General features: G+C 38.2%; 1 protein-coding gene across 1 annotated transcript; it reads left to right on the top strand.

The window, feature by feature from the left end:
* Positions 1-23,586: 23,586 nt before the first annotated feature.
* Positions 23,587-62,412, top strand: SNX16 (sorting nexin 16). Its single transcript, XM_028518908.2, has 8 exons — positions 23,587-23,981; positions 25,532-25,988; positions 29,360-29,446; positions 32,557-32,705; positions 43,683-43,752; positions 59,626-59,762; positions 60,295-60,414; positions 61,111-62,412. The coding sequence occupies exons 2-8, from the start codon at positions 25,632-25,634 to the stop codon at positions 61,205-61,207; spliced, it is 1,017 nt and encodes a 338-aa protein (XP_028374709.1). The 5' UTR covers positions 23,587-23,981; positions 25,532-25,631; the 3' UTR covers positions 61,208-62,412.
* Positions 62,413-70,701: the final 8,289 nt, after the last annotated feature.

The following is a 70,701-nucleotide window of genomic DNA, read 5'->3' as shown; positions in this document are numbered from 1 at the left end:
CTGGAGTCTTGCCTCTCTATTTATTCTGGACACCAGAGGCAGAGTAATCTGTCTGAAGTGAAAATATGATCCCGGGTTCTCTTCCTTGTCTTCTCATTGCCCATTCCCAATAGTAAATTTTTAAGATCCTCAACCCTACTTTTAAGACTGTTTGAGTTCTGGTCTTCCTTCCCCTCCTCTGCTTCACCCCAGACACTATACTTTGTGGTATTTGCTCTGTGAAATTTTTCTCTTTTCTTACACTTCCTTCGGAAATGCAAAGAGTTCCCAGGGCCCCACATATGGTATTCCAGCCACAGAAATGTGAGCCTTGTGCCTGAAAGCTTGAAGGGTAGGACAGACTTTACCTATGAGGGTCTTAAAGAAGTGACACGGAATCACACTGAATTTCACAGAAAGCTACCTAAGCAATCCCTTTATAAATCTCTCCTTTCCCTGAAGGATTTCCATTCTTAGTAGCTAGCAAGCATCTACTCTTTTTCCATCCACTTCTCTTACAGTCAGGTAACTCCACCCTCCACTCTACCCAGTCCCTACCATGCACCACTGCTGGTTCCCAGTCTTCCGCTCCAGCCCAACAGCCAAGGTAATCCATTCTAGAATGGTGTAAGACAGCCAGAGAACCCAGCAGTTTCAGAGTCCTAGACACCTCCCATCTCCTCAGGGAACATATATGAAACTTGCTGAGGAAGTAGTCTCTGCTCCCTCTCAGTTGCTTTCTTTATTTAAAAAAAAAAAAATTATCAGCTCATTACTAGATTATAAAAAAGACCTAACAAGCAAGATTTATCTTTTCTCCTTAAACTCAAGGGTGTATGGAAAATTGCACATATTCATATATTCATGTTTTCCCCATAATACAACTGACTCTATTATGCTGTTTTTACCTCCAGACCTCAGAAAATACTATGGTGCCCAGAACACCTCCCCTCCCCCTACTTTCAATCCCTATTCCCTTCACCTGCCTAAATAAGTTTTAATATATTTTATTGATTATGCTATTACAGTTGTCCCATCCCACCCCCTTTATTCCCCTCTGCCCTGCACACCCCCTCCCACCCACATTCCCCAACTTTAGTTCATGTCCATGGATCATACATGTAAATTCTTTGGCTTCTACATTCCTATACTATTCTTAACCTCCCCCTGGCTATTTCAACCTACCATTTATGCTGCTTATTCTCTGTACCTTTTCCTCCCCTCCCACTCTCCTGCTAATAACCCTCCAGGTGATCTCCATTTCTCTGGTTCTGTTCCTGTACTAGTTGTTTGCTTAGTTTGTTTTTTGCTTTCATTTTTTTTAGGTTCAGTTGTTGATAGTTGTGAGTTTGTTATTTTACTGTTCATAGTTTTGATCTTCTTCTTTCTCTTAGATAAGTCCCTTTAACATTTCATATAATAAAGGCTTGGTCATGGTGCACTCCTTTAACTTGACCTTATCTGGGAAGCACTTTATCTGCCCTTCCATTCTAAATGAAAGCTTTGCTGTATAGAGCAATCTTGGATGCAGGTCCTTGTCTTTCATGACTTGGAATACTTCTTTCCAGCCCCTTCTTGCCTGCAAGGTTTCTTTTGAGAAATCAGCTGACAGTCTCATGGGAACTCCTTTGTAGGTAACTGTCTCCTTTTCTCTTGCTGCTTTGAAGATTCTCTCCTTATCTTTCATCTTGGGTAATGTAATTATGATGTGCCTTGGTATGTGCTTCCTTGAGTCCAACTTCTTTGGGACTCTCTGAGCTTCCTGGACTTCCTGGAATTCTGTTTCTTTTGCCAGATTGGGTAGGTTCTCCCTCATTATTTATTCAAGTAAGTTTTCAATTTCTTGCTCTCCCTCTTCTCTTTCTGGTACCTGTATGATTCAGATGTTGGAACATTTAAAGTTGTCCCAGAGATTCCTAAGCCTCTCTTCATTCTTCTGTATTCTTGTTTTTTCATTCTTTTCTGGTTGCATGTTTCTTTCTTTGTTCTCTTCCACACTGTTGATTTGAGTCCCAGTTTCCTTCCCATCACTATTGGCTCCCTATACATTTTCCTTTATTTCACCTAGCATAGCCTTTATTTTTTCATCTAATTTGTGGCCATATTCAACCATTTCTGTGCACATCCTGATTACCAGTGTTTTGAACTGTGCATCTGATAGGTTGGCTATCTCTTCATTATTTAGTTGTATTTTTCCTGGAGCTATGATCTGTTCTTTCATTTGGGCCATATTTTTTTTGTCTCAGCACACTGTTATGTAGTCAGGGGTGGAGCCTGAGGTATTGGCCAGGATGGGGCAACCCATGTTGCTGTGTTGTGGTGTTATATGTGGGTGAGGGGTCCAAGAAGGAACAATTCCACTTTCTGGGCTCTCACCCTGCTTTCAGTCACTTCCCCCATTTCTTTGATCAAATTCATCCTTTCTGGTGCTGAATCATGGGTATGTGGGTTTGTGTATGTTCTAGGACCCTGTGTGTCTCTCCAACGAACTCTCCTGTGAGGCTGGGAGTTTCTCCTGCCACCTCAACCCTCACAAGTGTTTTCAGAGGTTTGAGGGTTTATTTCCCTGCGCTGGAACCCTGGGTTGTTCGGTCTGTCTCACTCCCCAGTTGTTCCTCCCAGTTTATCTGCATGAGAATGTGGGACCACCTGCTCCACCAGCCACTGCCTCACAGGGTCCACCAGCTGCAGCCTCAACCACCCTGGTCCTCCGGCCACTGCCTTGTTGTGAGTCCTCTCCACCCAGCTGCCCATCTCTGCCCTTCCTATTGGTTGGGATGAATGTTTCTGCTTTAACTCCTTGGTTGTTGGACTTCCATACAGTTTGATTTTCTGTCAGTTCTGACTGTTTTTTGTTTTTAAATTGTTGTCCTTCTTTTGGTTGTGTGAGGAGGCACAGTGTGTCTACCTATCCCTCCATCTTGGCTGGAAGTGCACCTGCCTAACTTTTAATCATCCTTCATGTATGAACTTAGATATCATTTTCTCCAGGAAGTAATTACTGACAATCCACCCCACAGCCTGGATTGACACATCTCTGTGTGAACGAACATCCACTAATTCAACCAATTACAGTGTTCCTCTGTAATTTTCTCCTTGCTCCATCTCCTTTCAGCTCTGTTGTGGAGCTTTGTCCTGCAGAGCCCCCCAGGGCATGGTGGATGAGAAAGTCTACCAAGACATGATCTGCTTGGGGAGGAAAGGTGGCCAGTCTCTCAGAGGAGAAGGGCCTTAAGCCTATTCCTCAATGGGCTTTTTATTGGGTTCAATTTGCAAAGGAATACAGGTAAAGCTCATCAATCATTGTCACGCAGTAATCATCAAACAATAGACAACATTCAAAGAACTATGAGGGTTTATTCTGAGTCAGGGTCAGACACCTAAAGGCCATAAAACTTTGGGAAACAAATTCATTTTATGCTTGGACCCTTTATCAGAAAATTGAGAGCACTCTTAGAAAAGCAGGTTTCACAGGATTTCATGCATTCTTTCTTAGTCATGATCTCCCAGGGGAACCACCCATTCCTGCCCAGGGCTGCACCACCCTCCAGCATGGTTTCAGGCTTAAGTCAGGCAGGGGAAGTAAGGCAGCCAAGAGATTAGGAGACTTCTTGCAGACAGAAGGAAGACTTAGGCTATGTCAAAGCCAAGGGATGACAGTCCATTATCCCCTTTTTTCTATAGTCCCCAAAGTCCTTCCCTGACAGCCCCTTCGCAACCATGCCTATCTTAGGTCATCCCTCCCTTGAGCAACCTTACCCCTTGAGGAATCTTACCCCTTGTTGGCTAATCAGACATCTGCCTGGGGCCAAGCAGGATGAAGTAAAGGGGGCAGAGGCAGCACACCTGTTGGGAAGATAAGCTTTGTCTCCTTAGTGCCTTATGGTCCCAAGGTCTTCTACTCAGTCTTAGCCATGGGGGTTACAGCTTCTGAAACCAGGCAGGGCAGTTCCCAACACAGCTCTAAGTGCCATCAGAGCAATAACTAATTCTATTTTGATTACCACTCTGTCTCTTGGCTCATTCTGTGGCAAGCAAAAGTGCTCAATAAAGATCTGTTGTTGGTGAAAAGAATAAGTGAGGTAACACATAAAGTTACTAGCATAGAACCTGACACATAACCCACAACTCCAAAGAAAATACCTCTCTCTTCTTTATGCTATTCAGGTACACTGTTGAGAGATCCACCCTAGCATCTAGAACACATTCATACTCATTGATTTAAATGCCAATCTCTACTTAACTGGTGACTAGAATCAGTTAGCATGAATGGCCAGCACTTGGAATTATGCTTCACATACACAAGGTACTCAAGAAATGTGGGTTGATTGAATAAATGGGGAGACAAACATGCAAACAATTTTAATACAATGTGATAAAGACCAAAATCTATACAATGGACAACAGAAGCACAGAGGAAGAAATGCCAACTAAGCATGGAAAAGTTGTGAAAAATCACATGAAGGATTTAAAGTGTCAGCTTCATGAATAGAATCTTTCAAAGGGTAGGGAAGAAACAGCGTGGACCAAGGAAGGAGGCATTTCACATTATGACAAGTGATTCATTCAGTATGTGGGCTAAAGAGAGAAAAAAAGAAAATTAGGAATTACGAGGTTAGGGTGAAAGGCAAGGGCCAGATCACAAGAGTCTTTGGGTGCTGGCTGCCAAGGTAAAGGGTTTTTCTCATTTTCTCTCATAAGTGACTGAGCAAGAATAAAGGATTTGGGGCAGGTGATTATAATACATGTATATTTGTGTTCCAGAAAGCCAACTCTAGTAGCCAAAGTGGAAAATGAATGTTTGGTGGCAAAGAGACTGATCTGGTGCTAACTCTATTTGTCCAAGGCAATACGGGTGGATGTTCAAAGGAAGGTGTCTGTAGTTATGGGAAAGAAAAGTTTTTGAAACATATTATGAAATGATTGACAGAGACTTCTTCTGACAAGACATAATGCAGAAGAGAAACTCGGGGACAATTCAAAGTTTTTTGCTCTGGGTGGTCTGGTTGGTAGGAATATCATCACCAATCAAAGTAGAGAAGGTAAATGATGTCTTTAAAGTGCTGATGGGACATTCAATTAGGAATATTCAACCAGCTATTGGGTATAAGCCTAAGAGGTCTACTACTTTCTTTTCTGTTCCACAGAGTACATCTCTTCACCTCTAGAGAAGGGAAAACAGGGCGGGGGGGGGGGGGGGGGGGGGGGGGAGCGGTCAGCTTGACCATTTCTCCAGCTGGACTATTGTCCACAGGCAGATGCTTGTCATCACTAAGCAACCCAGTGAAGCTGGTGCCTCTTCCTGTGGGTTGCTGGAGAGCGAGCTACACTTTCCCACTCTGTACCAGACACCACCTAACCTGACTTACCTCAGATGAAGATAGATCCCAGTAGAAGTACAAGCTGATCCTCTTGATAAAGAGTTCTTCAAAGCCTTCCCAACCTTTCTCTAAGAGCTGTCCATCTTTACCTGTTAATTGGGACACCATCCAAGTTCCTCTGCATCTAGGATTTATAGATATCCCCATCATTGATCACTTTTCACCATGTCATTAACTCCTTACAGAGAAAATTATTGATTGTTTTTCAGTATGCATGTTCCATTCTCCCTTCCTAACAACATCCAGATTCATACTGATATACATCCCATCCCCCATGCAACCCAAGCACTTTGGGTCAAGCTGATTGAAAATCTTCTACCTCAGAGGCAGACCTTGACTGACTTAAGCCAGCGAACATGTATGTATTCCCCTGGCCGCAGTCACTGGAAGATTGTTGGGCATGTGATTTACACAGCCCAATTACAATGAATCTCAGGACTCTTGTTTATAATACTGAGATGGAAATTCTTTTTCCCACAAAAGTAAACAAGGAAATATATATAATTGATTAGTCCTGGAGACCACCCTATAGTGTCCAGCTAATTAGCTTAGTACCATAGAAAAGGAAGAGAACCATTAACATATCAGATCACTCAAACCTAAAACCTGTCCTTCTGTTACTGAACCCAACCACTAAGGGGGCAAAGGTAACCTACTGCTAGCTGCCTACTAGGCAAACTCCAAAGACAGAGTTCATTGGAAAGGAAAGGAATCTTTTATTTAACAGTTTGCAAAGCATGTTTCCTCTAAGAAACATAAAGAAAAATCACCCTGTCACCCACTGCCAGCTCAGTCCAAGGTTGCACCAGGAACCTCTTCTCTTACCCAAAATTATTGTAAATGTAGGGTAGCTTAGCTGGTCTCTGGTCACTGTCTAGTTTCAGGCATCTTTCCGAGTTAATGTACCCAGGACTTCTTCTCATGGTGTGCTGTCCTCTACCTATATCTGTGCTGGTGGCCACTGGCAAAGTCCATTCTGGAGAGGTGTACTGCCTGCTGCCATTGACAAGCCCATGTCAGGCAAGGGTACAGCACAGAACCTGACACTGACAGGCCTGACCTCCTCCCCATCCCACTTACAGATCCTAATGTTCTGGGGCCAGGATCTCAAGCCCCCAGCAGCTGAAAAGGAGGGGAGATTTAAAAGAGGAAGCAGTGTTTGCATGCACTCCTTTCAAGTCACAGGTCACAAACACAAGGCCCGAGGGCCCAATCTGGCCCTCCACCTTGTTTTATCTGGACCAGCACCTTGTTTCTACCCAGCAGCAACACTGAGCTCTCGCTTAACTGTTAAGGAATAGTTACATTTATACAGCCCTAAAATTACATTCAGCTCTTTGAAGGCAACCACAAGGCTGATGTGGCCCTCAGTGAAAATGAGTTTGACACCCTTGTTTTAAATAATCTCCCCTAGAATCCCTTGCACAGTCCCCAGCATGCCTAGCCCTGGTTGCCGAGGTGATGCATACATGTGCAGCTCAACCCCTCCCCCATTTCTGGGGGCAGGGTCCCCCATTACACTCCTGGATTTTCAGATAACTGTACCAACACATATTCTTATTAATGTTTCAGCAAGTCTGAGCCATATTTTCTATTATTTTTACTTCCAAGTAAGACTAATTAACTCAGAATCTGGTATTAAAATGTGGAATGAGCTGAATGAGAGAAGCATGGTGCAGGGAACCTCCCAGATAGAGGAGTTGGCCATCATGATAATGAGATTGAGAAATTGGTTAAACCGTTAGCTGCTATGATAGGAAAGAAACAGTCTCTCTTCACAAACACCACATTCACCAAAAGGACATGCCACCCTCTCTCTCTTTGGGCCTCCTCGCTGTTATCTGGGTGATGTTGGTGACTGTCTAGTTTCTGAATTGGCACCCCTCAATAAGAATTTTGGAGAAGAATGCTGGCTCCAACTACATGTGCACCATACCCTTAGAACACAGAGAACTCAGCAACTTCTATCTTCTGCTTTGGGACTTAGCTGTCATAGGTGATAAATCTCCTTTATCACCTAGTTGGTCATCTTTATCTCTATGTAAATCTATACCTTCATGCAGAGCCTTGTACATAGCCATACTTATATCCATATCTATATACATGGTTTGTCTATATCTCTACACATATGTACATATCTCTATATATCTATGTGTATAAGTCTATACATCCAGTTGTATACATAACATTATGTTGTTGTGACATTAGGGTTGTTACAGCAATTAAATGAGTTAATATATGTAGATGCTCAATGAAAATATGTTCTATGAATGAATGAAAAATACCTGTGAGATTTTAAGTTCTCAATAAGGCTAGACATTATTATTTGTATTTATTGTAGTAAAGGTAGTAACAACAGACAACTCCAACTTAAGTTTGTTTATCGATAAGGAAATGTATTATCTCAGATAATTTCAAGTCCAGATGTTGAACAGACTCTAGGCTCAGTAATATCATCAAGATGCTTCACCCCTCTCCCCTCTGCCATCTTCATATGGGCTTCATCTCAAAGTGATTCCCTTACAGTTGCAAGGTGACTCCCAAAGGCAATCAAGACTCTGGGCCTCCTTGTCTTGCCCAATTGAAGAGAACAGAATTTTTCCCTCAAGTCAGGAATCAAGTCCTTCCTTTTTCTTGGTCTATCTATTGACCTTCACTTCACTCACCTATGTGGCAAGCAACCTAAAGGGACTCTGTCCAATTTATGAATAAAAAAAAAATTTAAGATCTTAACTAGCTCACAGAACCTCTGGGAAGCTTGAAGACACTGCAACCAGGAGCAAAGCCTAAAACCAAACCATAAAACCAGTCTTATGAGATACTACTACACTGAGCATTAGAGCCTGTACCTGGGACCACCAACATGGCAGACACGGGGAAGGATTCACATGGGCAACAATGCCTCAGGCATGTATCTGGACCTGGAGGCAGGGAGGCACACAAAGGAAATACATGGCAATTTGGATTCTTATAGTGGGAAGTCTGCTCTGATCTCTCACTGAGACTCATAGGGCAGGAATTCCTGAGACACAGAAAAAGGTTCAAAAAGTTGACAACTAATAAGGTCCACTGCAGAGCCATCTGGGGAGCTTCTACAAACTCAGCCGCCCACACAGTGTGGTGCTCCAGGGGAAAAAGAGGACTGGTGAACTCTGCAACACTTCAGAATTCAAGCAAAAGTGAAAGCAAGCTCTCTATTTATATGGGCTCCAGACTGCAGCATTATGGGTCTTCATTTCAATAGAGGGAGGTAGCATCCCTGGAGATCTCCAGCTTCCACCTGCGGTATAAGAATTTAACTCAAGAGACACTAAACATCTAATCTCTGTGAGTAGAAAGGCTAACGTGGAGCTGTCAAGGCAGCATGATTAGCCAGCGGCAAAAGCAGTGACCACAATTCAACAGCAACAGTGACAGGGAGCAATAACCAGAACAGAATCCCTGGAGCACAGATGAGCCTTGGCGACTCTAAGAATATACAGGAAAAGAAAAATCTACAAGAGACTAAAATTCCTTAATATGAAATGGGAGCTTAAAATGAGCAAGATTTAGGTATAAATGTTAAAGTCCAATGTCCCAGAGACATATAGATCACATGTGTGATGAGAGAAACATCTGGCATCTGATTTCCTGGAATTTAAGCTCTTAGAAGGAAAAGGGAGTGCTTTGCTAGTTCCTTTTTCCTCCTACAGAACATGTGAAGCTGCTGTCCTGGAATGCTTCGCCCCCTGGTTTTTGCAAAGCTGTTCTCTTCTAGATATTTGAATCTCAGCACTCAGGACAGTCTCAGAGAGGACTGCTGGGGTCCAGCCTCAGCGGGTCTCAGGGGTCCCGAAGGATGAATGGCACAGGCAAAAATGCAGCAAGACACCAGGTGGGGTGCCGGAGGACAGCCAAGCTTTTTGGGTCTGACTCCCCAAGAAGAATCAATCTTTACTTTTATAGGGGAGGTTATACAATACACAATGGCGTAGGTGCATAGTGTGATTATTAAAACAGAAAAGGTTACCACAGAAATAACTTCAAAAAGTATAGGAGGTTTTATAGATCAATCATGTTAAACAAAGGTTATTTTGACCAAGAGAGTCATCAATAAGCTAGCCAACAAAGCTATTCGGGCACAAACTTTCAGGTGTCAATTAATAACTAGATGTCTATTAAGGTTCTATAGATTAGTTTAAATTTAAAGGGTGCAAGGGGTGATTTAAAAGTCAGCTAATTGTTCTTTGAAGTTAGATTGTCTAAGTTAGATAAATGGTCTTTTGCTTAGGTCTATTGACTTATACATCTGGAGGGGGGGCATTTTTTGTATTCGCTCCCACGTACTCAGATTATTATATTTAAAACTCCTTCCTACTTTACCCACCTGGTCCCATTAATAAACACTCCTGTCCAGGGTATGGGAGGGGTAGCAGCTCTAATAAATCTTGAGCTTATAAGTGGTGACTCCATAAGGGGCATTCCTAGCAACAGCTTCCTCCAGCGTTCTAGAAGCTAGTCTGCCCCTAGTTTAATTTTCTCCTTAACTTTCAAGGTGGGGGAAGTAGGCAGTGTTAGGGCTGTTAGGGACTTCTGGTCTGTGGTCAATAAGTCATTTTGTGCAGAATCAGAGGCATCATGCAGATTTTTAGTTATAAAGCACAGGTGTCCAAAAATACCACCACCTACTACTAGCAGGGACAGGCATACAAGAATAGATAGACAGGAGATCTGTCCACAGTCACTTCTGCTGTACAGATGCATCTCATCCGTCCTGACTGTGTCAAGGGTTGGCTGTTGGTCGGCTCCCGACAGAGGTCTGATCTGGTGCCCTGACAATGTATGCCTGTACACTCCCCCAGCCATTCTAATCTCATTACTCATTTGTCTTCGAAGAACATGAATCCAGCTCAATCCTTAAAACTTATGTTCATTATCTGTCCCTGCATAAACTTTCACCAGAATGTGAATGTCACGAGAAGGGTGTGTTTGCATATGTTGTTTGTGATTAAGTACTGTAGGCTTAGAACAGTAATTGGCATATCTGGTAGGCACTCAACAAATATTTGTTGAATGAGTATGAAGGTCTGGCTCCTCACGAATGGAGGCTATTTGATAGCACATAAAAGTTAACCTTATCTCAGGAACAACAACAAAGGCAGCCCAGAGCAAGCAGAAGGAAGGAAATAACCAAGATCAGAGCAGAATTAAATGACATAGAGACTAAAAGCACAATTTTAAGGATCAATGAATCCAAGAGCTGGTTCTTTGAAAGATAAACAAAATCGACAAGCCTTTAAGCAGACTCATCAAGAAAAAAAGAGAGAAGACCCAAATAAACACAATCAGAAATGAAAGAGGAGAGATTATAACAGATACCACAGAAATACAAAGGATTGTAAGAAATTACTACAAAGAACAGTATGCCAAGAAATTTGAAAACCTACATGAAATGGACAAATTTCTAGAAAAATATAATCTTCCAAAACTCAGTGAAAAAGAAGCAGAAAGCCTGAACGGATCAATAACAACAAAAGAAGTTGAAGCAGTAATCAAAAAACTCCCAAAACACAAAAGCCCGGGACCAGATGGTTTCACAGGAGAATTCTACAAAGCATTTAAGGAAGAACTAACACCTATCCTTCACAGACTATTACAAAAAATCCAAAAAGATGGGAGTCTCCCAAACTCTTTTTATGAGGCCAATATCATCCTAATTCCAAAACCAAATAAAGACACAACAAAGAAAGAAAACTTCAGGCCAATATCACTGATGAACATTGACGCTAAAATCGTCAACAAAATACTGGCAAACCACATCCAACAATACATTAAAAAGATCATACACCATGACCAAGTAGGATTCATTCCAGGGATGCAAGGATGGTTCAATATTCACAAGTCAGTAAATGTAATACATCACATAAACAAAAGCAAAGACAAAAACCACATGATCATATCAATAGATGCAGAAAAAGCATTTGATAAGGTACAGCACCCATTCATGATAAAAACACTCAGCAAAGTGGGAATAGAGGGAGCATTCCTCAACATAATAAAGGCCATATATGAGAGACCTTCAGCCAACATCATACTCAATGGGCAAAAATTAAAATCTTTTCCACTAAAATCAGGAACAAGACAAGGCTGTCCACTTTCACCACTTCTATTCAATATAGTACTGGAAGTTTTGGCCACAGCAATCAGACAAGAAAAAGTAATAAAAGAATCCAAATCAGAAAGGAGGAAACAAAACTGTCACTGTTTGCAGATGACATGATAGTATACATAGAAAATCCTATAGACTCTACCAAAAAACTGCTTGACCTAATAAATGAATTTGGTAAAACAGCGGGATACAGAGTCAATATCCAGAAATCAAAGGCATTTCTGTACACCAACAATGAAACAGCAGAAGCAGAGATCAAGGAAAATAGCCCATTTGAAATAGCAAAAAGAAAAATAAAATACCTAGGAATACACCTAACCAAAGAGATAAATGACCTGTATTCAGAAAACTACATAACATTGAGGAGAGAAATCAAGGAAGACACAAACAAATGGAAACATACTCCATGTTCATGGATTGGAAGAATTAATACCATCAAAATGTCCCTACTACCCAAAGCAATTTACACATTCAATGTAATTCCTATTAAAGTACCAATGGCATATTTCACAGACATAGAACAAACACTTCAAAAATTTATATGGAACCATAAATGACCCCGAATAGCTGCTGCAATTTTGAGAAAGAAGAGTAAAGTAGGAGGGATCACAATACCCGACACTAAACTATACTACAAGGGCACTATAATGAAAACAGCCTGGTACTGGCATAAAAACAGGCACATGGACCAATGGAACAGAACAGAGAGCCCAGAAATAAGCTCAAGTCTCTATGGTCAATTAATATTTGACAAAGGAGGCAGCAACATAAAATGGAATAAAAATAGCCTCTTCAACAAATGCTGTTGTGAAAACTGGACAGCCGAGTGCAAAAAAATGAAACTTGAGCACCAACTTACACCATATACAAAAATAGATTCAAGGTGGATAAAAGACTTAAATATAAACGGTGACACCATTAAAGTCCTAGAGGAGAATGTAGGTAGGAAAATCTCAAGATATTTCATGCAGAAACTTTTTTACTGACTTGTCCCCTAGAGCAAGGGACATAAAGGAAAGAATAAACAAATGGGACCTCATCAAAATTAAAAGCTTCTGCACAGCTAAAGAAAACAGTATCAAAATTAAAAGAGAACCAACTGTATGGGAAAACATATTTGCCAATGATTCCTCAGACAAGGGTTTAATCTCCAAAATATATAAAGAACTTACAAGACTGCACTCTAAGAAGACAAGGAATCCAATTAAAAAGTGGGCAAAGGACTTGAACAGACACTTCTCCAAGGAGGACATACAGAAAATCCAAAGACACATGAAACAATGTGTCTAGCTATCGCTGGACAATATCGCTAGCTATCAGAGAGATGCAAATTAAAACCACAATGACATACCACTTCACACCAGTCAGAATGGCCATCATAAACAAAGCAACAAACAACAAATGTTGGAGAGGTTGTGGAGAAAAGGGATCCCTAGTGCACTGCTGGTGGGAATGCAGACTGGTACAACCACTATGGAAAGCAGTATGGAACTTCCTCAGAAAACTAAAAATGGATCTGTCTTTTGACCCGGCAATTCCACTGCTGGGACTCTATCCTAAGAATACTAAAACACCAATTCAAAAGAACCTATGCATCCCAATGTTCATAGCAGCACAATTTACAATAGCTAGATGCTGGAAGCAATCAAGATGCCCATCAGTAAATGAATGGATCAAAAAACTACGGTACATTTACACAATGGAATTCTATGCAGCAGAAAGAAAGAAGGAGCTCCTACCCTTTGCAACAGTGTGGATGGAGCTGGAAAACATTATGCTAAGCGAAACAAGCCAGGCAGTGAAAGACAAATACCATATGATCTCACCTTTAACAGGAACCTAAATAACAAAACAATGAAACAAGCAAAATATAACCAAAGACACTGAAATAGAGGCCAGGCTGACAGTGCCCACAGAAGAGAGTAGAGGGAATTTAAGGGGACAGTGGGAAGGGTTCAAGGGAACAAACTTAAAGGACACATGGTCATAAACTAAGGGGAGGGTGGTAATGGGAGGGAAGTGGGGAGGGGTGGGAGAGGGGGCTGGATTGGGAGTAAAAAGGAGAAAACTGTTTTTGAACAATGATTAAAATAAAATTTAAAAAGTTAACCTTATCTCTCATTATTAAGCAGTCTCTACATAAAACCTTCTATACCTTTTCTGCCTGAATACCCCTCTTCTCAACTGTACCCCTCACTTCCCCTCCAGACACATAGTTCACCTGATTAACTCCTTCCCAGTCCTTCTGGTCATGTAATTTTTCAACAAGGAAGGTAGAAGAAGGAAGACATCAAAACCAATACCAGGGAGCAAATCAGAATAACAATAGAGAGGGTGAGGATGAAACACACACAGAATAACATCAGTTTATCAAGACAGTTTACTTTAGGAGACAAACTAGGATACATAAATTATACTAGAGCTAGGTAATACTCAGAGAGAAAGAAAAAGAAGTCATTTGGGCTAGCTACATAGTGTTAACAGAGGGTAAGAAACACAGGATTTCCTAAAGACTTCATTTTCAACCTATGTCCTGCAACAAGGCTCTTTGAGGGCCAGCCTCTACCACCACAATGACAGAGAATGCACAGTGGAGTAGAAATCTGAGCATGGACTACACAGACAGAACTGGGCTTGACCCCCGACCTTGCCGACCCAGATAACCTCTCAAAAAATAATTTTCCATATAGAAAGGCCAACCTAACCAGTCTCTCGGACTCTCAGAGACTCCACTGTAAAGTGTCAATTATAATAACATCACCTGCCTCTTCAGATTACTGAGAGGATTAAATAAATTAATGTACATAGTATCAGTAGTGCAGTTCTCTGCTCGTATTTAACTACTAATCATTCATTCAACAAGTATCTATATATATTATGAAGTATTGTCTATCTTTTTAAAGTAGTTGAACTACTTAGTTGACTCACCAGATAATAGCAGCTATTGTTCACTTTCTGCGCACGCTACTAAGCACTTAACAAACAGGATCATTTTTATTTTCCACAATAACCCTATGAGAAAGGACTATTATTGTTGCATATTATAGATGAAAAGAAGTCAGGAGTAATCCAAACAAAAGACCAGAAGTAACACAGATGGTTTCAGCCTCCCCTAAGATCTATCAAGCTCACCTACATGAGTAGGAATCCTAGTGTTGATGGAATGAAGACTTGTTACATCTTTCAAGACTGTATTTTTTCCACTGAAAACTTTTTTTGGAAGGATCTCTGACACAATGGGAATACTGAAACTTGGCACTTGAACCTCAGAAAACAGAATTTCTTCTCCATGTTTGCATCTAGTGTCAGAGCACATTAGAAGCTTAAGACAAGACTTAAATGTACAATAGTACCAGATCCATTGGTCTGTTTAATTTCAGGAATTTAGCTTTTTTTGCTTATTTGTTTTTATTTTATTTCTGCTCTGCCTAATGCCTTGTATAGATCTTACCATTACTAACCAGGCTGTGATATTTGTTCAATTACCTACTTCAGGTTTTCAAACGATATGCATAAACACAAAACATTGGGTCTGGAGTGGACCTTAGAAATCATCTATCTAGTCCACTGGTCTACAAATGACTCTGAGTAAATGAAAGAATCTTTTCTCTTTAACCAGAGATCCTTCACTTTATTTGTTTCATAGAATGAGCTTCCACTTAATGTTTCTTTGAAACCAAATTCTACAGAGAATGTGTGTTCATATTAAACCACCAAGCTGACCCAATAAAGAAAAAAATTTTAATCACTCATTTTCATTCATTTATTCACTCATTTTAGCCCCACCATATGTCAGAGGTTCTGCCAGCCAGTGGAAAAGGAAAAAAAGACAGTCTCTGCCTTAAGAAGCACATGGTCTAATGAGGAAGGCAGACACACAGGGGTAAGTGCATAGAATGGGAGCAAGACCACAGCAAAAGCTTGCAGAAGGGACTGGGAGGATGTGGTGGAGGGGATTCAGACAAGCTTTTGGAGAGAAGGTCACTAAGAGCTGAGATTCAGAAATGGGATGCGAAAAGTAGGAGAATTTTAGGCAAAAGCAACAACAAATGCTAACAAGAGAAAAAATGAAGGGCTCAGAAGAAGAAAGAATTGACATGGTTGGACATTGAGATTCATTGCATGTGACAGGTACTCAATAAATAGCTGGTTAACTGATTAACTAACCAATTAATCTGGAGGAAATAGGTTATAAAAGTAGATAAAAGTCAGTTTATGAAGGGACACATACACCTCCTTAAAGAATTTGGATTTTATTCTATAAACTAGGAATTGAAAATGTGAATGTCTATGCAAATCTTATTGGAAATTTAAATGAGTGGGCCATGTGTAAAACAAACAGTGATTATGGGGACTATACATGAAGCACCTGCCTCATCCATGTTCCATAAAAGTACTGTCAGTACATGATGTCTAATAAGTGTCTCTGGCCTTCAGACTACATGTATGTATAGTACTCACAATATACTTTGATGCTTGCCTCCACTCATGAACCAAATACAATGTGATGACAGAGGAGGGCCCACTTAACTTCTGAGGCAGACACGGGCCCACAGTGTCCATGTCATTATAGATGAAATAAGACATTCACAAGGAACTACTGAGTCCAGTGGAGGAAAAGGGACATCATGGCTTTTCTCTCAAGGGAAGCAAAAGCCCTGGCCTCTGCCATGACAGGCCTTTATTTCTATCTCTGGGTACATTACCTGCCAGTCCTCATTTACTATGCACAGGTTCACTTTAGGTGGTTACCTTTTACAGAAAACAAAGGAGCCAATGCCACTAATCACATCACAGAAGAGGGATATTTGCAAATGAAAAGGCAAAAGTGGTTGAACCAGTTACACTCATCCTTAGAAGGTTTAGCATGGATTTTAGGAAGCTACTTTGCAGTGTTTGCTAAAAATCAGGGTGAGGGGGTTTTTAGCAAAAAGCAAGACTCAAAGCAGCCTAGGCACATTGCAGACCTGATTCCCCACGGGAGAACCTATCCATGGGTGTGGGTACTGTGCATCTCCGAGTGGGAGCTGGGCCCACGCCATGCAGAACAGTCTCCTACAATTTCCATCTGAGGAAATCAGGAAGGTATTATTGATGAGATTATATTTGAAAGGGACTTGAAAAAAAAGTAGGAGCTAATGTCTATGTTTCCAGTTTTCTTGAACACCTTTCATTCCAATCAGACTGGTCTCCTAATGACCCCACAACACCCCACTCTTTGCTATGTTCTCCCTGAAGTCTTTGACTTTGTCCGGTCTACACTGCCTCCCTCCTTTATTTATCCAATTCCTACCAATCCCTAAAGGCCAAATGCAGGCACTCCTCATGCATCAAATCCATGAGCACTTCCCAGGTATCAAGTGTTGAGAATGAACCAGAGGCAAGACACTACTGAAAGGCTGAAAGACATTTAGGATACCACATGCTCAGGAAAGGCTGTCTTATTGGGTGTGTTGAGAAGCTTACTAGTTTGGAAGTCAAGAATGCATTGGCCTTGTGATTATAGACAGATCTTTTAGCCTGTTTTCCTTAGCAGTCTTAGCTCTAAAAGGGAGCTTAGCCTCAGGATCATTATAGTCCACTTGAGTTCTAAGATTATAAGTGTGATTTTGTCGAGAAAGTTGATCTTTGTTATATTTCCAGTAGGATTTCTACACATGCTTTAAAAATGTTCCTTAGATGATGATGATTGAAAAATCACTAATGAAAGCAGCCATATTGAAGAGTATCTTCTCTCTATCATTATAAAAGCCATATAACTCCTATCTTAGTTTACATAATTGCAAAGGTTACAGGTTCATTGCAATGAAGGTGGCTGTCCTGTTGCTCTACCTACTTTGGTTACCTCCTGTTACTCTAAGAGTAGACTGCTGTGGTTTTTTCTCTAAACTCTTACAATTTCATGGCAGTGACAAAAATAGAGGGCAGGTAAAGTTGAGATCCCAAATGGGATTTTATAATCCCAAATCATAAAAACACTGTCTATGGAAATCAATATACATGAACTATGGAATCTATGAAATGATACCAAAATAATAAAAAAGTTGATTTTTATATGATTTTCATTATAAGTCATTGAGAAGGAATTGTTTGCATTGTACCAGCTTTCACAACTCATATGCAGTTTGCCTCGTTCCAACATAACTATATTAGTTTTGTAGTACTTTTGGTTATAAGCAAAAGAACCAACTCTGGCTAGATTTAAGCAAAAAGCAAATCAATTGACGGAACACTAGAGTGTCAGGATGGGCAGGGTAGGACAAGTGGGAATCTAGTTACAATTAGCATTTTGGACTACAAATATGGCCACCGTTTGGACTACAAGTAATATGGCAACTGAACTCTGACCCAGAAGAGGTGACATGACATCAGACCAGGAGCCACCAATGCTAAGTTGCTTCTTTGTTCACCAAGAACCAATCCTTGGCTCCCTGCGCAAAGTCAAGCCACAAGAAACTCCCAGCCTTTCCCTTCTCCCTCGAAAGTGGTCTTTTCTTAGCCCCTTCTCTGGGCAGGGAAAACGTTGCCTGGGAGCACAAACTTACAAAATAAAGCTCATCTGCCTGTTTCCATGGCTAATTGGCTGTTTATTTCCTCGGCGGGGTCTAAGAAAACCTTACATAGAGTATCTCATGAATTCCAAAAAAAGTCAAGAACAAGGAAGAACCAAATCAACTCCAGGGACCTCAGCAGTGGGACTTCATGGAACTTCTCACCACAGAATTTCTTCAGTCTAACTCTAGCTCCTGGGACTTCCAGCTTGTTTCTCCCCCAACCTAATTCCAAGGAGAGAGTATCCTTCAGACACAACACGGGTCAAATGTCCTCCTTGGACACAATCGTCTGTGACAAAAAAAAGTGTGTTACAGGAGTAATATATTACAAACATGGCCACCAAGGGTCCAGCCTTGTAAAAAACGGACCAGTTCCAGGGAAGGGGACATGTTGGGATCTAGGAAGCCATCAGAGGAGATGCCTGCCTATTGCATGTACTTTTTTTCTGCTATGGCTTTTTTTACCCTTGTTTCTGCTCCTAAAATCATCTCCCCATACTTACCAATATCTATATATCATTGTATAAAATTACACTATGAGTGGGCTTAAAGTATCCTGCTAGGTGTATATGTTTTATGTAAAATTAAGATAATAAAAGGGCAGAAAAATATCCTATGTTACTTCACAAATTAAAATGTATATAATTCAATTTCCATGCACTGCATAGAGACATCAAAACTTAACTAAAATATTCCATACATAGCCCTGGCCAGGTGGGTCAGCTGGTTGAAGCACTGTCCCATACACCAAAAGGTTGCATGTTCGATCCCTGGTCGGGGTGTGTATAGGAGGCAACCTATTGATGTTTGTCTTTCACATCAATGTTTCTCTCTCTCTCTCTCTCTCTCTCATCAATAAACATACTCAGGAGAGAATTTTTTTAATTGCCCAAATTTTATATACATACACACACACACATGTTTGTGTGTATACATATATAAAAAACTATATATATACATATTGTATATATAGAGACTAGCCATATGACATTGGCTGTGATAATGTTACTTTTACTCTGACAACCACAGGATATTCCTTTGTGATTATTAAGGTGTTCAGGAGCCCAGAAATAAACCCACACCTATTTGGTCAATAAATTTATCACACAAAAAAATAAAAACAAGAATATACACTGGGGAAAGGACAGTCTATTCAATAAATAGTGTTGTGAAAATTGGACAGCCACATGCAGAAAACTGACACTACATTACTATCTTACACCATACTAAAAATTTACTCAAAATGGATGTAAGATCTGAAACCATAAAACTCCTAGAAGAAAACATTGGGGTTAGGCTCCTTGACATAGGTCTTGGCAATGGATTTTGGATCTGACTTCAAAAGCAAAGGCAACAAAGAAAAATAAACACATGGGACTACATCGAACTAAAAAGCTACCACACAGCAAAGGAAATCATCAACAAATGAAAAGGCAACCTACTAAAAAGGAAAACATATTTGCAAATCATGTCATAAGGAGTTAATATCCAAACTACGTAAAACTCAGTAGAAAAAAAAACTAAATTAAAAAAACAGATGGAAGATCTAAATAGATACTTCTCCAGAGGAGACATCCAGATGGCCAATAATTACATGAAAATATGTTCAACATCATTAATCATCATGGAAATACAAATCAAAACCACAATAAGTTATCTCCTCATATCTGTTAGAACAGCTATTATCAAAAAGACAAGAAATAACAAGTGTTGGTGAGGACACAGAGAAAAAGAAAACCCTTGTTTGTGCACTCCTGGTAAGATTTTAAATGGGTGGAGCCACTATGGAGGTTCCTCAAAAAATTAAATATATAACTACATATAATCCAATAGCTCTCCTTCTGTGTATGTATCCAAAGAAAAGAAAAATATGAATTTTAAAAGATATATGTACCCCATGTTCACTGCAGCATTATTTATAATAGTCAATAAATGGAAAAAGATATGGAAACAATATAAATGTCCAAGGACAGATAAATGGATAAAGGAATTGTGATATACACACTCACAATGAAATATTATGCAGCCATAAACAGACTGAAAGCTAGGGAGGCATAGGTAAATACACTGTGCCTCCTTGCACAACAAAAAAGAAGGACAACAACAAGTTTAAAAACAAAAAACAATGAGAACTGCCAGAAAAATCAAACTATGGAAGTCCAAGAGCCAAGTACTTAAAGAAACATTCATCCAGACTGGTAGGAGGGGAGGAGATGGGCAGCTGAGGCACAGAAGATGTGCAGCAAGAAGGTAGTTGAAGCACCTGGGCAGGTGAGACAGTGGCCTGCAGAGCATGTAGTCCCACACCATCCCACATTTGCATGTGTATACACCAGGAGGAACAACTGGGGCATGAGATAGACTGTGAAACCCAGGGTTCCAGCACAGGGAAATAAAGCCTCAAAACCTCTGACTGAAAAACCCTGTGGGGGTTGTGGTGGCAGGAGAAACTCCCAGCCTCACCGGAGAGTTCATTGGGGAGAAGCACAGGGTCCTAGAACATACCCAAAACCACTCACCCAGGAATCAGCACCAGGAGCACCCAACTTGCTTATGGGTAGTGAAGAAGTGACTGAAAGCCAGCCGAGAGCCAGGCAAACAGCATTGTTCCCTCTTGTACCCTACACCCACACACAGCACAGCAATGTGGGTTGTCCAGTTCTGTTGAATTCCTAAGGCTCCACCCTTACAGCATGACAGGTGCGCTGAGACAAAGGAATATGGCCCAAATGAAAGAACACATCAAAACTCAAAAAAAAAAGAACTAAGCTTCAAGGAGATAGCCAACCTATCAGATGCACAGTTCAAAATACTGGTAATTAGGATGCTCACAGAAATGGTTAGGTATGGTCACGAAGTAGAGGAAAAAATGAAGGCTATGAAAAGTGAAATAAAAGAAAATGTACAAGGAACCAACAGTGAAGGGAAGGAAACCAGGACTCAAATCAATGGTTTGGACCAGAAGGAAGAAATAAACATTCAACCAGAACAGAATGAAGAAGCAAGAGTTCAAACAAAATGAGAAGTTTAGGAACCTCAGAGACAACTTTAAATGTTCCAACATCTGAATCATAAAGGTACTGGAAGGAGAAGAGGAACAGCAAGAAATTGAAAACTTATTTGAAAAAATAACAGAGAACTTCCCCAAACTGGCAAAAGAACTATACTTCCAGGAAGTCCAGGAAGCTCAGAGAGTCCCAAAGAAGTTGCACCTGAAAAGGAACACACAAAGACACATCATAATTACATTACTCAAGATGAAAGATAAGGAGAGAATCTTCAAAGAAACAAGAGATAAGAAGACTGTTACCTACAAAGGAATTCCCATCAGACTGTCAGCTGATTTCTCAAAAGAAACCTTGCGGGCAAGAAGGGGCTGGCAAGAAGGGGCTGGCAAGAAGTATTCCAAGTCATGAAAGGTAAGGACCTACATCCAAGATTGCTCTATCCAGCAAAGCTTTCCTTTAGAATGGAAGGGTAGATAAAGTGCTTCCCAGATAAGGTCAAGTTAAAGGAGTTCACCATCACCAAGCCTTTATTATATGAAATGTTAAAGGGACTTATCTAAGAGAAAGAAGATCAAAACTATGAACAGTAAAATAACAACAAACTCACAACTATCAACAACCGAACCTAAAAAAATGAAAGCAAAAAACAAACTAAGCAAACAACTAGAACAGGAACAGAACCAGAGAAATGGAGATCACCTGGAGGGTTATCAGTGAAGAGGGGGAGGGAGAAGAATGGGGGAAAAGGTATAGGGAATAAGCAGCATAAATATACAAAATATATAAGAGGAGGTTAAGAATAGTATGGGAAATGTAAAAGCCAAAGAACTTATATGTACAACCCATGGACATGAATTAGGGGGGTGGGGAATGCAGGTGGGAAGGAGGGTGCAGGGCAGAGGGGAATAAAAGGGATAAAAAAGATGGGACAACCGTAATAGCATAACCAATAAAATATATTTTTTAAAAAAGAATGAAAGCTAGCCATTTGCAACAACATGGATGAACTTTGAGGGCATTATGCTAAGTGAAATAAGTCAGGCCGAGAAAGACAAATGCCGCATGATCTCATTTATATGTGGAATTTAAAAAACAAAACAAAACACTACACTCATAGAAACAGAGAACAGATTGCCGGTTGCCAGAGGCAAGGTGTAGAAAGTGAATAAAATGAGTGAAGGGGGTCAAAGGTACAACTTCCAGGTAGAAGATAAATAAGTTCTGGTGGTGTAATATGCAAGCAGCATGGTGACTATAGGTAATAATACTGCATTGCACACTTGAAAGTTGCTAAGAGTAAATTTTAAGTCTTTATCACAAGAAAAAAAATTGTCTATAACTACGTGTGATGACAAATGTTAACTAGACCTATTGTGATCATTTCCCAATACACACATAGAATCATTATGTTGTACACCTGAAACTAATATAATGTTATATGTCAATTATACCACAACTTTTAAAACAATTTTAATTTTTAAAAAACAATGTTCAGTTCATTATCTGAAAGTAAAATCTAGACATTTGTTAAAAGCAGATATTCTGGAAGATAAAGAATACATATAGTATGTTCCTCTCAATAATCTATGAAGTTCTTGGACAATTTCAATTTCTTCTTGGATAACAATCTTTTCTAGATTGTTATTTTCCTCCTATGGTACCTGTACACCTTTACTTCTTGGAAGTTTAGTCTTCCTTGACTTCCCTGATATTGGACTATCAAGTTTTCCTCATCACAGGCATTTTTGCTACCACATACTGCCCAGTCCACAACTGATGGATATGTTCCAAGTCTCGTTTTCTTCTTTTTCTCTCCTTATTCACTTACAGAACTCAGGGACATAAATGCCATTTCAGGAGCAAGGCTGCCAAGTCTATCCTGAAAACTACCTCATGTTTTAGTCAACTGTTTTTATAGAATTCTCTTTTTAGTTCCCATTCACACTGGAAGAATAGTATTATCAAACAAAACCATTACTATTCGACAAGCCAGATTAGCTTCCTATGTTGGTTATAAAATAACTATCCATTTTTTCCAGGCTTGGGAATATTACAAAGTCTTGAAGATCATGAGATGAAATTTATTTCAAACTGCACTCTTCTATTGATAAACAGACCTGTTAAAAAGTGGTATGAATTATGATATCTGACTATCAAAGAACGATTTTCCCCAAAACCTTACAGTTTGTCAGATGTGTCTGTCGAACAAGCCTAACGCTGTATTATTTGGGATGAAATTGCTCCCGACTGTAAAAAAAACAAGCAAACACCAAAGAATTTCAATTCTCTAACCATGAAAACGTGTGAATTATGTAGGACAAATAGGTTGCAGTGCAGTTATCGTTTCCTACTCCTAGAATCGACTGTCACCCCTTAAACCGCTAATTCTGGAAAACCATCTATAAGCTATTAGAATCAGCCCAAGCTGATGAGCACTACAAGTCCCATGATGCAAAGCAGGTGCCCTGACCTCTATTGGCCTTAGTTCCTCCTGGGATTTGTCACCTTCTCATAGCCAGTTAGGAAAACTAGGTACCGTAGCCTGAGCTGCTCAACATTTATACAAATAAAGCTGAGGCCGAGAAAGAAGAATTCTTACCACGAAACTAGGTTAAAGCCAGCCGCCAGAGAGCCCTGGCCCAATTCCTGCTAATGCCTCCGGGGGCGGCGCCCTCGTGTGCCGTCACTTCCCTTAGCGCTGCTCACCCCGCCCAACCTCTCCCCTCCCAGAGTAGGGTCTAGTGTTTGCGCGGGGTTGAGGCCACCCGAGGCTCCGAGCGGCTGCTGTCAGTGTGTTGGGACTTGTGAGACTGCTGGACAGTACGGGTGGGGACTGAGAGCTGCGGAGAAAGTGGGTCGGATTTAACCTGCACTGGAAGCGTGCTGGAGTTGGACGGCGGAGTGCACTCAGGTAGGGGCAGGGCAGCGGACGCTGTCCCTAGCGCTCTAGCGGTGACACCTGTACCCCGCGGGTGGCTGACCGCAAGCGGGCTGAGGGACGCCGCAAATTCCCCGAGCCACCGTTGACTCTCCGCGGAGTACCAGGCGGCGGGGATGCGACTGTCGTGGAAATGCAGGGACCCCGGGAGCTGGGCACTAACGCTCGCCAAACCCAAGCCGCACGGCCTGCTCAGCCAGCGACGGGACACTGGTGTAGGCAGGCTGCACCAAGCATCCCCGCTTTTTTCTAGTCGCCCACTTCTGCTGCCCAACGTGTTGTAGCGGCTGGGCCCTGCACCTGCCGGAGGGTTTCCGGGGTTGGTCTGGGCGCCAGGGCGAAAGCGCTGACGCTGCTGCTGAGCCTCTGTTTCCGCCTAAGTTGGGTAGTGCCCATTTGAGGTCTCACCGCGGAGGTGCACCTTCGTTCGGCCTCGCGGTCTCAGTAACCGCGTGTCGGAGCGCGGGACGGTCCCGCTGGCCGGGGTGGGGGGGAGGCTGAGACCTCAGATGTCCATTTACTGTTTGTTTGTTGGAGGGGAGAGGGGCAGGCAGGCCTTCGAAGTACACGGAGGAGCGCAGGTGAATCCTGTGTCTTGAGGCTTTGAGGATGGGGAAGGCTACCCAGAGCCACGTGCTGTGGTAAAACTCTTATTTCAGCATCTTTGCAAGTGCGAGCTGCTCATTTCCTACTTTTCTCACCGGTGCAATTACGTAGATGTAGTTGGAGAAGCAGACCCGTTGTCATGTCACTGGTCTGCAGTTAATACGATTTCTTAGTCTACTACTTAACAACTTAGTGGTAAACCTTTTCTTCTTCGCATTATGACGAAATTATTTTGAGATAAGATAAACTAGCCCTGTTGACAACAGAAGTTATGAGTATAAGTTGTAAAGTTGTTAAGTACCCTCAGTTTATGGTATAGCAGAATCAGTGATTATCTGGAAACTGTGAAGAACATTTAAACTTTTACTCATTGCATCTTGTTGCAGGTAAGTTTAATGCCCATTTGGGTTTTATTTGATTAATTTAATTTGGACAAGTTTTGGTTTTGGTTTTGTTTTTTCTTTCCAAATGCAGTTGCTATTTGTAGCGTCTAAGCTTCTGGTTCACTGTTTTTCCTTTGGCTGATTCTGTAGTTTCACTAATTGAATCAAAAGGTGATGTGAATAATTCTCCTGCCCTTCCCTCCTTCCCTCCCTGTGTTGTACATAGTACTGTCAGGACTATAAACGGAAAATAAAACCTGAGGAAGGTTGAAATGAATGTTACAGAAATCTATCATAAAGAAATAGAGGGAGAAGGGAAGAGTGTCAAGAAAGAGTAGGTAGGTCTGCTCTCTTTACCTTGCAAATGAGAGTCCTTAGAGATGATATTTTGCAATTAAAGATTTGAGGCATGTTTTCATCTCATAAAAGAATAGTGTCATAAAATTAAAAGAAATGGATATGAACATTATATTTTCTTTTGGATAATGCTTCAGATTAAAGACCAGTCTTTCAATATGTTCTTCTTGTTTTTAGATAGCAAATTCCTAAGAAGAAAATAATGGATAGCACATCAGTTGCTCTCTAAGTGTTTGGACACAGAAGTGTGCAGGATTGTAGCAAAGCCCAGAAGAAGATGGCAACCCCTTATGTGCCAGTTCCTATGCCCATAGGGAACTCTTCTTCCAGCTTTACAACCAACAGAAATCAAAGAAGTTCTTCTTTTGGGAGTATTTCAACAAACTCAAACTCTTCCAAAGGCCAGTTAGAAGAATCAAATATGGGAAACTTAAAACAGACAAGTGTACCTGATCTAATGGATGGCAGCCCCCTCGTTAGGACTAAATTTACAAATGCAAATTCTTCCATTGAGTATTCTACTAGACCAAGAGAAAGTGAAGAACAAAATTCTGAAACAGTGAATTTGGAAGATAGGCCTTCTACACCTACTATTTTAGGTTATGAGGTGATGGAAGAAAGAGCTAAATTTACTGTGAGTATTGACTTTTGCTGCATACCACTAGAAAGTGAAAGACTGACTCAGCTGTATTCTATACCTGTGTTAAATGGATTAATGTTAGCATATACTTGTAATTTCTTGCAGATGTAATTCAAATGGTTTTTACACTGTAAATTCTGCCATTGTATAAACTTTTGTTTTACGTGAGTGCATTGTCACATCCAGACATACTTATGAAACTAGCACGCAGATCAAGAAACTACGTAAGTAAGTGGCACATCCATAACCACCACTATACTCTCCTTCAGTCAATGCCCACTTTCCTGATAGCCTATGTTAATTTTGCGTATATTGTATTTTACATAAATGGAGTCATGGAGTATGGTCTCTTTTCTTCAGCATTTTGTTGGTAAGCCTCCTTGACCTTAAAGCCTCCTTGACCTAGCATGTAATTGTAGGTAGCTCATTTTTATTACTGATACTGTTCCTTTACGTGAATATTTACCATTTGTATGTTCATGAACACTTGGATAATTTCCAGTTTGGGGCTCTTACAAACACTGCCACTATGAACCTTTTAGTACTTGTCACTCAGTAAACACGTGGACACATTTCTGTTGATACCTGCCTAGGAATAAAATTGCTGGATCATATACCCAGCTTATAAGATATGAACAATGTACCACAGTGGTTGTACTAATTTATAGTCTTGTAAGCAGTGTATGAGAGTTCCAGTTACTCCACAGCTTCCCAATATGTGGTATTTTTTTATCTTTTTCATTTTGGCTATTCTGGTGGGTAGAGTGATCACATTGTGGTCTTAATTTGCGTTTCTTAATGACTAAATAAATTGAAGACATTTTTGGCCATTTGGATAATCTCTTTTGTGAAGAGTCTGTTCAAGAACTTAGTTAATTTTCCTATGAGCAAGCCTTTTCGATTTTAATTTGTAGTTTTTATGCATTTGGAAATAAGTCTTCTTTTAGGACATGTATGGTGACTATTCTCTCAAAAGGAAAAGGTTTTCCTTTTCACTCCCTTAATGATGCATTTGATTAAAAAAAAGTTCTTAATTTTAATATAGTCCAATTTATTAAATTTTCTTTTTTTCCTTTTTTTGTTACTGTTCAAGTACAGTTGTCTCCGTTTTCCTCCCATCACTCCCCTCCACCCCCACCTCCCACCCTCAATCCTACACCCCGTTGACTTTGTCCATGTGTCCTTTGTACATGCTAACTTTTTCTAACATGGTCGGCACTTTTTAAAATCTGCCTACTCCCACTAAAAAAATGTTCTGTTTTCTTCTAAAAACTTTATTGCTGTACCTTTCATTTTCAGATCTGTAAACCATTTGGAATTTTTTTTCTCCATGGTGTGGGGTAGCAGTCAAGGCACATTTTCATACAAGTGATCAGATTTTTATTGAGAAGACCACTCTTTCTCCTCTACATTTGCTCTGTTGCTTATGACATAAATCAAATAACCTTAAGTATATGGGTCTATTTCTGAGTTCCATTTTTCCCTCCTTGATCAAAGCTTCTTGATAGGTGTGGATATCTGGCAGCCTATGTACTCTAATTTTATTTTTCAGGATTGCCTTGGCTGCTCTTGACCCTTTGCATTGGGATTATATTGAACACAGACTAATCTTTACAAAACTGACATATTTACAAAACTGAGTTTGAATCTGTGAACTTAGTTTGTATACTTAAATCATTTGCATTTTATAATGATGCAAAGTAATTTTCAGGGCATAGATCTTACATCTTTTGGTTAGATTTATGTCTAAGTATGGATGTTATTTGATGTTCTTGATATCTTTTTTCTGTTTTTTGCTAGTTTATGTATATCAGGCTTATATGTTTATGTATCTAGCAACTTTGCTAAATTCACTTATCAGTTGAAATAGTTCTTTCTCTAGTGTTTTCTTGAGGTTGAGTTTATATGTCTATGCCACTTCATGCTACACACTTAGGACAGTATGGAAGGATGCTCAAGTCAAAAATTATTGAGAAAATTTATGAAGAGACAGTCTTTACCATTAAATTATCATAAGAGTGATGATGTGTTAAGAAATCTGAATGAACATGACATTTTTTAAGAATGATTTTCAAAATAACACACTAGTGGCACATTTCCTTGCATTGACCTACCTTCCTTATGAAGAAATGAGTGTTCATCATGGTGGTATATGTGAAAATGCAAGTTCATAGGTAAATTTAAGGCAGTAGTATATGAAGTCTTTCAAGACATCATAGAAGAGGAGGTAAACAACAGATATGAGGTTAGTTGTGTTTATTTTATCATTAATTTAATATTTGAGTACCTGTTATGTGTCAGACACTAGTATCTTTAATCCCCCTTATGATTATCTTGGATCAGGACTTTCTGGATATTTTAGAGGGTATCCAAATGATCTTCTTCACTTTTATATGTTACACAGATTCATGCTTAACTCTTTATAATTCTTCCCCTTAAAAGCTAAAAGAGAAGTCTATAAGGGAGAAAATTCAAATCTAATGATAAGGACAGCTTGCAATCCCTTTATAGTCACAGCACACCTCCATTTGGACTAGTCACATTTCAGATGTTTAGTAGCCACATGTGGCTGGCCTGCAACTCTAGAGCTACAGTTGAAAGTTACTGCACAGCTGACTTCAAGAAAAGAAGTTGCTCTTCAAGAGTTTCACTCATTCAGTAGATTTTGTTAGATACTTTATAAATGCCATGTATTTAGCTTTGCCCAAAATACTATACTAGAAACTATCAGTTTAGCTTTGCAATTCTGTTATAAATAGTACTTTCTCTTAATAAATTCTAAAATTATACTTTTAAAAATAAAATCTAGTTTTTTTCTTATAAACTTTTAAAAATATTGACATGATTCAAACAAGTTTTTTTTTATTTAATAGCCTAGATAATTGTGCATAATCATAGAAGTATAAACTTTTATCTAATGTGGGTATGTTTTAGCTTGTATTTCAGCCTAGAAGATTAAATCATCAAATTTACTTCAATAGTGCTTTGTAGTATTGAGTTTAAAAATTAAATCAATTGTATAGGACACAAGTGGCTATTTTTCATAGCTTTTTCAAGCATGAGTGATTCTTTTATCAATTCTAAAGTATGTGGCATAAAAGATATTTTGGAAGCTGATGAGTTCATTTATTGTTCCTGTACACCAAAAAAAGTATTTTGGCTCAAATCTGTCATAGTCTTGTGTTTTAAAAAAATCTTGCTTTTGGTGCCTACATCGATTATTTGTACATTTCATGGTCTAAATGATCTCTGGTATTTTTCACAATGATTGTTATGCTCCAGATTGTCAAGTAGAAATTTTTTAAATATTTGATTTGAATTTTTAAATATCTTTACATATATTTTTTAACCTTCCCCCCTCACAGGTATATAAAATTCTAGTAAAGAAAACCCCAGAAGAAAGTTGGGTAATTTTCAGAAGATACACTGACTTCTCTAGGCTTAATGATAAAGTAAGTACTTTAATAAATCTAAAACTGACTTTTCAGTTTTGAATTGTTATCTGTTCCTGACAGTTTTGCTCTTATATTTGTGTTTTTTTCTCCCTTGTTAATTATTTGTATGAAGTCAAATATTTGCTAGTTCCCAAGAAAATTCACTATTTCATTTCACTTTAGTAGTCTGAAATTCCATCTGTACACATAATTTTCTTTTTTTGAAAACAAAAGATACATGAAAACCTTAAAATTATTGACAAAATATAATTAAAAGTACACTCCATTTATTATATGGTGTGATTTGGGTAGGCTCAGCTGGATTTGCTGCTTAGGATGAGACACAGTCAGTATTAAGCTGTTGGCTCCACTGTGATCTTATCTGGAGGCTCTGGGAAAGAATCAGCATCCAGGCTCATTCAGGATGTTGGGAAAGTTTACTTTCTCTTGGTTGTAATACCGAGGTCCTTGTGTCCTTGCTGGTTGTCAACGAGAGGTTCTTAGCTCCAGGAGCCTGCTCTACAGTCCTTGCACAGGGCTCCTCCATCTTCAAAGCCACCAACAGCAAGTGGAGTCCTTGAGCTTGGAATCTCTGACTTTCTCTTCTGCCATCAGCCACAAGGAAGCTCTACTTTAAAATGCTCCTGTGATAAGATAAGATAGGCTGACACACATAATCTCCCTATATTCAGGTCAGCCAGTAGTAACCCTAGTTATATCTGCAGAATGCCTTTTGCTGTGAAAGGTAAGGAAATCACACAAACAATACCAGGAGCAGAGGTCACAAGGTCATCTATGAAGGCTTATTTATAGAAACATCAAATGCCTATTATTGTCATTTTTTGCAGAAAATATAATATTTTAATGTAATGAAATATGAAAACTAGCATTTATTAAGGTTATTTTAAGCAATGTATAGTTTCATAATTGTACTTGGCTCAAAATAAAGTTATTGATTACCCATAATCCATAATATGAAGTATCCATAACATGAACACTTAAAGAGTTCATTGTGAGGGAGTGGAGGGGAGAATGTCTAACTATGCATGCAGATATATGGGATATTTAAATTTTAATGCTCAAAATTAATAAAAAAAAAACTTCCTTTTCATGCCTTTTATTATTCTGACAAAACATTATGTTTTATATTTTTACTTAACATTTTATCCTGTGAATTTTTCCCTTTTGTCGTCTTTTATTACCTTGTGATATTTAGTTTTACATTTAAGAACAGAAATGTGAATGTACATGGTTTTATTTCATTCACCCACTTACAGAACATAGACTATTGACTGCTTATAACATAGTAGGCACTGTAGTAGACAGGGACGCAGCTATGAATAAGGCAGAATCATTGCTGTGTAGGGAAATGTTTTTCAACCTCATCTATACTTTGGACTTACCTGGAAACATCTTAAGAATTGTAGCCCTGGCTGGCATAGCTCAGTGGAATTGAGCACAGGCTGAGAACCAAAGTGTTGCAGGTTCGGTTCCCAGTCAGGGCACATGCCTGGGTTGCAGGCCACAGCCCCCCCAACCGCACATTGATGTTTCTCTCTCTCTCTTTCTCCCTCCCTTTCCTCTCTAGACACAAATAAATAAAATCTTTAAAAAAAAAAAAGAATTGCAATGACCAGTCTACACCCCAACTAATTAAATCAAAATCTGTCAGAGGTAGGATATAGTCATTAATATCTTTTAAAGTTCCTTGAGTGATTCCAGTGTACAGCCAAGGTTTAGAATCACTGGTCCAGTAAGAGAATCCAAAATTAAATAAACATTATTTACATTGTGATAAATGTCACTTAGAAATAAATTAATGATTTGAGAATTTGTGGTAGATTGTCTTTTCTAAAAATGTTCACAGCAATATTTTCAGTCCCATATGCTCTTCCAGAATCTTACCACTGACCAGGAAGAGGTTGAATCTATTTCCCCTCCCCCTTGAACCTTGCTGAGCTGGGAGTAGTCAACCAGAAAAAGACAGAGGAAATAATGCTGCCTGACTAGACTAGGTCATACAAAATATACAGCTTCATCCTGACTGTCTCTCTTGGAGACTCCCCCTTGAAACAGCCTCTGTGCTATAAGAAAGACCAAGACACTCCATGTTAAGATTATAGCTGACACTCAGCTAAGGTCTCAACCAGCGACCAGCATCATTCTCTACAAGTATGTAGGAGTGAACTTCAGATGATTCCAGCTTCCACCTTCAAATCTTCCACCTGAGTTCCTAACTCATTGTGGATCAGAGATAAACCATCGTCACTATGCCCACAGTGTCCATAGACTAATAAATGGTTGTTCGAGTCACTGAGTTTTGGGGTAACTTGTTATATAAGTCACTTCAATAGAGTGTATAAAGGCAAATCTGACTCAGAAGTTTGGAAAAGTCTCTCCCTAAGAATGTAAAATTTAAGCCAAATATACAAAGCAGATTGTAAACCAAAATGTAAAAGCTAAAACTGTAAAGTCCAAGAAGAAAAAAATAGAAGAATATCTTTACAACCTTCGAGAACACAACAATTTCTTAGATAGGATCTAAAGAAGCACACCCCATAAAAGACAAAAATGGATGAAAATTAGATAGTATTAAAATTTAAAATATATGTTCTGCTAAGACTATTAAAAGTCAGGCCACAGTCTTGGAGAAGGTATTTTTCATATGTATATCTGACAAAAGATATCTGGAATATATAGAGAACCCTTACAACTCAGTAAAACAATTCTGTTTTCTTTTAAAATATGAGAGGTCAGAAGATTTGAATAGATAATTCACCAAAGAAGATACACAGATTCAAATAAGCACATGAGAAGATACTTACTATCATTGGGTCAACAGAGACATGCAAATTAAAGCCACTAAAACACTACTACACACCCACTAGAATGGCTAACATTAAAAAGACTGACAATGCAAGTGTTGGGAAGGAGGAGGAACCTCTGTTAACTCCTATGTATACACAGCTGGGAGAAGTCAAGAAGTAAATCAAGGCATAAAACGCTTAGCTGGATTTGATTTGATTTTAGGCTTATTTCATGAAGATTGTACCTAGTCAACAGGATAGATTTTGTAGAATTGATATAATGGAGTTTATCAATGTATATTTTTTTTTCTTCTTTTTCAGTTAAAAGAGATGTTTCCAGGCTTTCGATTAGCACTTCCACCAAAACGCTGGTTTAAAGATAATTACAATGCCGACTTTTTAGAAGATAGACAATTAGGATTACAAGCATTTCTTCAAAATTTAGTAGCTCACAAGGACATTGCTCAATGGTATGTAACAAATTGAAATAAGACATTATAAATGCATTTCAAGAACTAGTTAAAACCAAAGAATAAATCTAGGACCATAGTTATTCAAGATGAACAAAAACTATAAAACAAGTATAATTCTCCTTTAACAAACACTGCATGGAATTTTCTTTCCTTTTTTCAGTAAGAACTTTATTTAGTGTCTGGTTTGTATTAACACTTAAAAAAGTCAGCAACGTTAAAAATTTAGTGTACCATATTCAAACAACTCAAATGTTAACTTGATTTCAGGTTTTAATTTTTTTGCAATCATTTAAACAAGTAGCCCTCATATTAGATTTTTGGTTAATACAATACTACATCGCTGTGAGGGTAATATTTTTTATATTTTTCCCAGTAATGTAAAAATATGAAAATTATGAAGTTGAGTTAATTTATATAGAAGGTAAAGTGAAAATACCAAACATCATTTAAAAGGGAAAGGATCTATGTGGCTTTTTTGCTTCTGAATATCTTTATAACAAAATTGCTTTATGATTTAATATCAGCTGAATACCTAATTTAGGAACTTTATCAAATCTATATTTTGAAAAATTATAGAGCCATTTGCAAGACAGCAATAGCATATCCTGACACCTATGTCTGTAACTATCTTTAGCAGTTTTTCACATAAGAATGGAAAACAAGAAAACCAGCCTGTCTCACTTTATCTACCCTTTATTCTCAGTGTTTTTCTCTATATTGTCTATGTTATACATAACACATGCTTTGCATATACATCTTGGTTCTTAACATGTGCTGCCTAAGCTTGATAGCTGCTTGAGACTTTGCCCACCATCCTCATTTTCCTCTATGAAATGAACAATGATCCATACCTTTTCTCTTAGCTTCACATTAATATATGCAGTTACCTCCTTAACATCTCTTTCTGGTATGTCAATGTGACCTTAAATCTAAAACAGACTTAAAAGCTTACTCTCTAGACTTGCCCAAAAAATTCAACAGCATTATCTACCTGGAACCCCTTATTCCTTCCTTTACATTTTAAATTGTAAATCTATCAGCTTTTCTTCATGCCTGCCATCAACTTAGCAGTTATCTCACCTTGATTATTGCAGAAGCTTTCCTGCTGGTCTTCCTCTGATGTGAATCCCCCACTTGAGAGGTCCGAGGCATTGTGGATGAGATATGAGACAAATTCACACAGACTACCAAGTCCTATGGAGGAAAAGGGACAACACGGCCACTTTCTTAAAGGGAGAGCACCCCAACACTTGCCTTGACAGGCTTCTTTTGCTTTGCTGGGCACATTACATTGAGGATGGTCCTCATTTACTATGCACAGGTTCACTTTAGGTGGTTACCTTGTATAGAAAACAAAGGAGAGGATGCTGCTAATCACATCACAGAAGAAGGATATTTGCAAATGCAAAGGGAAAAGCAGTTGAACTGGTTACACTCATCTTTGGAAGGCTTAGCATAGATTTTAGGAAGTCACTTTAAAGACATGCAGTAAATGTTTGCTGCCTCAATTCATGGTGAGGGAGTTTTAGCAAAAAACAAGTCTTAAAGTGGCCTAGGTACAATGCAGGCCTGATTCCCCACGGGAGAACCTATCCGTGTGGTGGGTCCTATTTGGGTCCATGCCATGCAGAACAGTCTCCTATATTTTCCCCCTAATTTTTAGTTAGGACTACTATAGATCCCACAAAGCTTGCTACTTGATGGTCTCTCACACACCCCTCGGAACATAATTCATAAATACGTCAAAATACACAGAGCACTATTATAATCATTAAGCAACCAGCAGTTCCAAAGACCCACATTCTCAGATTAAGCCCATCCTTCATTGTCAGGGCAGAAATGATCAAATAGATAACATTTAAAAAACTCAGAGGGACTATTTTGAGTCAGAGTCAAATAGCTAAAGGGCCACAAAACTTTGGGGAAACAAACTCATTTCAGGCTTGGACCCTTATCATTTAAATTGAGGGTATTAGCAAAGTAGGCTTCATAGGACTTTATACATTCTTCCTTACGCCTGATTGCCCCAGGGAACTCGCTCTTTCCAGCACAGGGCCACGCCCACCTCCAGCATTGTTTCAGGCTTAGGTCGGGCAGAAGTAAGGCAGCCAAGAGATTAGGAAACTTCTTGCAGACAGAATGAGGACTCCAGCTCTGTCAAAGCCGAGAGGCGAGGGTCCGTCACCCCCTTTTTTTATAGCTCCCCAAGTCCTTCCCTGAGGGCCCCCTCGTGATCATGCTTGTCTTAGGTTGTCCCTCCCTTGAGGAATCTTACCCTTCATTGGCTAACTGATCATGCATTGGGGACCAGGCAGGGTGAAGTAAAGTGGACAGAGGCAGTGCTCCTCCAGGGAGGGAGATAAGCCTCATCTCCTCAGTGGTGTAGGGTCCCAAGGTCTCTCATTCAGCCTTAGCCATATGGGGTTACAGCTTCTGAAACCAAACAGGCAGGTTCCCAACATCTAATCTCCCACTTTTTTGTTTGTGAATACAATTGTAGTTGTTAAGCCTGTGAAACCTACGATGTGCTGTTCCTGAGTGCAATCTCAAGAAAACAACCTCCATATACATCATAAAGCACAAATAAGGATTAAGACAAGGAGGCATCCAAGCACTGCCATGACCAAAACTAGTAAATTCAGTCTATTGAACCTAAATCTACAATTCAGCTATTGTAGATTATAATGGAGGGTCTGGAACAGTTTTTGTTCAATAAGGCCTTTGCTTGAGCATTAAGAGCCTTGATGTCCCCCCATGTGGTGGGGACATGCTTAAAGGGAACATTATAGGGCACTGGGGCGGGGGGGTTGTGTCCCTCTGCAAGAGGCGCTCGAGCCTCGGCCCCTGTCACTGGGGCAGGCCCCATCACCTGCCCCAGACCCAGGCAGACCCAGGCCTGTGATTGATGGTGTGGGTATCCATTTTCCTTCTGGTTGTTCAGGGTGAGCTGGGCCATCTGGTCTGTCTGTTGATTGGTTCTCAGCTCCAGGTAGTGGAGCTTGGTGTCTGTCCTGCTCGTGATAAGGCTTTACTCTTTTGGCTGGTAGCCAGACAGGACCTGTAGGGATGGAAACACACACATACCCTCTTCCTCAAGTTAAGAGGTCTACAGGGCCCTGCCAAGAGCCATCTCCCAGCAAATCTCTCTATAAAGCCTGAGGATAAGATGACTTTGGCTCTTTCTTGTGAAAATATTTCTTAATTGAAGTACAGAGTGATTCATCACAACTTAGAACATTATAGGTAAACATGACTAATAAAATCAAATGTGGGGGGAAAGGACTCATGACTCCCCCTTTTTCTGTTTTTTTTTTTTTTTTAAAGATTTTTAAAAGTATGATGAGTGCATTCTACAATTGCCTGACCAGTTGGATTGCAAGGTATTCCTGTTGTATGTTGAATATTACAACGCTGAAGAAATACCTGAGTAGAATAGGCAACGTATCCAGGGCCATTATCAGTTTTAATTTGCTGAGGCCATGCTAAATGACTAAAGGCCTCAAGCCAATGGGCTTGTATATTTTTAGTAGATTCTCCTGTTAAGGCAGATGCATGTAGGGCACCAGAGTAAATGCCAATAGAAATATGAACATATTTGTAGTTTCCAAAGGGAGCATAATGAGTGACATCTGTTTGCCAAATTATTTGAGAACCTTGTCCTTGAGGATTAACTCCTGTAGATGGGGGTGCCTTGCTAAGGGCTTGGCAGTCAGGGCATTCTTTAATAATTTGCTTAGCTTGGAAAGACAGGCCACCTACTGTTTCTGCAAGTTGCAATGAGTTTAAGCAGTAAGTTCATTGCCCTGTTGTTCTGATGGCCTGGTTGTTCCTAGGTTCAGAGTTTTCAAGGAAAGTGGGAAAGATGTGTGTAGGGGGTGCTTTGCTTAAATATGTTTTAGACAAAAATGGTTATGCACCAAGGGCCTTTTGTGACTCAATTCATTAACCATTCCCTCTTGGAGAATAGCCAGTTCTTCCCCAAGGAAACGATCAGTGTTTACAGGTACTGAGTTAAAAAGTGGTACTTAGTCTTCTGTGGAGAAGGGCTAGTTCTCCCTGGGAGACAGTATACCTATATTTCATTTTTACAATAAAGGGTCACATCTCCAGCATAAATAAGGAGGATCCTTGATATTTCTTTAACACGTGACATCCCCATCCCACTTATAGCATACTTAATATTGACAAATTTATGAACATATTCATAACTTTCAGAAACAGTTTTTTCTCCACTGGCAAATACATTTACTTTTTTGTTGTTGTTAATTCTTATTGATTACTGCATTCCTTGAGTGTGCTCAAAAGTGAGCTGTCTCATTATCTAGTGCCCTTGACGACTTTAGGGAGGCTGGAAAAGAGGGAGGGAGGATACTAATCTTGGCACAGCTTGTTCTGAGGACCAAAGCAGTCCCTGGGCCTTCAGAAGGAAGATGCAGCATGGTTAAGACACATTTTCTCATTGCTTTTCTTCCTGCAGTTTTTACTGTCTGAGGGAAGTGCGATCTTTTTCCTCCTTTAAACAATCAATTTAAATTATTTCTGAGTAGAATCCTTATGATGTAACTACATTAGAGATCTTATTCTATGTACCAGAGGTTTACCAAAATATTTTGAGACTGAGCTTTTTCTTTCAAAACAAAAGCAAAATTCAAGCAAACCAGTATTTTCAAATTAAATCCTCTAAAGGAGAGTGAGACACTAACCTTAGAAACTTATCCAACACCACCTGGTGTTATTTCAACTTCTGCCCAACTTTTTCCTAAATAACTAAGTCTAAAGATCCCTTATCAGGGAGACATTCAGCAGCCCTAAAAAGCTACTGAACTAGCTTAAAACATTGCTCTTGTTCCTTAGAGAGCCCATTCCCCATGGTTGAGGATTTGCAGAAACCTTTAAAGAAAATCTTTAACAAATTAAAGAACGTTTTTCTGAAATTCCTCCCGCCTCAAGTATAGCAATTACAAAACCAGTCTCAATTTTGCTCTTTCTCCACCTGCACTTTTAAATCCTTATGCAGGCGAATGGAGAGATAAGGCAAAACTGAAGGGACCACAAGAGGCAGCTTAAAAGAAAGAATTTCCTGAGATGCTTATAAATTGTCCTATAACTAGTTGATGTTTTTAAAGCTGGTTAAAGAGAAAATCTTTGCTCTTTTTCCCAAGCCCAGACCTATTTTGGAGGTTGTGCCTCAGGGATGGGCTTGTCAGTGTTTTTACAGTGTTGTAGAGAGCACGCTTGTGGCTCTGAAGTGCTCGACCCGTGCCCGCGAGATTGCAGCAAGTACTTGGGAGAGAGTTCAAGGCTCCTGCTTACTAAAGAGGGTGCAGATGTAAAGCTGTCGCAAGAGAGGGCAACCTAGTAAAAAAAAAACCTTTTCCTCTGAAATCCAACACACCCTATGAACTAACCAAAAAGTACTCGGTGTCATCAGCCCTTATATGGGCTGATGCATGTATTCCAACCAAGTTGATGTGTTGTCCACAAGGACAGTTTGTAGCCCTGGGTCCCTCTTCCTGGGTGCCAGTTGACGTGGACCCCAGCTCATGGGGTCCATGAGGTTATGGATGAGATACAAGACAAATTCACATGGGCTACTGAGTCCTGTGGGGGAAAATGAACAACTCGGCCACTCTCTCAAGGAGAGAGTGCCTCAGAGCACCTTGGCAACTCTGAAGAGGAGAGTGCCCCAACCCTTGCCTTGACAAGCTTTTGTTGCTTTTCTGGGCACATTACATTGAGGATGGTCCTCACTATGCACAGGTTCACTTTAGATGGTTACCTTGTATAGAAAACAAAGGAGAGGATGCTGCTAATCACATCACAGAAGAAGGATATTTGCAAATGCAAAGGGAAAAGCAGTTGAACTGGTTACACTCATCCTTGGCAGGCTTAGCATAGATTTTAGGAAGTCACTTTAAAGATATGCAGTAAGTGTTTGCTGCCTCAATTCATGGTGAAGTTTTAGCAAAAAGGAGGTCTCAAAGTGGCCTAGGTTCAATACAAGCCTGATTCCCCACAGGAGAACCTATCTGTGGGTATGGGTCCTGTGTACCAGACATCGCTTTCCACTAGTCTTTCTAAGTGGGAGCTAGGCCCATGCCACGCAGAATGATCTCCTATATTTTATGCCAACACCAAGAACTTGGCTTTGATCCCTCTTGCTAGAGGAGGATAGATGGGTTTTAAGCTGGGTTGAAAATAAAACATTGGTTTTTGAAGTACTGTTCTAGGTTAGAAGGAATAAGCCTGAACATCTGGACACAAGTGAGCTTAGAGCAAGTAGGACAGAGACAATCAAGATCTAAACTAGGACCCCATAGCAAGCCAAACGTGACCTCTGCACCCACAAGCCAGCTCATGTACCATGACCTTCACTGTCACCAGCCTTGATCCACAATGCCCTATCCTCAGGGTGGTGTTTAATGCCATTTTTTAGTATTTTCTTTTAACTAGTGAAGAATAATAAAGAGAAATATTAACTGATACATTTCTATCTGCAATCCCTCAATAATATTTTCATGCAGTGATCATTACACCTAATTTTGTTCTGACAGAATTGGTATCTAGTATTTTTGGTATAATTTTTTACTTAATTCTTAATTGACCTCTTAATGAATTGTCAGCATTGGTTTTGGAGGTGGTCTTTTAAGTATAACATTTAAGATAAAGAGCACATTTAGCTGTTAAACTATTGGTCTTTAAAAAAAAATGTGAAATGTGGACTGATACATACCCATGAAAGAAAAACAGGAAAATAAAGCAGTATTAGAAGGTGAAGTTTCACTGGGTGAAGCAGTTTTGTAAGAACTTTGATAGTACAGTAAACTCTTAAAACTTTTTCAAGAGGATTAAAGGAAGAGTTTAAGTTACAGGGCACATTTGCTGTAATAATAAAAGCAGTACTAAGGGATGCCACCTGTGTCTCCTTTTCTTCAGGCCAGGTAAGTCAACCACTGATCTTAATTTTATAGAAGAGTTTTCCCAAACACTAAATCAGTACTGTAGGTAACATATAAAGACAATAGACAGAGCCTTACCTTACCTTTAATTCCAAACTGTTGGATGTACCTTTAGTCAGGTACTTCTTTCCTATCCAGGTGTTATACTTACCTTTATCATCCTGGTCAAATGGAAGCAAAGTATAAAGGATTGAATACAGATGAGAGATTAGGGGCTGTATTGAACCTATCAGTAAAACAAGTTTTAAGGAAAAGAATAAGACTTTTTTAAATGACTTCTTTTGAAATTATAGACTATTTAATAATATAGACTCAAGAACATTTTATTTGAATTCACTTGATTTCTTTACGTCATACATTGATAGTATATAGGAAACTACAGAGCAGAACCATAGCACACATAGACAGTCAAATATTTATCAAATCTAAAAAAGGTTCTCTAGTCAATTATTTTAGAGCAAGGATATGTGCTTCCTTTTCTAGGGGAAAAAGGGTATCAGAATTTTTGAGAAATTGTTTTCTTGAACACTGTCTCCCAAAGATTCTTTTGTTACTCTCTCCTTGGATGAGAATAGAGCTGGAGAGTACTGACTTTCCTTTTCCAGTTGAGTCCTTTTGAAACAGAAGAAATATATAGTAAACCACTGAAAAGATGTTTTGTAAATCAAAGTTGTAAAACCAGTTTTAAATTTCATTCTTAATGCTACAGATTAATGAAAGCAGGAAATAGAATATAACCTCAGAACTATATTGAAAAGAACTTAGAGAATCCATTGGAATTCATCTGAGTAGAACCCTAGTGAGCCATAGATCATGAGGATTTTTAGAGAAGGAGAATGAAATAGAAAAATCTCTCCAAAAAAGATTCCTACAGCTAGGTACATTGACATCATCACTGTTGATCTTGGGCTGAATTTCCACTGTAAAACAAAGGCATAAGAAGAGATGTATAAATTCCCCTCCTACATTTTCTTTCTGAGCAGCAGCATCATGCCAATAATTGGAGTAATTTGTGAACATAAAAATATTACTAAAGAACAAAGGCATCTGGGTATAAACCATAAGAAAATGTCTCACAGCAGGTTGTCATACACTGAAAGTATTTTAAAAAAAGATCATTATCTTCTTAGGACTTTCCTTTTTAGTCTTACAGGCCATTCATCCAAACTTTTGTCTTCTCAATATCAAGATAATTTATTTCCTGTAGTACCTTTCTGCCTAATGAATGGTTTTCCAATGTAAATAATGGGTGGATGGGAAGTATAATATCTAAACCAAATATGTATATATGTGTGTGTGTGTGTGTGTGTGTGTGTGTGTGTATGGTAGTCCTGTTCTTTGTGCTCTTAGACCAACTGCAGTGTTCTAGAAGCCTTTATTAAAGAGGGAAACAGACCAGGTTGAATGGGGTGAGAGTGAAGTGACTGGCAAGGGGAGAGAATCCAAATAAACCAAAATATAAGAGAAAAGAATTTAAGGGTAGAAAAGGGCACATGTTTACACTCAGAAGAAATTTAAGAGCTGCCTCTACCATGTGCACTGTGTGACTTTGAGTGGGTCATTTTATCTCTCTGAACTTTAGTATCATTTGTAAAGTGGTAAAATAATGCCTGTTCTTGCCTTACATGATAGTTGTGAAAATTAAATAAAATAGGATGTGTTGCCCTATGTGTACAACATACTTTGAAAATCTCAGAAAACATGAGGTGATGGATATGTCAATTAGCTTGATTGCAATTCATGTTTCACAGTGTATGCATATATCAAATCAGGTTGTACATTTTCAATATGTACGATTTGTAATTGTCAATTACACCTCCATAAAGCTGGGAAAAAAATGTTGGCTTTATGAATGTAGAGACTGTAAGGCTTTAAGTACTAAATTAATTTTGTGACATGAAAAGAAAAACAAGGAAAGAAAATGTTAATGTATTATTATTGCTTCTTGGAGAGATGAGGTTAGAGGAAATATAACATTGTTGACATATTTTGGGATTATCATGTGAAAAAGGGCTTACATTTATCTTGAATGGTCCCAAAAGCACAACTAAGACTCATGAATTGAAGCTGCCAGGACAAAAGTCCCAGCACAGTGAAGGAAATAATTTTCTAATTTTTAGTTGTTCAAACATAGTATGGAATATTCCCTATTTTTGCAGGTGCTTATTTATTCTCTTGGCCAAACATGTTAAAGGGATAAAACATGCTACGGATAGTTCCACTTGACCACATTAAGATCCCTTCCATCTCTTTAATTCCCTGATTATAAATACTCAAGTTTTTTCTGTTTCCTTGGATGTGTCCTTTACTACTAACATTGTCAAAATTTTAAATCCAGAAATTTGCTCCTCTTTGGGATCTTCTAGATTGCTTCTTCACACCACTTACCTATATTAATTCTGGATTTTTTTCTTATTACCATTGCTCTATATTAACTCATATTTTGGGGAGGGGAAAATTTCACTAAAAACCCCATTTTTCTCTTTATGACCATCCCCTGACATCATCAATCTATGTGGCCCAATAGAACCCAAAGTTTCATTCCCTTTTCAGCATAGGTTGACATCTCCTTTATATAATACATTAAGAAAGTATGTTCCTGTCCTTTTACACCTTAAAAAATTAAATGTCCACATTTTTGTTTTAACATGCACATACAGTTGTCTCTGTCCAAAATTGCTTTTATAGAGTGGAGTATTTTAGTAAAAAGAGAGTTTAATTTCTAAGTTATTAACCTATTTTTGATAACTGCATAGTATAAGCATAGCAATACTATATTTCATTATTTCAAAATGTATGGTAATTCAGAAATGGGATGGTCAGAATTTTTCCCTTGGACTTCCTAGGCAAAATATTTAAGTAAACTAATATAATAAAAAAGATTGCAAGAAAAATCTTTAACTGTTTTCAGAGTAAGTACTTGTTAGTTAAATTACTTTAGATGGCCCTGGCTGGCGTAGCTCAGTGGATTGAGGGCTGGCCTCCGAACCAAAGCATCGCAAGTTCGATTCCCAGTCAGGGCGCATATGCCTGGGTTGTGAGCCAGGTCCCCAGTGGGGGCCACGTGAAAGGCAACCACACCTTGATGTTTCCCTCTCTCTCTTTCTCCCTCCCATCTCTAAAAATAAATAAAATCTTTTTTAAAAATATTTTATTTAAGGCCCTGGCTGGCGTAGCTCAGTGGATTGAGCGCGGGCTGGGAACCAAAGTGTCCCAGGTTTGATTCCCAGCCAGGGTACATTCCTGGGTTGCAGGCCATAACCCCCAGCGACCACACATTGATGTCTGTCTCTCTCTCTCTCCTTCTCTCTCTCTCTCTCTCTCTTTCCCCCTCCCTTCCCTCTCTAAAAATAAATAAAATCTTTAAAAAATATATTTTATTTTCTTTTTTTAGACAGGGAAGGGAGGGAGATAGAGAGAAACATCAATGTGCGGTTGCTCAGGGCCATGGCCTGCAACCCAGGCATGTACCTTGGCTGGGAATCGAACCTGTGACACTTTGGTTCGAAGACCACGCTCAATCCACTGAGCTACGCCAGCCAAGGCAAATAAAATCTTTTTAAAAAATAAGTAAATAAATTACTATAGATGAATGCCACAAAGAAGAAACAGATGAAGTGTAAGTTAGAAATAGTATTTGTTCATAACAAGATTAGCATTTTTAGAATAGTTCAAACTAACATGCCTTTGAAAGAGATAAAGTATCTGTTTGCCATTTAGATTGGTCTCTGTACCATTATTCTGAATTATGTTTTATGTCCTGTAGTTTTTATATAACAAATTCTCCCTCTGCTATGTTCATAAGATCTTTAAAAACAGTTTAAAATCTTTGTATCTTCTATATATTTTATGGTATTTGGTTGCTTGTGTAAATCCACATAAACCAACTTGTTTATTTTGGTATATTAGCAGTCAACTTGCTTAAAAGACTGTATCGCTTCAAAGTAACTTCTGCTTCTTGCAATCTTTTGTAAACTTATTTGTACCCCAGCTAATTTTTTTTTCCTTTGAAAAGCCTGGCAGTGAGAGAATTTCTTTGTCTGGATGATCCACCAGGTCCATTTGATAGCCTAGAAGAAAGCAGGGTGAGTGCTGTATTATATATCACATGAAAAGAGGAACAAATAATTCAGTACAATAACTACATTGTTCCTAGAATCGAATAGCAAACAGCAAAATATTATAGTTTCAAACCATGGTAGTTTTGCCCAGGAGGATTTTAATATTTGAGTCAAATGTTTTTTTCAATGAAATGTATCTACCTAGTTCAGTGAAAAAGTAAAAATGCATGGATGTCATGTAGTCAGTGAAGCTCTAAAATCAAATCCTGCATTTTATTCTCTATTTTTACTGTTTCAAAAAAAATTATTTGCCAATTTATTTTACTACATTTAATAGTACTATTTGTATGTTAAAGTATTCTTCCATCTAAGTATCAAAGTCAGGAACCTACAGTTAAAATAAGATTGAAAACTTATTTTCAGAGATGGAAGTTAACTGACTTGTTATCAGTTTGGCTCAAGCTTGATGCTGCTCAGATTACACTAATTGACGTGTTAAAGTGGCCTATTTCTTGAAGCAATTGGCGAGATTATCAAAACAGATTTGGTAATAATAGATTAGCTAGGATTTTTTTGTAAGTTTTTTCCCCAAATGTTTAATGCTGTTTAAATGGAACAGATTTAATTAGTAGGTGTGTACTGTTTTCAGTTAAACTCAGTTCTTTGTATCAGAGTGAATACCATAGTTTTTCTGAAGTAAAATCAGCTTCAATGAAGTAAAATCTTTACCCATAATATTTGCTACTTGCTATTCTATGGTAAATGTACAGTTAATATGTTTAGTAAATTTATGAAGCTGTGCCATAATCCAGTTTTAGAAATTTCTATCACCTCAGAAAAAAATTCCTACAAGCCATTTTGCAATCTACAGTCCCAGCCCCTAACTACTGGTCTGCTTTCACTCTGCAAGTTTGCCTTTTCTGGGTATTTCATATAAATACAATCACAATGTGTGTGTATGCCTATATGAATCAGTATTCAATTATATAATTTTTATATGTATAGATATATAACTGTGTATAGTCTTTGTATATATAAAACATAATTTTTATCTATTTTCTTTCATTAGAATAATTTTTTATGGCAGAACAAGAAGTTTATTTCAGTTCTCTGTAACACTTACAATATTCCTGGAGCATTAAATCATATAATTCCAGATTATTCATTGAACAATTGAATCCATGATTCTTATACTGAACCTACATTAACTTCTATTAATACAACCTAAAAAGTATAATGAGTTTGGTAATGGTCTGATTATTATTTTGATTATTGAATATATTCCTTACTTAGCTTTAGTTGCCTCACTTAATTGTAGTCTTTTCTGTTGTTGTTGTTCTGTTACAGTTGTCCCAATTGTCCACCATAGCTCTCCCCTGCCCCGGCCCACCTCGTGTTCACACATTCGATCCCCACATTGTTGCCCATGCTACGGGTATTTATAACTGTTCCTTGACTAGACCTTTCCCCTTCTTTGCCCTCTTATGCCCATCCCCCCTCCCCTCTGGTCACTGTCAGTCTTATTTCCATGCCTCTGGTTCTACTTTGCTCATTTGTTTGTTTTGTTCATTAGGTTCCTCATATAGGTGATATCATATGATATTTGTCTTTCACCGCCTGACTTATTTCACTTAGCATAACATTCTCCAGTTCTATACATGCTGTCACAAAAGGTAGAAGTTCTTTCTTTCTGCTGCATAGTATCCATTGTGTAATTGTACCACAGTTTTTTGATCCATTTACTGATGGGCGTTTAGGCTATTACCACCATTCAGCTGTAGTAAATAATGATACTAGAACATAGGGATGCATAGGTTCTTTTGAATTGGTGTTTTAGCATTTTTAGGGCATAATCCCAGCAATAGGATCAAAAGGCATTTCCATTTTTAGTTTTTTGAGGAAATCCCATACTGTTTTCCACAGTGGTTGCAGCAGTCTTCACCAAGAGTGCCCTACAGTTCCTTTTTATCCACATCCCCACCAGCACTTGTTTGTTAATTTGTTAATGATGGCCATTCTGACCACTGTCAGGTGGTATCCATTGTGGTTTTAATTTGCATCTCTCTGATGACTAATGATATTGAGCGTCCTTTCATGTGCCTATGGACCCTATGTATGACCTCCTTGGAAAAGTGTCTATTCACATCCTTTCCCCATTTCTTAATTGGATTGTTTGTCTTCTGGTGTTAGTCATACAAGTTCTTTATATATTTTGAAGATCAAACCCTTGTCCAAGGTATCATTGGCAAATATGTTTTCCCACACACTTGATGCCCTTTTCTTTTTACTGATGTTTTCTTTAACCATGAGGAGGTTTTTAATTTGATGTAGTCCCTTTTGTTTATTCTGTCCTTTATTTCCCTTGTCTTAGAGCAGGGGTGTCAAACTCATTTTCACCAGGGGCCACATCAGCCTCATGGTTGCCTTCAAAGGGCCAAAATAATTTTAGGACTGTATAAATGTTACTACTCCTTAATTGTTAAGGTGTTGAAATTACATTTGGCCCATTGAAGGCAACCACAAGGCTGATGTGGCCCCCAATGAAAAAGAGTTTGACACCTCTGCCTTAGGGATATATCAGTGAAAATACTGCTGCATGGGATATCTAAAGTTTTACTGCCTAAGTTTTCCTCTCGGACTTTTATGATATCATGGCTCATGTTTAACTCTTTTATTCATTCTGACATTTTTCTGCTGTGTGGTGTTAAGTTGGTGGTCTAGTTATCATTTTTCTTTTTTTTTTTTTTTTTTTCGTTTTTCTTTCTTCTTTTTTCTGGCATGTACCATTCCATTTCTCCCAACACCATTTGTTAAAGAGGCTATTTTTATTCCATTTTATGCTCCTGCACCCTTTGTCAAATAATAATTGACCATAGAGACATAGGTTTATTTCTGGGCTCTCTATTCTGTCCCATTGATCTATGTATCTGTTCTTACAGCAGTACCGAAATCTTTTTATTACAGTGGCCTTGTAATATAGTTTGATTTAAAGTCCTGTGGTCCCTCCTACTTTGTACATCTTCTTAAGATTGCTGAGGCTATTTGGGGTTGCTTTTGGTTCCATATAAATTTTTGAAATACTTGTAAATCTGTGAAATATGTCATTGATATTTTTATAGAGATTTCACTGAATCTATAGATTGCTTTGGATAGTATGGACATTTTAATGACATCAATTCTTGCAATTCATGAACATGGTATATACTTCCATTTATTTGTATCTTCCTTAATTTCTTTCTTCAGTGTTCTGTAGTTTTCCGAGTATAGGTCTTTAACCTCCTTGTTTAAATTTATTCCTAGGTACTTTATTTTTCTTGCTGCTACAGTAAATTGGATTTTTTTCCTAGTTTCTGTTTCTGATAGTTCATTGTTGGTGTACAAAGTGCCTTTGATTTTTGAATATTGATTTTGTATCCCACTATTTTACCAAATTCACTTATTAGATCAAGTTTTTTGGTGGAGCCTACAGGGTTTTCTGGGTACATTATCATGTCATCTGCAAATAATACAGCAAATTTTCTGCAAATAATTTGCAAATTTTACTTCTCCTTTCCAATTTGGATTCCTTTTATTTCTTTTTCTTATCTGATTGCTGTGGCTAAAACTTCCAATACTATGTTGAATAAAAGTGGACACCCCTGTCTTGTGCCTTATCTTAGGGAGAAAGCCTTTCAGCTTTGCCCATTGAGTGAGATGTTGATTGCAGGTTTCTCATAATGGCCTTTTATGTTGATGCATTCTCCCTCTATTACTACTTTGCTGAGCATTTTTATCAAAAGTAGGTACTGTACTTTATCAAATACTTTTTCAGCATCTATTGATGTCATGATGTGATTTTTGTCTTTCCTTTGATTCATGTGGTATATTATGTTTATTGATTTATAAATATACCATCCTTACATCCTTGGGATGAATCCCACTTGATCATGGTATATGATCTTTTTAATGAATTGCTGGATGCAGTTTACCAATATTTCATTGAGGATTTTAGCATTTATGTTCATCAGTGATATTGGCCTGTAGTTTTCTTTCTTTGTCCTGTCTTTACCTGATTTTGGGATTAGGATAATACTGGCCTCATAAAGAGTTTGGGTGTTGTCCCTGTTCCTGAATTTTTTGGAATACCATATGTCGCCTTGTATAATGTGTTGCTGTGTGTAGTGTACACCCATGTTTTTGGACCAAACTTTCAGGAAAAAACATCTATCATTTTAATTTTTAATTCAATTTTTAATTTTTTATATTTAGAAACAAAACTGATTATCATAATACAGGGTATTATATTGCATACATATATCTGTAGTACTTTCAAGTGTGACACTTTTAATGCATAAACATAAAAGATTAACATTTTATGTAAAAAGGATTTATCACTTCCCATGTATTATATGCATCCTTATTTTTCCCTCAGAAATTTGAGCAACAACATGCACATTGTACACAGCAAAATATAGTAGTCTCAGGATAGAAGTTAGCTTTTCCCTAAGTATTTGGTAAAATTTCCCTGTGAAATCATCCAGTCCAGGGATTTTTTTGTGCCAGGAGTTTTTTGATTACTGCCTCAATTTCACTAGTTCTTGCCGGTCTATTCAGGCTTTCTGCTGCTGCTTGATTCAGTTTTGAAAAATTATAGGTTTCTAGAAATTTGTCCATTTCACCCAGGTTTTCAAATTTCTTCCGTATAGTTGTTCATAGTAATTTCTTACCATCTTTTTTTATCTGTGGTATCGGTTGTAATCTCACCTCTTTCATTTCTGATTTTATATACTTGGCCTCTCTCTTTTTTTTGTGATGAGTCTGCTTAAAGGCTTGTCAATTTTGTTTATTTTCAAAGAACCAGCTCCTTGATTTATTGATCCTTTGAATTATTCTTTTAGTCTCTGTATCATTTAATTCTGCTCTGATTTTGATTATGTCCTTTCTTCTACTTGCTCTGGGATTTGTTTGTTGTTGTTCCTCCGGTCCTTGTAGATGTAGGGTTAGGTTATTTATTTGAAATGTTTCTATCATTTTTAGGTAGACCTGTATTGCTATGAACTTCCCTCTCAGGACTGCCTTTTCTGTGTCCCGTAGGTTCTGGGCTGTTTTGTGTTCATTGTCATTTTTTTCCAGAAACTTTTTTATTTCTTCCTTGATCTCATTGTTAACCCATTCGTTGTTATTCGGTATCCATGAATTTCAATATTTTTGAGTTTTTTCCTTGAAGTGGGTTTCCAGTTTTAAACCATTGTGATTTGAAAAGATGCTTGATAAGATTTCAGTTTTGTTGAATTTGTTGAGGCATGTTTGGCTCTACCATGTGGTCTGTTTTTGAGAATGTTCCATTAGCTTTTTAAGAGAATGAATATTTTGCTTTGGGGTGAAAGGTTCTGTACATATCAATTAAGTGCATTTGATCTAGAGTGTTGTTCAGTGGCACAATGTACTTGTTGACTCTGCTTGGAAGGTCTATTCCATTGTTGGCAGTGAGGTGTTAAAATTCCCTAGTATAAGTGTGCTGCTGTCAGTACCTTTCTTGAAGTCCTCCAAGATTTTTCTTATGCATTTAGATTCTCCTATGTTGGGTGCATATATATTTATAATGTTTATGTCTTCTTGATGGATTCTTCCCTTGAGTATTATAGAGTGTCCTTCTGTGTCTCTTTTTATGGCCTTTGTTTTGAAATCTATTTTGTCTTATATAAGTATTACTACCCCAGCTTTTTGTCCCTGTCCATTTGCTTGGAATATTTTTTTCCAACCCTTCACTTTCAGTCTGTGTAGGTCTTTTGTTCTGAGGTGGGTCTCTTATAGGCAGCATTTATGTGGGTCATATTTTTTTTATCCACTCAACTACCCTTCATTTTGTTTTTTTATTGGAGCATTTAAACCATTTACATTTAAAGTTATTATTAGTAGGTACTTACTCATTGCCATTTTTTACCTTTATTCTTGTGTTCCACTCTCTCTCTTTTTCTTCAGCTTCTGAATACAATCCTTTTAGCATCTCTTGAAATTCTGGTTTGGTGGAAATATGTTCTTTTAGCCTTTTTGTCTCAGAATACCCTTATTTCACCTCCCATTTTAAATAAGAGCCTTGCTGGGTAGAGTAGACCTGGTTGCAGTTCTTTGCTGTTCAGTACTTGAATATTTCTTGCCATTCTCTTCTGGCCTTAGTGTTTCTGTTGAGTTATCAGCTGATGGCCTTATCGGAGCTCCCTTGTATGTTACTGTTTCTCCCTTGCTGCTTTTAAGATTCTCCCCTTGTCTTGGAATGTTTTCCTACACTGCCATCCAGCTCACTGACTCAGTTCTCTGCTTCATCTAGTCTGCTTTTGATTCTTTCTGCTATGTTGGTCTTTTCAGATATTTTATTCTCCATTTTTTCTTGGCTCTTATTGATAGTTTCTATGGCCTTTTTTTATGCTGGTGTAGTTCTCAGTAAGTTCTTTATAGCTTCCTTACAGTTCTTGGTAGTTCTTGCACAGCTCATTGAGCATCCTTAGAACCATTATTTTGAAACCAGTGTCTGATAGTTCTGTTGCATCTATTTTATTTAGCATTGTTCCTGGGGATCTCTCCTTTCCATTGCCTTAAGTTACTTTTCCATTACTTTTTATTGGGTGGGGGCGTGTTTCTTTTCTCCCCATTTTAGGTGATTTTTCTTGTTTGTTTCCACGTGTTAGATTGATCTGCTTTGACTCCCTCTCTTCCTGGTGTGACCTTATGTAGTAGGAGACTTGTGGGCTTCAGCGGTGCAGTTCTCTTGGTCTCCTGAACTAATGCTGTTGGGATACCCTTTGTGCTATTTATGTGGGCTATTTGGTTATAATTGGGTTTACATTGTTATTGGGTCATTCTTTAGTGGGTCCTTTTCTCTGGCTGGCTGACTGAGAGTCACTCTACCCACCACATCTTGTGTGCTGTTGTACAGTTGCTGCCAGGACAATACCAAACATCCCAGGAAACAAACCCACACCCACAAAAATAACCCCTACATACAACACACTATCAACAGCAAGTGAGCCAATATTGATAAAGGTACAAAGAGATAAAGACTATTATAAGAAAGGAAAAGTGAGTATGAGATGACTAATTGAACGAAAACAATTTTGAGAGTGCTGAGGGAGGAACTATACTAAGAGTAGGGAATGAATACAAAGTGAAGAAAGAAAAAAAGTAAAGCTTACATCATAAATAAAAAGGGAGGGAAGAAGGTGGAATGGAGTAAGAGATGGGAAGCGTATAGTATTAGGTTTTAACAGAAATTTTTAAAAAATACAGTGAGAGAGAAAAAGATAGGAATCAAATCAGAGAAAAAGATCCACCATAGTGTTATCAACAAGAAATTAGCAAAGATTAATATAGGTGGGTTGGGGATAAAATGGAAAAAAGAAAGAAAAGCTTAAGAGATATCTAGAAAGAGTAATGATATTGAGAAGATAGAGAGAAAGGGAATACTAACATTGAGGAATGAAAACCTTGAGGCTAAGACAGGGGGATATTAAAATTTAAAACAAAGAAAAAGGGGCAGGAGAAAGGCAACATGGAGTAGGAGTGAGCAACAGTAAAATTTGAGATTTGAAATACAAAAATGGTGAAGATCTAGTAATAAAAATAAAAAAATGAAGTAACAACCACCATATCCACAACCAATGAACAAAAATTGATAAAGATGGAGAGAGAATAAAGGTATTTTAAGAACAGGAAAAAGAATGTGAGATGACTAATGACAAGAAAAATGCATTTGAGTGGCTGGAGGGAGTAGAATTAGTAAGAGCACCAAAAGGAAGCAAATCATAGCAAGAGAGAAAATAAAATTTAAAATGAAAATAAGAAGAGGAAACAAAGTAAAATAGAGTAAGAGATAGGAGGAGCAAAATATGAGATCTGAAATAAACTATAATGTAAAACGTAGTACCCTAGGTAGGCCCAAGCTTGAAGGACAAGAAATGGATGTTTAAAAGCTATGCAGGAGAGAAAAATAACACAAAAATATGAAGAAGACCACAGTGAAATTATCTTAGTGAAATCTAGTGTTTACCACTGTCTTTTCTTTCTGGATCCACCACTGGTGATGTCAGATGGTGTCCCAGTCTGTCCCTAGGCAGCGTGTTCAAGGCTACCAGCGATCCACGGTCTGTGGCTGCGCTCTTCTGTTGTTAGTCTAGTCAATCTGTAATTAGTAAGCAGGCTTAAGCACCACAGGTGGGGCAGAGTAATTACGGCAAGGGAAGCTATTGCTTTCCTTCAGGCTGATGCCACTTGGAGGGGTCTGCTCTGCCTGAACAAGATGGCTCTGGCAGTATAGGGAATGACTCAACACAGGGATCCTTGTGACTACACCCTCAGTTGTCTCCCCCAAATCACCATCCCTATACTCTCCTCAAGCTTCTCTAGACCATTCTGCCCTGCTTTTGCTGGAGCCCAGGCTAAGTGGCTGCAGTGAAATTTTCTGTTTTGGCCCCTTAAGAGGCTTTCTGTGTCTCCAGCCATCGTTCCCTGGCAGAGAGTAACTGCTTTTCACAACTGGATATTATCTAGGCTCCATTCCAACTCTGGTGCTATAGACTGAGGCCCATCTTGGAATTTAGACTCCACACTTCTCATTGGGAAATCCTAGCCACTGAAATTTTCCCTCTGGCACTTCAGCTGCCACCTGTGGGAGCCCAGCCAGGCCTCTCAAGTCTCTTCCACACTCTGTGCCAGTCTTATTGTTGTGAAATGGTTTCTACTGTCTGTCCATAGCTATAAGGCTCCTCTTCAGCTATTGTTCAGTTTGTTATTCTGGATGATTACTCTACAATTTTGTTGTAATTCCAGATTGGTCCTGGGAGGAAATTAGTGTAGCTTTCACATACTCCTCTACTATCTTGGATCTTAGCATGTTTTTGAGGGTCATCCATGGTATAGCCTCTATCAACATGTTAGTGCTTTTTGTTACTGAATGGTATTTCATTGTATGCATATACTACATTTTGTTTGGGATTATTTCCAGTTTTGTGCTATTATAAATAATGCTGTTATGAACAGTCTCATAGAGGGCTTTGTGTGGACTTGTTTTTGTTTCTCTTGGTTTGATCCCTGGGAATGGAATATTTGGTTATATGGCAAAGATCATGTTTAACTTTTTAAAGAAACTTACAAATATTTTCTAAAATGCCTATACCATTTTACATTCCCACCAATAGTGTATGAGAGTTCCAGTTCACTTACAAATATTTTTTCTTTCTTTTTTCTCTAGGCTTTAAAATTGGGGTTATTTTACATTTAAAATTTACATTCTAGTTCCTCTTTAAAGAGAAGGGCTGACATCACTGAATCTCCCTTCCTGTATGCCACAAGTGTCTCAAGATGAACTCAGCCTGCCTTATTCAATAGAGCAAGCATTCTCTGATCCCCACTACTACCTATTGTCTGACACTTGGCTTACACCAAGTATGTGCAGGAAGTAGTGGAAGATGAGGCTGCAAAATAAGAAGTGAGGCTAGATCATGCTCTGTATGACCTAGAGCACCAACCAGAGCATTGATATAATATAGTATCTATCTTTTGAATTATATCCATTGTTGTGGGTGATGATGGTCTTTCATTATAGTTTTAATTCGCATTTCATTAATGATTTTTGTATGTTGATCAATTTTTCATGGGCTTTTTAACCATTCAGATTTTCTTTGATGAATTTTCTAGTTAAGCCTTTTGTCCATTTTTTAAAATTTGGGCTCTTCGTCTTATTGAGTTGTAAGAGTTTTTTATTTGTGTACAAGTCCCTTACCAAGATACATGATTTATAAATATTTTCTCCCAGTCTGTACGTGTCTTTTCATCTTGTTAATGGTCTTTTGAAGTGCTATTGTTTTTAATTTCAGTGAAGTTCATTTTATCACTTTATGGCTTATGCTTTGGGTGCTATATCCTAAGAACTCTTTGCCTAATACAGGGTCACAAAGATTTTTTCCTACTTTTTTCCTAGAAATTTTAGAGTTGAAGCTGCTACATTTAGGTCTCTGACCTATCCCAAGCTAATTTCTTTGTAAGGTGTGAGAAAAGAGTATCAAGTTCCTATAGATATATAATTGTGTCACTACCCTTTATTGATTTGTGTTGACACCTTTATCAATAGAAGGGTTTGCTTCTGGACTTTTATATTCTTCATTGATCTACTTACCTATCCTCATATCAGTACCACACAGTCCTATTTACTATTGCCCTCTTGTGACTACTGTTTAACTGGTATATCTTTTTCCATACTTTGTTTTCAATCTGTTTGTATCTTTCAATCTAAAGTCTGTCTGTTGTACATAGCATATAGTGGGGTGTTGGGCATTTATTCAGTCTGACATATCTGCCTTTTACTATTTGTTTTACATATCTCTCATCTGTTTCAGTCTCCTTTCTGCTTAACTGCCTAACATTGTATGAAATAAATAAGTATACTATTTTGATTCCTCTGTAGAAATTTTCTAGTGGTTGTTCAAGGTATTGGTAGTATGCATCTTAACACTACTTCAGAATAAAACTTAATTCCAATAAATTATACACTTGGCTCCAATATATCCTCTCCCCCCCCCACTGTGTTGCTGTTAGTATATATTTTATATCTATATATGTTACAAATATAACAATACAGTATAGTAATTATTTCCTTCTACAGCCTTTTGTCTTTTAAACAAATTAAGATGATGAGAAAACATATTTTATGTACTCTTTTATATTTATTCATATATTTACTATTTTCTTCCTGTGGATTGGTGTTATCATCTACTTTCAAATCCCTTCAGCTTTAAAGCCTTTATGTACTATCTCTTGTAAGGCAGGTCTGTTGGAAACAAGTTCTCAGTCTTTGGTTTTCTGAGAACATTTTTTTTTCTTTTATCCTCACCTGAGGACATATTTTCGTGGCTTTTAGGGAGAGAGGAAGGGGGAAGAGAGGAGGGGACATAAATATTGATGTAGAGAGAAACATCAATTGGTTAATTCTCATAGGCTCCCTGACTGGGGATCAAATCCACAACTTGGGTATGTACCCTGACCAGTAATTGATCCCACAACCTTCAGTGCACAGGACAATGTCCAACCAAGCCATACAGGCCAGGGTTTAGAATGTTCATTTTTAAAGCATAGTTTACTTGATAGGTTTTTTTCTTTCACTATTTCATGTCATTCCATTGTCTTCTGGACTCCATTGCTTCTGGTGAAAAGTCATCTTTTAATTATATTACTGCTCCCATGTACATGGTGAGTCATTATGGCCTTGGTACTTTCACAGATGGAGGTATACATTAATTCTCAGAGTGACCTCATGTAGTAGTTACTTTATTATCCTCTTTTGCAAAAGTGGAAAGTGAGGACCAGAAAGGTCAACAGAGTTAGTGCCTTGTGATGAAGCCTGGGCTCCTTACAGAGTATCTACAGCCTCCAATTTTGAGGCCTTCATGATAGTTAAACTATGTTGCATAGAGGTCCTGTTTTGCGCTTCTCAAAATAATCCTACACTATCTCTGGGTACCTGCAGTGACTCTGGGATAGAGCTAAAGGGAAAACACATGCTCACCATCTTGTCCATGGCCAGCAACTGCCATTGAATGTACTCTCCACATATTCATGGAGGAAGAGCTTAAGCTTAGTTCATGCAATGAGCTCAAAAAGACAACCATGTTAGCATCGTGAAATAGGAAGCGCAAGCCTTCAGCTGATAATGGGACATACTGGAGGGGCATGTTAACTTTATTTTTGTCTGGGATCATATACTTGCATCATTCTCCTTAAAGAAAGGAGAAGTATAAAAATCTGAGATTTTCTTGGGTGATTTTTTAAAAGAAAAAAGTTATGTAAATCAAAAAAAGTAGCAATAATGAATATACTAAATAACGTCATCAGTCATTCACAATGAGACTGTTTTTAAGGTAAATGAATACATATGAAGTCTGTCCAGAAAAAGTCCAGCCATTGTTAAAATAACAAGAATGGTTTGCGCAACATTATGATGTAACTTGGCAGCCAAGGAGAGTGAACTGGAATGCATATGCGTGAACAAAGATGACTTCACTGTACTAGTAGTCAATGGCGACAGTATACACCACTGAGTGAGCATGTGTACTATGTCTGTCACATTCAAAATGACTGAACTAGTAGAGCAATGAATCTGCATCAGATTTTGCATCAACCTTCAACATTCCTCCATGGAAACTATTCAGATGATTCAGAAGGCTGCAGCTATGGGCGACTGGTGATTGGCTGCTTCATCACAAAAATATTCCTGCTCATGCATCATGTCTCTTGCAGTTTTTTGGTGAAACCAAATCACCCAGCTAACTCATCCCTGCTCCACCTAGATTTGGCACCCTGTGACTTCTGGCTTTTCCCAAAACAAAAATCACTTATGAAAGGGAAGACATTTCAGACTGTCATTGAGATTCAGGAAAATATGACAGGATAGCTGATGACAGTTGGGAGATCTGTCTGAGGTCCCCAAGTGCCTCTTGGAAAGAGACTGAGGCATTATTGTTCTGTGTACATTGTTTCTTATATCTTGTATCCTCTTCAATAAATGTGTCTATTTTTATAGGACATGGCTGGGTACTTTCTGGACTAACCTCATAGATCTCTTTGTGTTTATCATTCTTTGGACCATTGAGCTTCTTAGTTTTGGCAGGTTAATGCTCAACATCAGACCTAGGAATGTGTTGGCCATTATCTGTTCAAGTAATTTTTCAGTCCTTATTTGTTTCATACTTCCTTTTGTAGGATTTCTATTACCCACCTATATGTTTGTATACTTTGTATTGTATGACATGTTTCTTCAGTGTTGTTTATTTTTCTTCATTTAGTTCTCTTTTTTCACGTTGGAGTCTATATTGATCAATCTTCAAGTTCACCAATTCTTTTTTCTGACATCTCCATCTGCTGTTGAGCCCCTCTTGTTAATTTTTCATTTTAATTTACAATTAAAATTTTAATTTTCAAATCCATAATTTCTCTTTTCTTGTCATTCTGTAGTTTTCTTATTGAGATTCTCTATTTGTTTTTTTATTATTATACTTATTTATTCTATTACACTTGGCCCAATTTTTCCCACCTTATCCTCCTCCACCCCTCACAATCCTTGCTCCAACAGTCATTCCCTAAACCATTGTCCTTGTCCATGTCCATGCGTCTTTCACACACATTTTTTGCTAATCCCTTCCACTTATGTACACCATCTCTGTCTCCACATTCCCCTCTGGCAGCTGTCAGTCTGTTCACGATTCCATGTCTCTAGTTCTGTGTTGCCTGTTAATTTATTTTGTTCATTAGATTCCTTTTATAAATGAGATCATATGGTATTTTGTCTTTCACCAGCTAGCTTATTTCACTAGCATAATAGTCTCCAGTCACAACCATGCTGTCTCAAAAGGTAGCAATTCCTTCTTTCGGATGCGTAGTATTTCATTGTGTAAATATACCACACTTTTTTAATCCACTCATCTACTGATGGGCACTTAGGCTGTTTCTAACACTTGACTATTGTAAACAGTGCTACTATAAACATTAGGGTGCATAAGTTCTTTTGAATTGATGTTTTGGGATTCTTGGAGTGTATTCCCAGCAGTGGAATTGTTGTATCAAAAGGCAGTTCCATTTTTAGTTTTTTGAGGATATTTCATACTGTTTTCCACTGTGGCTGCACCAGTCTGCATTCCCATCAACAGTGCTCCCTATTCTTCACATTCTCACCAGCACTTGTTTTTGCTGATTTATTAATGATAACCATTTTGGCAGGTGTGGGGTGGTATCTCAGTGGCTTTAATTTGCATCTCTGATAACTAGTGATGTTGAGTATTTTTTGATATGTCTATAGGCCTTTTGTATGTCCTCCTTGGAGAAGTGTCATTCAGGTACTTTGCCCGTTTTTAATTGGATTGTTTGTCTTCCCAGTGTTGAGTCATATTTATTCTTTATATATTTTGGAGATTAAACCCTTGTTGGATACGTCATTGGTAAATATGTTCTCCCATATAGTTGGTTCCCTTTTTATTTTGATTATGGTTTCTTTAGCTCTGCGAAAGCTTTTTAATTTGATATAGTCCCATTTGTTTATTTTTTCCCTTATTTGCCTCCCCTAGGAGATATAACAGCAAAAGATTGCTGTGGGAGATATCTGAAATTTTACTGCCTATGTTTTCCTCTAGGACTTTATGGTATCACCACTTATATTTAAGTCTTTTGTCCATTTTGAGTTTAGTCCAGTGTATGGTGTACATTGGTGGTCTAGTTATATTTTTTTGCATGTACCATTCCAGTTCTCCCAGCACCATTTATTGAAGCAGCTGTCATGCCCCCTTTGTCAAATATTAGTTGACCATAGATACATAGATTTCATTCTGGGCTCTCTTATCTGTTCCATTAATATATGTGTCTGTTCTTATGCCAGTCCCATACTGTTTTGATTACAGTGGCCCTGTAGTATAGTTTGATATCAGGTATTGTGATCCCTCCAACTCTGTTCTTTCTCAAGATTGCCGAGGCTATTCAGGATCATTTTTGTTCCATATAAATTTTTGAAGTATTTGTTATAAGTCTGTGAAATACGCCATTGTTATTTTAATAGGAATTGCATTGAATCTGTAGATTGCTTTGGGTAGTGTGGACATTTTAATGAAGTTAATTCTTGTAATCCATGAACACGTTATATGTTTCCATTTATTTGTATCTTCCTCAATTTCTTTCTTCAGTGTTCTGTAGTTTTCCATGTACAGGTTTTTAACCTCCTTGGTTAAATTTATTTCTAGGCACTTCATATTTTTGTTGCTAGAGTAAATGGGATTTTTTCCTTAATCTCTCTTTCTAATAGTTCATTTTTGCTGTACAGAAATTCCATCAATTTCTAAATATTGACTTTGTATCTGCTATTTTGCCAAATTCACTTATTAGGTCTAGTAGTTCTTTGTTGGAGACTATAGTAGGGATATCCAACCTTTTGGCATCTCTGACCACACTGGAAGAAGAATTGTCTTGGCCACACATTAAATATATTGCAACATATATTCACAAAAATAAAACCTCATAATGTTCTAACTATATTTACTATTTTGTGTTGGGCTGCATTTACAGCCATCATGGGCTTCATGTAGCCTGCGGGTTGCAGATTAGACACCACTGCTAGGGTTTCCTATGTAGACTATAATGTCATCTGCAAATAATGACAGTTTTACTTCCTCCTTTCCAGTAGGATGCCTTTTACTTATTTTTCTTGCTAATCACTGTGGCTGGAACTTTCAGTACTATGTTGAATAAGAGTGGTGAAAGTGGACACCCCTGTATTCTTCCTTATCTTAAGGGAAAAGCGTTTAGGTTTTGTACATTGATTATGATGTGAAATGTTCTAATTTGTTGAGTTTATAATTTGTTAATTATTATACTTGGCAAATCTTTGTATCTGGCAGTATAAGTATTCCCTGCCTTGTTCTTCTTTAAGTTAGCTATATACTTTTCTATATGGATTATTTAATTTAGCTATATACTCTTCTATATGGATTATTTAATTAACGTGAGTTTTATGGAAAATCCTACTGGCATTTTGGGGGGAATTATAATAAATTGATGGAATGATTTTGTAGACTACTTCTTTACAGTAATGAACCTTTATGAGATCTTTGTTTACTTAGCTCTCCTTATTTAAACTCCTTCAGTAAAGATTTAAATTCTTTCCTTAACCTTCTAAGGAGAGCTGTAGGATTTATCATCATAATTGATATTTTTATTATATTCTAATTTATTGATCCTTTGTTAATGATTTTTGCATATTTATTAGTTGGTATGTTGTTTTGTATTTACCATTTCTGTTTACTATCACTGAGCTAATACAAATAGAAAGATACTGTATACATAATTAATTTTATTCTTTTTCTACATAAGATTTTTTTGTTTGTTTTTAAGGCTTTCTGTGAAACTTTAGAGGAGACAAACTACCGTTTTCAGAAAGAATTATTTGAAAAACAAAAAGAGGTGGAGTCACTGAAGAAACTGCTCAGTGAGAAGCAACTACATATAGAGATGCTAGAGAAAAGGATCAGGTGTGTTTCAATACCTGGATTTCTACTCTAAGTCAACTCTCTACTCTAGGGTAAACACCCTTTGTATTTAATATGCTTTAGGAGATTTCTAATTTAAAAGTCATGGACTCTTCATGTCCTTCCTTGTAGATTGAGAAAATTTATTTTTCAATTATTTATTTAGGAGACTGAACATTTGAAGGATGGGAAACTTCAGGATACTAAGCCTCTAGCTATTCAACAGGATAAACATTATTCATTTTAACCTATTTAAATGACAGCTTTGTTTCTAGGCATTTATGCCAAATTTTCACATACACAGTTTTAGTTTGCATTCTCATCAGCATGCACTGAATTGCTGCTGAAATCATTTTAAATTAATCATAAATAATAATGTTTTTGTTCACTCCCAGTCAGCAATTTATTAGCCATATGACTATATTAAGACTTAACAGCTGAAGACAACGAAAGCTACATATATTCACAATAAACATACATAATTATTTCAAGAAGACATTTGATAGGAAAATAACTTACTGTAATTTACTTGTAGAGCATTGTGTTTAGAACCTGAGGAGTCACTGCACTTGTCAGGTACAGAAGGTGAACAGATCCTAAAGGTGGATGCCCCTGTACTTCAGTTTGGTCAAGAATTCTTGGATGAAGAATCCAGGTATATAATGTTTAGTTTATTATAGCCTAATCATCAGAATAACTGGAGGGAAGTTGTTATAATACTCAGTAGAGTATCTCTTACACAGTCATTTATTGTTGCATCATGAATCTGCTGAGCACACAGAGAAAGACTGTAGGTATTCTAGGCTGCCCATTAACACTGAGTCTTTGGCAGGTAGGCTCTAAGAGTTTTTATAAAAATACCTAATTTGAATCTATGTCTGAATTAACTGGGCTGTGAGTCAATTAATTAATTTTGTGGATTTTGACAAATTAATCTCCCACAATGTCAGTCTTTTTCCATTCAAAATGTGGGACACTGTAATAGCCACTACCCTACCTACATGATAGGAATGACAAAAATAGTATTTTTAAAAGCCCATAGAATTTTTATTACTTATAAATCCAAGCTAATTATTAATACTTTACCAGTAATTGTTAAGCTATAATTATGACAATAAATTTCATGTTTGTAAGGGTAATCACAAACTAGATTTTTATTGGTAAATGGTTGTTGGAAGAGCTGATAGAATTAAAAATATATCTCTAAAAGTTCTTTGGCAGTGACAAGTGAAAAATATTACATTATATTATATTTTTTCATTAAATATTTAAATATTCTTTACATAAGAGATTTTTAAAGGTAATAGCATGCATCCAGCCTTGACAGTGATGTGTTTCTCTTTCTTTGCAGAGCTGATGACAAGTCATGCTTAAGTTTTAGTGAACCTGAAAATTCTGTGTTAGAGGTAGAAGTAGCAGAAGTGGCTTACCATGCAGAAGAAGACTAATCCATCATAGCCATTCCTTCCCTTTCTACATCTCAGCAGCTTTAGATTATTTACTGAAAATAGCGAGAATGCACATGTATAAAGTTTACATGAAGGAAAGTGTTTTAAGTTATGGGGGTAAGAAGTATATTCACTGATACTTTAAATTGTCTTTTATTCAACCTTTGGATTTAATACACTAAAAAAAATCTAGAGTTCTGCTATCAAGACCCACATCCTTAAATACTGTGCATAAATTATTTTGGTTTTTTTTGTCAGTATATTGCTCCAAACCACCAATGTGTGTTTATGTTACCAGTTATATTAGTCAAATGGAAATTTATTGCATGTTGCTCTCACCGTCTGGTTGAGATATACTTCTTTGTGTCTCTGCCATGATTTAGTTGGTAAAGAACTAAGTTTTAAATGTTGAAATGTTTACCATCTCAAAATAAAAACTGCTTATTTAGAATGCTACTATTAAAAGTAGAAAACTTTCTAGTACCAAAGGAAAACTATTTGAAAGAGCTGTGATAATATAACTAAAGTGCTAAAATAGCCTTGATTTTAAAAGTTAATTCATTAATATCAAAATACTATAAGTGTCCTGGTTTATTGTTATACTTGTTTATTTTCTACATAATCTTTATCTTAAATCTCTACCTATAGAATCATTGAGTTTGCCTCTTTGAGAACGCTACCTCTTTTGCTAAGCAAGGCATACTCTTTTGAAAATACATTATGGATTCTAAGCAAATAAGGAGTTATTCAAAAAAATACAAATAAAAAGCCATACACACACACACACACACACACACACACACACAGAGTTCCTAGCTATGTAGACTCCTGGCATTGCATGTCTATATGTATAAATATGTTGCTATATTCTGTTCTTGGCAATTTTCTTTTTAATATATTTAGCCAAGTGATGCACTTTATGGTAATTAAAGTCTTTCGTGCCAAGTTGAATTGGTGAATTTCTTTAGTGAGTAGAGTTACGTACGGCCTTCAGTACTTCGCTTTTTACAAGTCTCCTGGGGTCTGCCTATTTAGCTTTATAAAAAAGTGTTCATTTCTGTTTTGTGTACAGTTGTCAAAAGTGCCTTGTTTCATTTTTATAGTGTGGAGTTATTCATTTTCTATTTCTACTGTTTTGCATATTGCTGTTAGTAAGCATCATAATAACGCTAGCATTTTGAGATCCTAGTTGATATATTGAACTCTGTATACTTTTTAAAACCTGAGGAAAACTTGCTGGGGAAATAAAATAACAAGCTTCATTTTTTTCCCTCACTATCTAAAAGTGTGTCAATATCTTGATGAATGTATTAAGATGTCATTATCTAAAATTTAACTCACATAGATCAACAGATCCAATGGCTTTTTTTCATCTTTGATCTAAAAAGAAGACTACCAGAATACCAAAATTTTAAAAGTCTTCTGTCAAAAATGCCCCAGGGATGCATTGTCTCAGAGTATTTTCCACAAAGTGTACCAGAAATGTGTTTAGTAGCATGGGAGAAAGAAAGAAAACATAACACACTGTTCTACTTGTATCTTTCAAAATATTATATTATGTTTAAAAAGAACAATCATTTAAGTTAATTTTTAATCTAATAAAACATGATTATCTATGCTAAATTCCAGATATTATAACACTACATTTCTGTTTTAAAGTAAATCATACAGTTTCAAAATCTGGTCTTTCATAAGATTGTATTAAAGTTTGGAATGAGTGAAGAAAAATTCTTGTTAATTAGGAAAGCCAGTGTTATTTATATTTAGAATTTACTTTTTTACTTTTATAATGCATTTTATTCCCAGTATTATATTTGTTTAATAAATTATTTTTTTCAGTACAACAGTAGGTGTGTTATTCAGGTATTGAATACTATCCCCTCCAGTTTCTACATTCTTTTTCCCATCCCTACAATTCTTGTAAATTTAGTTGTAGTTAACTGCTGCATTTCACAGATGTGTAATGAGTTTTTAAGTTTACACTTTATATTAAGTCTTCGTGAAAAGTAACCAACATTAATTAAACAATTGAACATAACTGAAACAGAAAACTCTTTTGTGGGTAATCTTTTAACCTTTGAAAAATGAAGTTTACAAATAAATAGTACAACCATAAAATGTAGCATTTTAAACTGTATTATCTCTCTGCCATATAAAGATTAGCTATTAAAAGCACATTTATTTAGAAAACCATGTTCCTCAGATAAATAATCTATGTAGTCTACTTCAATTGTCTGTGACATTATAGAGAACGTTGTGTCCTTAGGTCCAAGAATAATTTGGTTTTGAAACGAATTTTGTAACTTAGTTTTTGGATTGTGTTAAAACAAGTTTGTATTCCCAACTAGGAAATACAAGAAATCTAAATCTTACCCTCTGGGATATTTCCAGAGCTTCACATCTGATCCACATTTTGACTCTTCACAGAATTACCTTTTTTTTGCATTGTGCTTTTTTTCTATGTTGTCTACTTCTATTAGTAAAAACAGTCATCAAAGCTTGTATTTTCAATAATGTGTCTCTAAAGCTGATAGCTGTATCACATGTGAAAAAGATCTCTCAGGTCTCAACTCCAGTAAACCTGTGCTTCTCCTGAACAGCTGACTACTTTTCTTTTAAGTGTGATAGACTCTGTTACTGTCTTTTCTTCTTGTTGTGTTTTTTGGTCAGTTCTGAGTCCAGTTGTAGTCACCTGTAGCCTGCTTTATGGAACCTCATGAGTTACAGCTTTTCATAGTAAACATGACTTTATTTTCCTACTTTGTTTTCTCCAACCTCCAATTTACCCTCCCTATTTAAGTTCTATTATGAAATAAGTATTTTTTTCTGATAAAGCCCCAAATTTGAATATTTTAGACTACATGTGGTAAGAACGTGTTATAGCCTGTACTAACACACCTAACTACACCATTAAGTGATGCCAGTAATCACACAAAGCTCAATTGTTCTTTTCTTTAAAAGATGCCTTTAAGTGAGAACAGCCTGTGTGATGCAGGCTTAGATATGCTGGCTAGTGGGAAGTTCTGGGTAGGTTCTTCACTAGAGCACAATACTGAGAAACTCAGATGATGGTTTTCACCATAGCCTCAAATTAGAATGGACCCCACTTGCCACTTGCTTAATGACAAAATTGGAACAGTGTCATTGTCCCCACACAAAACAAACAAAAACAGTACAGCCAATGTATTTTCTGATGAAAGCTAGGATTTTATTGTAACAGAGACAGGTGATGATAGGTAGAATTTTCAACTGTAGTCAAAGATGTATTAGTGTTAGATGACGGCTCAAGTCCTTTGCTAAAATGTAAAATGCAAACTCACCATGGGGGGAACCAAGGGTAAACTTAAGGACCCTCTAGGATTAACTCATCTGTACGTCTGGGCTTCCAGATCCTGCTCAGCAAACACCATACAAGGACTAACCCAACAGATGTTTGCATTGCCCCCAAAATCAGAATTGGATTAACTAAGTACAGTTAAACCCTTGAACAATGTGGGGGTTAGAGTTGCCAAACCAAATCAGTCAAAAATCCTCGTATAACTCTTGAGTCTGTAGCCAGCCCTTCACATTTATAGTTTCAAACAACCAAGAATTAAAAGTATTTTTGCCTTCCCACCTGCAGATTCACAAGACCAAACAGAAAATACTATTTTTGATCCATGGTGGTTGAATCTGCACGTGCAGAACACATGGTTAGGAAGGGCGTGTTATCAACAAAAACCCACATGTAAGTGTACCTGTGCAGTTCAAATCCATGTTGTTCAAGGTTAACTGCATTTCTCAGCCCCTTGCAGCTGGAATTGAACCTGTGACATGACCTTGGCCAATGAGACAAATGAAGGCTGCTATAAGCTTTTGGAATAGCTTGCTTTTCCTTTAAGAAGGTAGACACGGCTGCTGTGAGACTTCCCCTCTTTCAGATGTTGCCCAGTAGTGCTGTGGAAGCCACTTGGCAAAAAGGTGTGACAAGTGAGGGAAGAATGAGAATCACAGAGATGGCCAGTTTCTTGTTAAGCCCTATAATTGCAATCTTTTATTAGTTGTGCCAACACAAAAGCTATCTTCAAATTGGGTTGTAGATTGTAAGCTGGGTGGGGGAGGCTTTTCTCCCATCCTTGATCCTACGCACTTTGGCTTTATCCATGTGTCTTTTATACGTTCCTTGACAACACTTCCCCTTTTTTCCTTTGTCCCAAGGTGGGGATGTATGGGACAGGAGGGAGTGGTGGGGGAAAAATGGAGACAACTGTACTTGAACAACAATAAAAATAAATTTTAAAAAAGAAGGGAAAAAAGGATTTTCTTACTATGGTGATAATGTATATTTTGTTAGCAAACAAAACATTAAAGGAGAAATTTCTTTTTCTTGAAATTAAAGGGCAGATAAAACACCCGTTATACATACCAGAGCATGCTTGCTTCTGAGCCTTCTTTTGGCAAACCAGGTATGAAAGAGAAAACAATCTATTCTACAGCTATGTTATAGTCTGCTTGGGCTGCTATAACAAAATACTGTAAACCGGGTGGCTCAAACAATGAACATTTACAGCTCTGGAGGCTGGAAGTCCAAGATTAAGGTACCAGCAAGGCTGGTGCCAGGAGGGCTTTCCTTTTAGGTACAGACACTGACCTTTTGTGTGGCACAAGGCCTTTCTCCAGTGCATTTAGGAAGAGCAAGCTCATAAGGATATCAGTCCTTTTGGGTCACTGCCCCACCCTTATGACCTAATTTACCCTAATTAGTTCTTTAGAGGCCCCGTATCCAAATACATGGAGGGCTTAGGGATTCTACGTGTGAATTTGGGAGAACACAAACATTCAGTGTATAAAGGATGGATGTAGCATCATTAAATGTTTACAAAGATATTTCTGTTTGAAAACTGATAGGTTTTCTTAGGCTCTGCTGAGGAATAAATGTTAATCAGCCACAAAATTAGGCAGTCTCAAGCTTTGTAACGGGCTTTTCACTCACGGGCGAGGTCCCCCTGCCACCCCAGCCTACACAGCAGCGGGGGGATTGGTGGGGGGGGAGTGCCGAGAAAGGCCACTCCGAGCAGGGAATAAGGTGGGGTTTTATTCTGGTCAGCCCTCTTCGTGGGGGCTGGGGATTGGTCCCCTCTGAACAAAGCGGCAACATATCAATGGTGGTTCTCTTCATGCCCTGGTTTGACGTCAGCCATCTCTTCCCAGTTGTAGTTCAGATGCCATGTTTGTTTCGGCCGCTATGATGGATTGTAGTCCAGCCACCATTTTGTCCTACCCCACCCATCCTGACAAAAAAATAAACAGCCTATTCATTCATTTGTTCATTCAACAAACATTGAATATCCACTGTGTGTTGCTCTGGGTTGTAAAAGTTATTGAGAATTACGTGATCCCTTCAAGGAGTTCAGAGTGGTGTAGCTTTTTATACAGGCTGGTCAATGCACAGTGTACAGCATTGTGGGAAATGTAATAGGCATTCATGATGGATTATTGAGACAAGAGACCTGCAAAGGAGGCAAAGATTGACAAGAAGTGGAAGTCTACTACTTTAGCTGCTTCTTAAAAGTGGACTAGATGGGCATGCTGAACAGGAGAGTCAGCTCCCACCTCTGTAAGTGACAAGTGTTACTGTCCCTTGTTCTTTTCCTCTCACCCAGTGTATCAACTCCAGCTCCAAAGCACAGTGGACTCTGTAGGAGACCATTCTTCCTGGCTTGGGCCCAGCTCCCACTCAGAGATGCACAGGACCCACACCCAGGAATAGGTTCTCCTGTGGGGAATCAGGCCTGCAAGGTGCCTAGGCTGCTTTCAGTTTTGCTCTTGCTAAAAAAACTCCCTCACCCTGAATTGAGAACATTTACTGCAAAGCAACTTCCTAAAATCCATGCTAGGCCTTCCAAGGATGAGTGTAACCAGTTCAAACCACTTTTGCCTTTTCATTTGCAAATATCCCTCTTTTGTGGTGTGATTAGCGGCATTGCCTCCTTTGTTTTATGTAAAAGGTAACCACCAAAAGCAAACCTGTGCATAGTAAATGAGGACCACCATGTAATGTGACAAGAAACCCAAGAAAGCCGGTCATGGCAAGGGCCAAGGCTTTTGCTCCCCTTGAGAGAAAAGCCATGCTGTCCCTTCTCCTCCACCAGACTTGATAGTCCCTGTGAATGTCTCATTTCATCCATAATGATGCGGACACTGCGGGTCGGTATCTGCCTCAGACTCCACACAACCATGAGATGCACCTCAAATGTTTACTGTAATTTAATGCTCGCATGTGTAGATTCATTTGCCAATATTCTGATAGAGGTTCAGGGTCTTTCTTCAGTGTTGTTTCACTAACTAGAAGTCCTGTGTGTCCCTTACTAATCCAAACCCCTAATGCATTTTCTGATCCCTACCTTTGGTTTCTGTAGTATAAAGACATGAGATATGTATGAAGGAATCTGTAACAGAAAGCAGCCTTTACTTTTTTTTTTCAATTCTGCACTGCTATGTTGCCTCTTACCAAGTCTTTCCAAATTATCTGACTTGGTTTTCCCTAGAAATTATCACTTGTTCTCATATGTCATTGTTTCATATGCTACAACTATATTTAAGAATTCATTTCAATACAGCTAGCATACACAAGTTCAGAAATAAGACAAGTAAGCGGTACCCATACAGCTCTCTTGATGGTGGGACATGGAGAGACAGGAGTGTGCAGGTGTTCTAAGCAAGACTGACCAGACAGGATTATTCATATGTCATGGGTGTCAGTGAGTACATTTTACAGAAGAGATAGAAAACTGTGGCTGGTCAATTAAGTGTGTATTCTGAGGTTGGGAGGCTAGAGGATGACTTTCCTTATACATTAATTCTATCCAGTTCTCTTCATTCTCACTGCCATCATCCTGGTCCAAATCACCAAATCTCTCCAGTGAGATACTGAAATACTTTGAATGAAAAAATGAGGAAAGTCTTAGGAACCTCCAGGACATCTTTAAACATTCCAACATCCGAATTATAGGGGTACCAGAAGGAGGAGAGGAAGAGCAACAAGTGGAAAAGTTATTTGAACAAATAATAAAGGAGAACTTCCCCAATCTAGAAAAGGAAATAGACTTCCAGGAAGTCCAAGAAGCTCAGAGAGCCCCAAAGAATTTGGACCCAAGGAAGCACATACCAAGGCACATCATAAAATTACATTAGCCAAGATTAAAGATAAGGAGAGAATCTTAAAAGCAGCAAGAGAAAAGGAGGGAGTTACCTACAAAGGAGTTCCCATGAGACTGTCAGCTGATTTCTAAAAAGAGACCTTACAGGGGCTGTAAGGGGCTGGAAAGAAGTGTTCCAAGTCATGAAAGGCAAGGATCTACATCCAAGATTGCTCTATCCAGCAAAGCTTTCATTTAGAATGGAAAGGCAGATGAAGTGCTTCTCAGATAAGGTCAAGTTAAAGGAGTTCATCATCACCAAGCCCTTATTTTATGAAATGTTAAAGGGACTTATCTAAGAAAAAGAAGATAAAAAATATGTACAGTAGAATGACAGCAAACTCACAATGATTAACAACCACATCTAAAACAAAAGCAAACTAAGCAAACAGCTAGGACAGGAACAGAACCACAGAAATGGAGATCACATGGAGGGGTATCAACAGGGAAGTGAGGAGTGGAGAGAGGGGAAAAAGGTACAGAGAATAAGTGGTATAGATGGTAGGGAGAAAATAGACAGGGGGAGGGTAAGAATAGTATGGGAAAAGTAGAAGCCAAAGAACTTATATGTATGACACATGGATGTGTACTAAGTGGGGGGATGTAGGTGGGAGAAGGTATGCAGGGTGAAGGGGAGTAAAGGGCGTAAATGGGACAACTGTAATAGCATAATCAATAAAATATATTTTTAAAAAAGAAAGAACAAACTAACAGTAACTAGAGGGGAGGTGGGAAATGGATAATAAGGGAAAGAAGGGGAAGGATTGCCAAGGAGCTTATATGAAGGACGTGTGGACAAAGCCCCAGGGGGGTAGGATTGAGGGTGGAAGTTGCAGATGGGTGGCTTGGGGGGAGTGGTGGTGGGAAAATGGAGACAACTATACATGAACAACAAAAAAAAAAATTTTTAAAACAAACTTTCAACATTTCCCCATATTATTTAATAAGCACTATAAGATTCAGACTTCCATCCATGGCCTCCCACCATGATTTCACACTGCCAGCTGCCCTCCATGGTGTCAGCCCACATGGTCCTATTTCAGTTCCAAAAGTCTGTTAAGGTTTTCTGCCTCCTATCTCTGCCATAGCCCCTGTCTATTTCCTAATTTTCTCCAATTCTTGGAACCTTGGAACCTTCCAGGCTCACTTGCCTCTTAATCCGATTCTATTTGAGAATATACTTTTAAACTGAACAAACCTAAGTCTGAGTTTAGGCTCTGCTTCTTACCTAATAGGAAGTCATGTGGCCTCTCTGTGCCTTGGTGTTCATTTCAAGTAGGGTTAGTAATAGTGCTCACAAATGTGGTTCATTGACAGGAGTGCATGAGAAAGAACAAGTGAGGTGCTTAGCAGATGACTTGATATCACCTGTGACCTGGAAATAGCACTACAGCCACAGGTCAGCATGGGTGTGAGGGTGCATTGTGAGGCCATGTGCAACTCTGCACATGTAAAGATATGTGTGCCAGTCAGTACCCACCAAGCTCTGTTCTAAAAAGACAACAGGAGACTCAAGGAAAGAAAAAAGAGCTACCTGCAATAGTATACTATCCATATTCTTATCTTTAGTAGTCTCAGTAATGGTGGAATCTGTTTGAATATTTTCATGGAAATACATTTTTAGTGCACCCAAGGTGAACATAAATTGAAGCCTAGCTCTTCAACTGCATCCATCACTCACTCCTCTTGTTATTCACTAGCCATACTAGCCTTTTTTTCAGTTCATTGACTGTTCTAGACACTTTCCCACCTCAAATCTTCATTTTCCCAGCATTTTCTGTCAACAGAAGAACAAAGCCAAACATAAGGAAATCTCAACATCCTGCGTCTGCCATATTTCCAGTAAGTATTGTTTCATTCGTGATGCTTGCAAATTTTTACAATACAGGGTTAAAATGAAACTTCCAGTGCAAATGCATGAAACAAATAGACATGTCATTTATTTATTTTACTGTTTATGCTATTACAGTTGTCCCACTTGTTTCCCCTTGGCCCCCCTCCAGGTAGCCTGCCCCCCTCACTCCCATAGTCAATCCCCACACTGATGTCCATGTCCATGGGTCCTTCATATATGTTCTTTGACTAATCCTTTCACCTTATTTCAGTCCTCACTAACAGCTCTCAGTCTGTTCCATGATTCTACCTCTGATTCTGTTTCACTCATTAGTTTTTTTGTTCATTGGATTCCTTTTATAGGTGAGATCATGTGCCATTTGTCTTTCACTGACTGGCTTATTTCGCTTAGCATAATAGTCTCCAGCTGCATCAATGCTGTTGCTAAAAGGTGGAATTCCCTCTTTCTTCCTGCTGTGTAGT

The sequence above is a fragment of the Phyllostomus discolor genome, chromosome 7 (assembly GCF_004126475.2).
Source record: "Phyllostomus discolor isolate MPI-MPIP mPhyDis1 chromosome 7, mPhyDis1.pri.v3, whole genome shotgun sequence".
Lineage (NCBI taxonomy): Eukaryota > Metazoa > Chordata > Mammalia > Chiroptera > Phyllostomidae > Phyllostomus > Phyllostomus discolor.
The sequence above is the reverse complement of the archived record's forward strand: the minus strand, read 5'-3'. Positions and strand labels throughout refer to the sequence as shown.

Bases quoted from the DNA above. Each gene is read 5' to 3' on its own strand.
- SNX16 (XM_028518908.2), top strand. From the start codon at position 25,632: ATGGCAACCCCTTATGTGCCAGTTCCTATGCCCATAGGGAACTCTTCT. The intron at 25,989-29,359 runs GTGAGTATTGAC...CCCCCCTCACAG, and splicing joins AAGAAAGAGCTAAATTTACT to GTATATAAAATTCTAGTAAA. The intron at 59,763-60,294 runs GTGTGTTTCAAT...ATTTACTTGTAG, and splicing joins ATGCTAGAGAAAAGGATCAG to AGCATTGTGTTTAGAACCTG.